This window comes from Osmerus mordax, chromosome 24 (genome assembly GCF_038355195.1).
Source record: "Osmerus mordax isolate fOsmMor3 chromosome 24, fOsmMor3.pri, whole genome shotgun sequence".
NCBI lineage: Eukaryota > Metazoa > Chordata > Actinopteri > Osmeriformes > Osmeridae > Osmerus > Osmerus mordax.
Genome location: NC_090073.1, coordinates 3,595,537 through 3,647,306, shown reverse-complemented (window position 1 = coordinate 3,647,306; position 51,770 = coordinate 3,595,537). Strand labels below are relative to the sequence as shown.

The 51,770-nt window shown below is 48.1% G+C and overlaps 6 protein-coding genes across 7 annotated transcripts in view; 1 reads left to right on the top strand and 5 right to left on the bottom strand.

The window, feature by feature from the left end:
* fbxw8 (F-box and WD repeat domain containing 8) overlaps positions 1–6,891 on the bottom strand; it is a 12,345-nt gene extending 5,454 nt beyond the window's left edge. The window contains exons 1-7 of the mRNA XM_067228288.1: positions 6,300–6,891; positions 5,649–5,753; positions 5,391–5,555; positions 5,148–5,236; positions 4,155–4,312; positions 3,760–3,956; positions 3,420–3,635 (exon numbers count right to left, since the gene is read on the bottom strand). Coding sequence (XP_067084389.1) covers positions 3,420–3,635; positions 3,760–3,956; positions 4,155–4,312; positions 5,148–5,236; positions 5,391–5,555; positions 5,649–5,753; positions 6,300–6,785 — 1,416 coding nt within the window. The 5' untranslated portion in view covers positions 6,786–6,891. The remainder of the gene's footprint in view (positions 1–3,419; positions 3,636–3,759; positions 3,957–4,154; positions 4,313–5,147; positions 5,237–5,390; positions 5,556–5,648; positions 5,754–6,299) is intronic.
* A 2,459-nt stretch (positions 6,892–9,350) lies between these two features.
* rnft2 (ring finger protein, transmembrane 2) lies at positions 9,351–15,467 on the bottom strand. The gene is made up of 10 exons (XM_067227906.1): positions 15,426–15,467; positions 15,147–15,219; positions 14,538–15,016; positions 14,369–14,445; positions 14,183–14,283; positions 13,542–13,695; positions 11,125–11,274; positions 10,449–10,514; positions 9,897–9,998; positions 9,351–9,793 (listed from the first exon to the last, which is right to left on the bottom strand). Exons 2-10 carry the CDS (start codon positions 15,191–15,193, stop codon positions 9,659–9,661), a joined length of 1,311 nt encoding a protein of 436 aa, XP_067084007.1. The 5' UTR covers positions 15,194–15,219; positions 15,426–15,467; the 3' UTR covers positions 9,351–9,658.
* A 114-nt stretch (positions 15,468–15,581) lies between these two features.
* Positions 15,582–18,545, top strand: spring1 (SREBF pathway regulator in golgi 1). The gene is made up of 5 exons (XM_067227908.1): positions 15,582–16,111; positions 16,203–16,359; positions 16,541–16,692; positions 17,387–17,500; positions 17,826–18,545. Exons 1-5 carry the CDS (start codon positions 16,019–16,021, stop codon positions 17,907–17,909), a joined length of 600 nt encoding a protein of 199 aa, XP_067084009.1. The 5' UTR covers positions 15,582–16,018; the 3' UTR covers positions 17,910–18,545.
* A 5,954-nt stretch (positions 18,546–24,499) lies between these two features.
* Positions 24,500–37,119, bottom strand: castor1 (cytosolic arginine sensor for mTORC1 subunit 1). The gene is made up of 9 exons (XM_067228289.1): positions 36,845–37,119; positions 32,310–32,380; positions 31,289–31,482; positions 30,436–30,571; positions 30,051–30,174; positions 29,498–29,608; positions 29,051–29,133; positions 28,686–28,780; positions 24,500–25,423 (listed from the first exon to the last, which is right to left on the bottom strand). Exons 1-9 carry the CDS (start codon positions 36,955–36,957, stop codon positions 25,355–25,357), a joined length of 996 nt encoding a protein of 331 aa, XP_067084390.1. The 5' UTR covers positions 36,958–37,119; the 3' UTR covers positions 24,500–25,354.
* A 238-nt stretch (positions 37,120–37,357) lies between these two features.
* Positions 37,358–42,156, bottom strand: nipsnap1 (nipsnap homolog 1 (C. elegans)). Of its 2 annotated transcripts, none has more exons than XM_067227869.1 (10): positions 42,076–42,156; positions 41,209–41,336; positions 40,731–40,776; positions 40,273–40,367; positions 39,957–40,033; positions 39,590–39,730; positions 39,092–39,123; positions 38,895–38,989; positions 38,409–38,492; positions 37,358–37,977 (listed from the first exon to the last, which is right to left on the bottom strand). In XM_067227869.1, the coding sequence occupies exons 1-10, from the start codon at positions 42,153–42,155 to the stop codon at positions 37,913–37,915; spliced, it is 843 nt and encodes a 280-aa protein (XP_067083970.1). In that variant the 5' UTR covers position 42,156; the 3' UTR covers positions 37,358–37,912. The 2 variants fall into 2 exon arrangements, with proteins under 2 accessions (XP_067083970.1, XP_067083971.1); XM_067227870.1 differs by having other exon boundaries at positions 39,963–40,033.
* An 875-nt stretch (positions 42,157–43,031) lies between these two features.
* Positions 43,032–51,505, bottom strand: lrrc74b (leucine rich repeat containing 74B). Its single transcript, XM_067228451.1, has 10 exons — positions 51,347–51,505; positions 50,345–50,519; positions 49,326–49,468; positions 48,699–48,831; positions 47,624–47,830; positions 46,004–46,113; positions 44,647–44,762; positions 44,073–44,151; positions 43,288–43,383; positions 43,032–43,170 (listed from the first exon to the last, which is right to left on the bottom strand). The coding sequence occupies exons 1-10, from the start codon at positions 51,503–51,505 to the stop codon at positions 43,054–43,056; spliced, it is 1,335 nt and encodes a 444-aa protein (XP_067084552.1). The 3' UTR covers positions 43,032–43,053.
* Between the last annotated feature and the right edge of the window lie 265 nt (positions 51,506–51,770).

Here is a 51,770-nt window from a genome sequence, read left to right as displayed (position 1 = left end):
CACACACACACACACACACACACACACATGCACACACACATGCACTCACAAGCCCACACGCACTCACACAAACGCACAAATAAACCTAGATCCACAGACAGAATGACAGCACGTACAATTAAACACAGAGAGCAACAAAGGCTAGCCTCAAGACTGAAGCTGTAAACAAAACAGCAGTACTGAATGCAGGCACACAGGTACAGCTTTGTAGGTAAGCTTTGCTTTCCAGCAAAAAAAAAGAAAAAAAGAAAAAGAAAAAACCTGCCATACATTTCAGGTGTTTTTGTTATGCGTTTAATCAGATTTCAACATAAATCCACACTACATTGTGGCAATTGACTCTGGCATGAAGAGGAGAGATTTTCCTGGTTGCCACCTCAGTCTTCTTTGACAGGTTTTAATTAGACATATGTCCCCTCTCTTGTTCAACACTACAACACCACTCCGACTCACTAGATTTTGCTGGCAACTTTTACTTCCTCTTCACAGTATGAAATTGATGTCAAATACGAGACGTAGACTTGTTAGGCGGATTGAACCCTGTGGGGGCTTTTACATTTAATGAGATCCAATTTGGATTTCATCAAACGTGAGAATCATAAATTGGCATCATTTGGAGATTCGGAGCCGGGCAAAGCAGGCCATTCAACTTCAACTGAGGTCATATTTGTGGTTTCTACTGCAACAACCTTGTTCTCTGCGACTGACTACCAGCAGAGCTAAGTGCTGCTTCAGCGCTACCTCTGTCACCGTAATGGAATGATGTCACAGGGCTGGCACTGCCAAGGGCCTGTCCAAAACGCAGACAGAGAGAGAGACACAGAGAGAGGGAAGAGGGAGAGAGAGAGAGAGAGAGAGAGAGAGAGAGAGAGAGGAGAAGAGAGAGAGAGAGAGAGAGAGAGAGAGAGAGAGAGAGAGAGAGAGAGAGAGAGAGAGAGAGAGAGAGAGAAGAGAGAGAGGAGAGAGAGAGAGAGAGAGAGAGAGAGAGAGAGAGAGAGAGAGAGAGAGAGAGAGAGAGAGCATGAGAACAAGATGAGTGAAAAAGAGAGGGAAACAGAGCACGCGAGAGAGAGAGAGAGAGAGAGAGAGAGAGAGAGAGAGAGAGAGAGAGAGAGAGAGGGACAGAGGATGACAGAGGATGACAGAGGATGACAGAGGATGACAGAGGATGACAGAGAGAGAGAGAGAAAGAGGAGAGAGGGAGAACGGCCACTCCTTAGTCACTTGTCGAACTTCCCTTTCCCAGATCCGTGCGGGAGACAAAACATCCCAACCCAGCGAAGCAGTGCGGAGGCGGGACGAGTCTTGGCTTAAAGTACCCTGACAATCAGGAGGACTGACGACTGACTGAGAACTTCATCCATCCAAATTCACCTACCTCCCCGCAGTCCCTCGTCTCCAGACTGTGATGTTAAGTAGGCTAAATAAAGCCACAATCCCCCACAGGAGTTAGGGTCCTTAGAAACATCCCGTAATTAGAAACAAACATGGGCTTCTTTGGGAGTCAGAGACGATGGGATTTAACTAAGGGCTAATTATCTCCATGCCCAAGAAGAGCTGGGACACTGTCCTAGTCCCCTAGTCCTCTCCCCAGTCCCCCTAGTCCTCTCCCTAGTCCTCTCCCCAGTCCCCCTAGTCCTCTCCCCAGTCCTCTCCCCAGTCCCCCTAGTCCTCTCCCCAGTCCTCTCCCCAGTCCCCCTAGTCCTCTCCCCAGTCCCCCTAGTCCTCTCCCCAGTCCCCCTAGTCCTCTCCCCAGTCCCCCTAGTCCTCTCCCCAGTCCTCTCCCCAGTCCCCCTAGTCCTCTCCCCAGTCCCCCTAGTCCTCTCCCCAGTCCCCCTAGTCCTCTCCCCAGCCCCCTAGTCCACTAGTCCTATCAAGATCATGATACCTCCTCATGCCCCTTGAGCCCATAACACCCCTGACAACTTCTCCACACAAAACACTCACACCTGTACCTGTACCAGGGAATACACTCACACCTGTACCTGTAGCAGGGAATACACTCACACCTGTACCTGTAGCAGGGAATACACTCACACCTGTACCAGGGAATACACTCACACCTGTATCTGTACCAGGGAATACACTCACACCTGTACCTGGGAATACACTCACACCTGTATCTGTACCAGGGAATACACTCACACCTGTACCAGGGAATACATTCACACCTGTACCTGTACCTGTAGCAGGGAATACACTCACACCTGTATCTGTACCAGGGAATACACTCACACCTGTACCAGGGAATACATTCACACCTGTACCTGTACCTGGGAATACACTCACACCTGTATCTGTACCAGGGAATACACTCACACCTGTATCTGTACCAGGGAATACACTCACACCTGTACCAGGGAATACATTCACACCTGTACCCGTACCTGTACCTGGGAATACACTCACACCTGTACCAGGGAATACACTCACACCTGTATCTGTACCAGGGAATACACTCACACCTGTACCTGGGAATACACTCACACCTGTACCAGGGAATACATTCACACCTGTACCTGTACCAGGGAATACACTCACACCTGTACCTGTACCAGGAAATACACTCACACCTGTACCAGGGAATACACTCACACCTGTACCAGGGAATACACTCACACCTGTAACAGGGAATACACTCACACCTGTACCTGTACCAGGGAATACACTCACACCTGTATCTGTACCAGGGAATACACTCACACCTGTACCTGTACCAGGGAATACACTCACACCTGTACCAGGGAATACACTCACACCTGTACCAGGGAATACACTCACACCTGTACCTGTACCAGGGAATACACTCACACCTGTACCTGTACCAGGGAATACACTCACACCTGTACCAGGGAATACACTGATTGTGCTAAGACTTACACAGGGGTTATTTATGGGAAGTTTATTGGAGGGATATTGCACTTTGTATTGCACTTTTTATGTCAAACTATGCAGTGTTTTGAATGCTCTAAACAGAATGTTGTTGTTTTCTATGACAATGACAAATAAATAAATATATTGAACATTGAACACTCACACCTGTACCTGTACCAGGGAATACACTCACACCTGTACCTGTACCAGGGAATACACTCACACCTGTACCAGGAAATACACTCACACCTGTACCATGGAATACACTCACACCTGTACCTGTACCAGGGAATACACTCACACCTGTACCAGGAAATACACTCACACCTGTACCAGGGAATACACTCACACCTGTACCTGTACCAGGGAATACACTCACACCTGTACCAGGAAATACACTCACACCTGTACCAGGGAATACACTCACACCTGTACCAGGAAATACACTCACACCTGTACCAGGGAATACACTCACACCTGTACCAGGGAATACACTCCTACCTGAATTGTCGTTGAGTGAATCCAAAAAAACTACATCAACCAACCTTGTTGCCTCCATCGTGCATGGCCCAGCCACTGCTCTTGAGCCCCAGTGCAGCCTGGGAGTTGGAGGCGTCCAGGCAGGTGACGGGGTGTCCATAGACACAGTGGAGGAGGCGCGGGTCGGCGTGCCGGGAGGACAGCGTGAACGCGCTGTCGTCGGCTGACAGGACAGCCAGGGGCTGCTCTCTCTGCCCTGGCACCAGCACCACACGCTCCACCTAACACACACACACACTTGGAATAAGTCTTCAATGTAGAAGTAGCTGCTGTAGTAGTAGCAGCTGAATGCTAACTGTGGCTAAATGCTAAATCCCCCAAGCTTGTGCTAGTAGTGGAACTCACAGGCTTGGGAAGCCGAGCCTGGACCAGGGTCCTCCAGTAGCCACGCTGGTCAGGCTGGTCCAGACGGACATCTACCCCACTGGCGGAGGCCAGGGTGGGGCTGTCTGGGCTCAGGGCCAGGGCGTGCACCCTCCCCACGCTCTGGTAGTGAAAGACAGGCTCCCCTCCAGTCTCAGCGCTCCACACCTCCACGCAGTCTACACAGGGGAAGGAGTATGGATAAGCACTGCGAACCAGGGAACCATAACTCTGTGTTAAATCAATAATGACAACATTTGAATATGTTTCAATGCCAGATGTAAAACAGGAACAACTTCTCTCAGAGAGTATCAATCCAGTCATATGGAAGAACACTATATTTATGTGTTCTAACAGTTTGAACCGGTCAGACTGACCGTCCAGGTAGGCGGCGGCGGCCAGGGTCCGGTTGACCTGGACGAGGGTGACCTGAGGCCTGGGAGCGGTGCTGCAGGCCAGGGAGCGAGGCCTCAGGTAGGAGGCTCCGCAGTCCCAGTGCAGCGTGTCCCACAGCCGGACGTCCCCCGAGGTGTACCTGAGGGACGCACACACACACACACACACACACGCATGAGTGTATTTACCTAACCCACCAACCTCTCTCTCTCTCCCCGGTGAGCGGGCTTGGGTTATAGCTCTGTGTGATGCCAATGGGACTTCCACAGACAGAATCACAACTCACACCCCCCCCCCCCCCCCCACCACCACCACCTCCAGCCCCTTTTCCCCCCTACACACTCTGAGCAGGCATCTGCTCCCCAGTCTGAGGTAGAGGGTGAGAGAAGGGGGGAGAGAGTGAGAGAGAGAGACACCAGCAGCCAGGGCGACGTCGGAGGCGGCGACACCCCAGCTGACATCAAGGCTGTCGTGATAACAGGAAGTCAACGAGAGGAAGCTCTTGCCTAACGCACCGTGTCCGTGCCAACAAACGACAGGCTACGTGTCAGCTGACATCACGACTTCAGACTTCATTCAAATGTGGGAGTCAGGTGGCTGAGCGGTGAAGGTATCGGGCTACTAATTCAAAGGTTGCCAGTTCAATTCCCGGTCATGCCAACTGACGTTGTGTCCTTGGGCAAGGCACTTCACCCTGCTTGCCTTGGGGGAATGTCCCTGTATTTACTGTAAGTCGCTCTGGATAAGAGCGTCTGCTAAATGACTAAATGTAAATGTAAATGTATCTCAGTGACGAGATAAACAAGGCTGAACAAGCCGAGGGGCTTTGCTGTGACCAGACAAAGGTCAAGCAGAGGCCGGAACACTGACAGAGGTCATTTAGGAGTGGAGCGAGTCAACGAGCATGGCCCGAGCAACATCGCCATGTCACTTCAGTCACCCTGCAGCTCAACTCCAGTTCAGGCAAATCTTACCCAGCCACCACAAAGTTGTCACAGGAACTGACATCACACAGTATTTTCCCCAGCTCAAACTGCAGCTGGCTGATGGATCCCACCCGGTTCTGCGGACAGGAATAAGAAACGTAGTTTTGTCACTGAAACCACAGATATCCCCATTTTTTTTAATTAACATACAACAACAAACATTTTCCCCTGACTGACACTAAAAAGCCCGTTGTTATCCTAGCATGCCTTAGCTAGCTTCCTTGGACTCACCTTCCAGTTAGAGCAGACCGTGTGGTCAGAGAGTTTGCAGTCTCGGAGGGTGCTCTTCCAGGAGGGGGAGTCGGACACGCTGGCCTCTCTGTGATAGCCCTCCTTCTGGCACAGCTTGTACCACAGCACACTGTCCTCTGCTAGACACCCCCACGCCTTGCTCACCTGCCCCGGGCATTGAAGTAAACGAAACGTTGGTGAGAACGTTCAGGTGAGAGAACAGAAACCGCTCTGGAACGGAGCGTTTTCAGTCTTTACCTGGGCGCATCGTCCAAGCTCAGTCCGGTTCAGGTAGCGGAATATCTTCAGCGCTAACTCGTACGGTAGCTCCACGTCAAAGAATGGAATGTCATTTACTTCATTCTGTAGAAAACAAAGTGTGTGTGTATTATGTATAATACCCAGATTAAATCCAAGGCACTATTTTATGAAACACTGTTACCTGATAATAGTTAGATGTGTGCGCAGTGATATGTGACTTGTGTGTAGAACTTAACGGTGAAGAGTAAAGCCACGTTAACTGGGGCGTCAGGTGGCTGAGCGGTGAGGGAAGCGGGCTAGTAATCTGAAGGTTGCCAGTTCGATTCCCGGCCGTGCCAAATGACGTTTTGTCCTTGGGCAAGGCACTTCACCCTACTTGCCTCGGGGAGAATGTCCCTGTACTTACTGTAAGTCACTCTGGATAAGAGCGTCTGCTAAATGACTAAATGTAAATGTTCCTGTATGGTTAACCATGAATTAATGCATCTTATTGCTTTTGTTATGGTAAATATACAACAGTATGTGTGGGGTGGGGGGTAGGTGGGTGGTGGTAAGAGGCGCTATACAGATAAAACAAGACTGCTCCTATAAGCGCAGTTCATAGTTAGACAACAACCTCGTTAATGTCATCCATCATAATCATCCTACCAGGTCTTGAATGAACTGGTCCACTAGTTTCTCGCTCTTCTTGACTTTGCTCTGTGGTTGTGTTGGCATAGAGTTTTTCTCACGCTGGGATTGCCTCTTCCTTCGCATCCTCTCCTCATGAATCCTGTCCATCAAAGGACTCGTCCGTCCATGCAGCAAGCCCTCAGCTATCGACACATACTGGGGCTGGTCCTTGGAAGTTTTGCCAGCGGAGGATGACAGCCCACCGTCGTTCCCCGGTAATGATGGCGACCTCGGGCTACTTTCCTTGATGCTGCTCCGTTGTGGAGATTCAGTGTAAGCATCATGCCTACCTGTTTCTGGTTGACTTCTGCTTTGAGAGAAATCTTCAAAATAACTATTTTTACAGTCCTTCCGACTTGGCTGAAGCTTATCTCTAGGCGCAGGGGAGTCCGAATGGTTGCTTTTACTCGTCAGTTCTTGCTTCCAACTCTCTCTAAAAGCTAACAATTCATCTTCCGCCATGATTTAGATGCAAACATAACAATACCAGCATTGATTTGAACGCAGCTTCTTGTAAACAGTAAATCCTTAGGTTGGGGATATTGCAAACATTGGAGAGTTTCTAAGTTACGCTGCTTGAAAACAACACTTAAAGAGACACATTAACCGAAGCAGTCCTAAAGCAAAAATAGTCCGACTTGGCTCCGTTTATAAATAACTTCGTTCCGCCTATTTAAATTCCGCAGTCTTTATTATAAGGGCAGCGTTTCCACATTTTGATTCATAGGCCTATGAATATTGTGCTTAAACAAATATAATAAGCGAGACACAAAAAACTTGAAAAGTCTTCAAATGTAAGGGCTGCTATGGTGGTGTTGCTGGTTGCACATTTCCGAAAAACTTTTCCCTCGAAAGCTATCCCATGTCTGATATTTCAATGATAGTGCTACAATGATTTAGGAAGTAGGGACATGAATTAAAATAATTTATTATATCTCAAAAAATGTCAAATTCAGTTGCATCACATTAATTCGGCATAACTACCTTTAAACATGGGTTAAACATTTAGAAATCTCCATGTTTGACCCAAATAGAAAGAATATCTATTGTTGTAAAGTTATTATGTCTTAAAAAGACATTATAACTATAATACATAGCGGCCCGAAAACATCACCATACCTCAAACGTGTTGACTTTCAGAACTACTGTGGTCTAAATTGTGAAACTCCCTTCGGAGGCCAGCAACGAGAGGAGCGTTTCAAGAGTTAATGATTATTTCTCTCTTTTGGGAAAAGATGATGTAAACCACCACACCATGTGACACTTTAATGAATAATACAGTACATAGCGAGAGAGGGAGAGAGAGAGAGAAAGAGAGAGAGAGAGAGAGAGAGAGAGAGAGAGAGAGAGAGAGAGAGAGAGAGAGAGAGAGAGAGAGAGAGAGAGAGAGAGAGAGAGAGAGAGAAAGAAAGAAGAGGGAAAAAGAGAGAGAGAGCCACAACAAGAGTTCAGATTTGATCCGGACAGCAAGGAGATCATATTCCAGGAGACTGAAGAGAGAGTGGACAGGGACATTAAACAACTCCCGTGGTTTGGTAAACATGTGCTGGCTGCCGATAGATCAGTCGTTATCTTTGACCGGCGACTCAGTCTGTGCCCAAGTACCATCACCGTGCTCCGTGACACAGGCAGCCGCTTTCCGACTGAGGCGGATCGGAGACCAGTTGGAGAAAAGCTGGACCATTGGGAACCGTAGATCGAAAGAGACCATGGAGTTACATGGACCGTTACACTTGAACAGCTTCGTGCACACAGCAATACACATCACTGTCCTCATCCTCTGCATGACAAAGCGACACCTGTAGGCGCAAGTTCTCACGACGGTGAAACCAGCAACAGGTACGCATTACAGGTGTTCAGGATATAGGCTAAAGACTGTCTGCACACTGGAGTAATACAGTATATTGCATTGCAATGGTCTGGTCTGGAAGAGATTTGGTGTTGGCTTGTTGGTAGATTATGTTTTATAGTGAAAGCAAAATGCTTCAATAAAAACGGATTTATTCATGTACATTGAAACTCTTAAAAACATTGATCCAACACAGATGGCGCCTTCAGCATTCCATCCCGGAGACGTGGGGGTGTCCGAATATTTGGATCAGGACAAAGAGCTGCTGTCCAGCGGGCTATGGTGCACTCACCTGGAGACAGAACTGCTTCAGGCATCGGGAGAAATCCGTTTGGGAGCAAGAAATAATCTTTGAACTATTCCTTTGTCAAGCAAACGACGATAGTGCTTTGACAGAGGTGAGACTGGCCCAATATTTAATTCACTTACTGTCATTGGATGATGACGGCATGGTTTGGGTGTGAAACAATGTTGACAAATTGTACTCAAATCAGTCGAGCCACTCACGCATTAAGGCTAGCTCCTTCTCTAGGTGATGTCATTGTCCCCAGACGTCCGCGAGGGGAAAATCTTACGAGTAAAGCCTTGGCACGCAACTCTAAAGGCCACTTGACTGAAAAATTCTATATTGATTTAATATAAATAACTGTATTTTGCGCATTTCTTGCAGATGCCTTTCTGTACTTCTGTGCTCATAGAAGAAATCTACGCGTTGCATAAGATACTCTGATCAGTCTGAGAATGTGAATGCGTGTAAAACTCGTCTGATTATTAGGCTGCATTATCCTTTTCCTCAGATAGGGCCTACATGGTGATTGTCAAACAAATATTGGCAATGGGGGCAGAAATCATTAACTTTGTAACATTTGGGACATTTTGTAAGAAGCTTGAGATTGTAATTTGATGGCAGTGTTATGGCAGATATTAATGAGAAGTGAGAGTTGTACATAAAATGGCATGCTGTCCATGTTTTCTGTATAAGCTGGTATCATACTGTTGCACAACTTGCAGTTGTGTATGTATTTTATATACCCATTTGTTATTTATAACTTTTGAAAAAAACATTGTGCATATATAGTGCACTCTAGATAATAAAATGTTCCCAAAATGTTTCTGCAATTGTGCTTGTTACACAAATGAAAACATACATGACAACATGGCAAAATGCAATGGTTTAATTAAAGTAAAAGTAACAATTCTTTAGACACTCCAATCACGTCAGCTAACTCCTAATAAGTTGTGCTCTTAACAGCCAGTCACGTCCGTATTCCCAGCAATTACCCATTATTTGGATATGCTTCCATCCTAAAGGTGAACAAGAATGATATATCTACACTGAGGTGACCCTACTTAGTATGAAACATGATTATTACACATTTAGGATAAAATGTTGCTGAAATGTAACACCTAGAATAGGCTGTACAGACTTGCGAGGTGCTTGCGTTTGTATGTGTGCGTATGCGGGAGTGTGTGTGTGTGTGTGTCGCTAGTAGATCTGAAAGTGTGCGGAGGTGGTGCCGTCCTTCCAGCAGCGCAGGGTCTCCGTCACCGAGGAACGACAGAGGGGACAAGCTCTCTCCCTATCGAACCACAGGCACAAACACTCCTCGCAGAACACGTGCTGAGGAAACACACACACACACACAAACAGGTTAACCAATTCTTGTGCCAACTCACTTTCGAATACAGCAGATCATTCGTCAAACATTCCTCAGCCAGCTCACCTGACAGTGGAGAACCAGTGGCTCCCGGAAGTCAGCCTGACAGATGGCACACACGTCTCCAGCCTCACTGCACTGCTGACTGCTAGCCCTCAGACCATAGCTCTGACCGGGAGAAAGAGACGCCGCAGAGAGACACAGGGAGACAGAGAGACCGAGAGAGAGGCAGAGAGACAGAGAGGGAGACAGAGAGGGAGGCAGAGAGACACAGGGAGACAGAGAGGGAGGCAGAGAGACACAGGGAGACACAGGGAGAGACAGAGAGACACAAGGAGACAGAGAGGGAGACAGAGAGAGACACAGGGAGACAGAGAGAGAGACAGAGAGGGAGACAAAGAGACAGGCAGAGAGACACAGGGAGACCGAGAGAGACAGGAAGAGACACCGAGAAAGCGAGAGAGGAAAGAGACAAAGTGACAGAGACTCAAAGAGGACGAGAGAAGCAGAGCGAACGAGAGGGAGACAACAGGGTAACGATTACACGCTGCGAGTGAGCGGCGTACTTCCCCCCCAGAGTGCCGTGGGGGCGACGGAGCCAGAGTAGAGACACCCTACCTGGGAGCTGCACAGCACGGCCAGGGCCTTGCAGAGGGACGACACACGCCCGCAGAGATCAAAGGACTACGAGACAACAGCAGAACACACGTACACACTTTTCATTACCGCAGTGACTTACGTCAGCAGTACCGACTTTTTAAACATTTTGTCATGTGGTTTTGGCTGTTGGCGTCATAACCCCATCCACCACATCCTTTTGACTGGGTGACTCTGAGGAAGGCTCTACTCTGACACACTGACCAACCGCCACCCTCCTCTCAAAATGAGTAGTGAGTCTGATCAGGATGTCTTGCTCACCCACCTGTTTTACGGTTCTTTTCCACAAATTAGTGAACTCTTCCACATACGCACGCACACGCAAGCAAACACACACACACACACACTTACACAAACTGTAAACATGCGCTTGGAACCCCAATGTCAACAGAAACGGTTTCAAAGATGGTAGAAAACTAACCAGGGTTGAGACATCAGCAAAACTCCACATCACAGAGCCTGTAGGTGCACATCTGTTTGTAACAGACCGTACCAGCGTCATCCAATTAGAACTGTGCAATTCTGATCCTTGATTATCGGCACTATTTCCACATGCACTAGCCATACCGCACTTTGTCTAAAAGGGTGATGGATACACGTTTATGTAATTCCCGGGATTCTAAGCGGGGCTCCTTACTTTACACAGGCTGTATATGATGATGAGCATGGCCTCCAGGAAGTAGCTGTTGGTTGGCTCCTCCCCCAGGAAGTAGCGACACCACAGCTGGATGGGAACCAGGGCCCGGAACAGCTGACTGAGCTCCTCCATCAGCAGGTACACCTTACCCTGGGCATACACACACACACACACACAAACAAACACACGTACACACACAGACCCACCCCAGCACATACATAAGCACACATATACACGCACACACGCACACGGACACAGAAACACACTCACAGTTAGTCAGACTTCATTAACAAACATCAATACAGTAACGACCGTCGAGAAATAACAAAACAAAGAGTGAACAGAATGTTGATTCTCTACTCTATCTCTTCATCTCCAGGCCGTCCTAACAAACGACTCTTGCTATGCACCAGCCCAGTCTGGACACAGTCTCTGGAAGGTTCTCTAGCTTCACCAGCAGTGAGACAAGAGACAGCTCAACTGGACTTCCAGCCTTCCACCCGGCGTGCCTCCCGACCCAACATGGCCGCCGTCCAGGCCTCAGCCTCCGCCCAGGCACGCTGTCGGGGAAACGCTTTGCCCACCTGCTCCCCACACAACTCAGCCCTGGCATGGCGCGGGCACACACAGAGCAGTCTCCACAAGCCAGGCTTCCTCCCCCGTCCCCTGAGGCAGGGAGGCAGGAAGGAAGGGAGGCAGGCTCCACTGAGAACCTGGAGCTCCCTGCGCCGCTAACGACGATCCAAGAGCCAGAGGTTAGCGAAACAAGACGGCCCAGAGCGAGAGTTGGGATTCCCTGTGGCCCCCGCCAGCCCCCAGCATCCACGCTGTCTTCCTGGGTACAAGCTGACAGTGATGGATGAGCTTCAGCGCAGACCAGAGGAGGGGGAGGGTAGGGGGTCTCCACTAACAGGCTATTCATCTTCCCCCACCCAACCGCCCCCGCATCGCGCAAAACACCCCACTCCATACACGCGTGTGGAACCAACAAGCTGGATACAAGCCAACCGCTTCCTGTGCACCACTTCCTGCTTGGCGGGCTTTCATTAGCGCCGTCGACCTCGTGGCTCCTGACTTGCTGCCAGCCGGCGGTGAGGCCAGGCTGTCACCAGGCCCGGCACGGATCGCTCTGTGGCAGGAGCGCGTTCTCATTTTTGCTCCACTTCCAGGTGGAGCTGTAGGCTATTAAAACGACATTTCCCTGGAGCCATAGACTATTAAGACTACATTTCCCTGGAGTGGAACATCACTAGTGGGGGCCAAAATGAGCAAAGGAAGGATTCGTGATGTTAAAAGAAAAAGCTAAGTTGAGCTAACGCGGCGCAGGCTAATGTACCTGGTGGCCAGCCTGAGAACTGCAGCATGCCGTGCCATGCTACACTATTACTTGCGCCTGACCAGACTTGCAGTTTATGGCTCATGTGAGATCATTAGACAGTCCTCCGCTGGATGCAGTAATGAGACGGAATGGCTGACTGTGCAGCCATGACATCATCGGGGGTGAAAGAGGGGCCACCAGGGTTCAATTCAGGTTGGGGGGGGGGGGTGGGTGGGGGGGTGGAGGGGGGACTAGCAGGGTTAAGTCCAGGTTGGGGGTAGAGGGGGGACTAGCAGGGTTCAGTCCAGGGAGGGGGGGGTGGACTACCAGGGTCTACTACCAGCACACCTAAAGTGTGGGCACTGGACATGCCACAGAGGTCAAGTACAAGGTGGAGGTGAAGGGATGGTTAGTGGAGTCAGGGATGGCCAGAGCATCAGCAGCAACCGGATTGTGTGATGTGCATGCGTATGTGTGGGGTGGTGAGCAGTAATGGGCTAGCCCCAGGGAGGGATGACCTCACCCCCTGCACCCCCCAGGGAGAAATGAGCTCAGAGGCAGGCTCTTCTCTGATTGGTCTGTTTATCAGCGGAAAATCTAATCCAAATCGCACTCTGTGACCCCCCCCAGGACGAGAGCTAAACCTTTACGCAGATTCAACACCTAAACATTGGGTCACACACACACACACACAAACACCTTAGGCCACACAAAACCTGTCTACAAACAACAACACACATACACAAACTGTGACCCTCAAGCAGATAAAACCCTATGAATATAAAACAGCCAACCCGGTTTGCTACTACCCTAGGATCCCCCCCCTCCAGAATTTCAGAAAAACTCTGAACATGGAACACTGTGAGATTCTTCCATCAGGCTGCACACGTGCACAGATGAATGATCCTCCTCATCATCATCATCATCATCATCATAACCTTTTCTGCATGCAAATCTGCGGAAGAGGTAGGAGAGAGAGTGAAGAGATATAAGAGAGAAAGAGATTGGAAAGGTAGAGACAGAAAGAAAGCGAGAGAGACAGAAAGGAAATAGGAAGTGAGAATGAGAGTGAGAGTGAGAGAGAGAGATATGCTCTAACCCTTGATTTGAAAGCCAGGAAGATTTTGGGCAGAAACAGGATGAAGCATTTCAGGCCAATGGTGAAGAACTTCAGGATAAAATCAGTGATGCCCACGGCCCAGATTAGACTGAAGAAGTCAAAGTTGTTGATGTTGGGCTTTGCAAACATGAGGCTAGGGGCAAAGAAAGAAAGAACACCATCTTAGTTATGGGATAACCAGCAAAACCACAGTTTTGAAAAGGCAGCAAGTAATTGAGGAATGGTATGTTCAGTCAGTTCACATACTTAGACAAACAAGCATACTGTGTAAGTCACTACAGATGAAAACATCTTCTAAATGACCAAAATGTAAATGTAAACAGATGAACAGAAAAACAAAGAATAACAATAAGGCTAAACTTCAACATAACAGGAAAGGTCAAATGATAAATGGATACTGCATACTCACAGAATAAGAGGGCACATTGCAACAGACACCTAAGGAATGTGGAAATAATAAAGGCTACATGAACTCAAAGACAAAACTGAAAAGAAAATATGCGACATAAAATGTGGAAGGATAGACAGATGCAAAACAAACCAGAGGGGCACAGACCACATTGCTGCCCTGAGGACCTGACAATGGGTCCAAATCAAACTACAAATCCATGATTCTCTACCTGTTGTACAGCTCCTCGGTGCTGAAGGTGTAGTACACATAAACAATGTTCCCAGCCAGGAAGATCTGGATCCAGACCGTCATCAACACTGACCTCTCCTCCTGAACACAAAACACCCCCCCGTTTTACACAGCGTGACAGCTTGGAATCTCCACACAGAAACACTGGAAGCTTGGTTTCATTTACCCGGAGAGACACCTGGTGTTTGAAGCTTGAGTTAGCGAAGGCGAACGTGCTGGCCATGCCAACACACACAGCGATCCCTGCCGAAGATAAGAGAGTTTTCACACACCGGGCCGCAGTTATCAAACATTGCGCCGGCTAACAAAGGAATCGTATAGACGTGCCCTGTTACCCAGCTTGTGTTGGAAGCAGACTTTAGCAAGGAGGATGAGGAGGAAAGGGAAGCCCCTCTGGAGCCAGGTGACCACCGCCTTCAGCTCCGACAGCGCCGGAGCTGGGGTGGAGGGGTCGTCGGAGGCCTCCTCCCTGCCCCCATGCCTCTCCCCGGGCCCCGCCGAGGTGGAGTGGAGCAGGGAGGAGCGATGCTGGAAGGGGTGGTGGTGGTGGTTGTGGTGGGGCGGGGGCCGCGGCAGGTAGGGAGCCACCTCGGAGCGGCCGCCCTCCTCCCTGGACGAGGCAGTCATCTGGATGAAGACCTCCGGGGAGGAGGCCAGGACCAGGCCGGCCGCCTGGAGGGAAGCGGAGGGGACGGAGGGGACCCCCACCAGGGTGAACAGCTGCTGAGAGGAGGGGGAAGGGTCGGGCTTCAGGCAGTCAAACACACCACCCTCGTCCAGGCTGCTCTCAGATCCCAGGGTCTGGCTACGACTTCTGCAGGGTCAGGTTTTGGGAGGAGCGGACATTTACAGTAGGCCTATGCAGTCTCCACGGAGTGTTTGGCTTCATTACACATGATTAAGTACGTGGTGCACCAGCACACAGGCAGCATGCGTGTTCCCACCTTTCAGGGGGCATTCCCTCCGTGTTGCTGCTGTGTCTCCTCTGCATGGCATCCAGCTCATTCCGGAATCATCCTGTCATATCGGTAAAGGGAAAACACGGTAGACGTTTTGAATTAACACGCACCTTTGCTAGGCACTTCGCATAATAACGGACAGGCCAGGGGAGGGGTAGTGCAGAATCAGCCATTACAGCATAATAAGAAAACATAAATAAAGATCACATTATATGTTTTTGATACAAACGTATTTAAATGTATAATTTTAATTATTTGATTCACCTGAATCATATATTTATCGTCGTTTCCTTCTTCTGTTTATGGAGGCATTTATAGCAGTATACGGGCTGACTCGATGAGGATGCTTTTCCGGTATGACGACACCGAGACGTGCTTATTGACCAATCAGCGTCTACATTTCTACTGCACCATATCCGTGTTTGGACATCTGTTTCGACTGTGGACGGAACGATAAATATCAGAAAATTTCATTGGGGTTCATTTAACAAGAAATTCAGCTTGCTGCAATGCCTGTGGGACATATAATTGTGTGGTAACGTGCTCTTAGACCTATAGTAGCTCTAATTTGTTAGCCAGTGAGTGACCATTAGCTAGTGTTAGCTAGCAATCACAGGCTAGTAGTGTAACAAAGCAGTCCTTGTTATCAGAAAAATGGGTTAGCCTCTCTAGCTAAGGATTTGCGGTGCGATGCATTAAGCCTATTTTTCCAAATAAATACATCTGCATAGCTGTCCCTAACAACATACGTTGTCACAAAAATCTTAGCCAACTAGTGATCATTAGCCTCATTACTAGTACAGTGGTTGTGGTTGTGGAAGTGGGTGGTCTCAAGACTAACCCTACACCGCCATGCCATGGTGCTACGTCGGCTGCTAAGAAAACGCTGGGTTTTAGGGGTCGTTTTTGGACTTTCCCTCATCTACTTCCTAACTAGCACCTTGAAGCAGGTGATTATCAACACTGTTGACCCTTTGTGTTTGACCATGCCACGGTGTGAGGATGCAGTGAGTAGAGATGCTGTCTCGTATCACCGTGCAGGAGGAGAGGACCATACGGGACCGCACTCTCCTGGAGGCGAGGGACCCGGACCACCGCATCCCATGGAAGGTCCGCTTTAACCTGGGTAACAGCAGCCGGCAGATCACCCAGTGCAGGAACTCCATCCAGGGCAAAAATCTGCTCACAGATGAATTAGGTGAGTGAATACGTTATATTAGTTTACCTGGCCATTATATACAGTAGCCCTAGGTCCTGACCTACATATATGCAAGGTCATATATGTAGGTCAATATATGCATTTCAACATATGATTTTTTTTTTTTTTTAAAGCAACCTGTTAGCCTAAATAAAGATCCAACCCCATGAACATCTTCCAGGTTATGTGTGCGAGAGGAAGGACCTGCTGGTGAACGGTTGCTGCAACGTGTTTGCTCCCAACTCCAGACAGTACCTGTGTAAAAGCTGCCTGGCAAACGGCTGCTGCAACATCTACGAGTTCTGTGTGTCGTGCTGCCTGCAGCCAGACAAGGTAGTTATGACAACCCTGGCAAAACCTCGCATGAACCTACACACCCGTAGGCCAACAAGTCAGCAACGGTTTAACATCCACATGTGTTGAACGTAGCATGGCAAGACTTTTCCATAAACGGCCGACGGTGTGACGGGTATCCACCTTAGTTTTTGCTCATTTGTAGGTGTCAGTGCTAGGGAACAGATCGTGTTACTTGATATATTGGAGGTTTTGCATACCCCGTTTCAAAAGAGTTGCACGTTGAGTCATTCGTGAATTTTGACCTTTTACATTACATTTAGTCATTTAGCAGACGCTCTTATCCAGAGCGACTTACAGTAAGTACAGGGACATTCCCCCCGAAGCAAGTAGGGTGAAGTGCCTTGCCCAAGGACACAACGTCATTTGGCACGGCTGGGAATCGAACTGGTAACCTTCAGATTACTAGCCCGACTCCCTCACCGCTCAGCCATCTGACTCCCTACCTTTTCTTGTGAATTGTACCCAATTCTCAGTGAAGTCATCGAGGAACGACAGATAGCATCTCTTCTCTCTCTTCTAATCTCCCGCCTCTCTTTCCCTTCCACTCTAATCTCATCCCCTCGCCACCGTCTCTGCTCTCCACCCTTACCGGCGCTCTCATCCGCTCTCTCTTCTACGCCGTCCTCGTGTCTTCTAACCTCCCTCCTTATCTCCCATCTCCGCTCTTCAGCAACCTCTGTTGGAGCGCTTCCTGAACAGGGCTTCCGACGGCTTCCAGAACCTCTTCACCGCGGTGGAGGACCACTTCGAGCTCTGCCTGGCCAAGTGCCGCACGTCCTCTCAGGTACAGCGCACCGCGGCCCCCCGGACCCACACGGGCCCGTTCACATCTCAGGGGTGTTCGAGCAGGCGCTAATGATTTCGCCTCGAACCCCTCACGAGGCCTTGTTGTTGCAAAGTGTCAAATCCATTTTTTTTTCCACACAGCTTTGACGGTTACTTTGCAAACAAATCACTCCCGAAAACAGTCTCAAATAAAATCTCGGACAAACCCTTTTTTCCCGCTGGCAGTATGATCCCATATGTCACTTGCTCATACACAACATTTTTGAAGTCCTCTTTATAAAACCATCTTATGTTTGTGCCTGATCTCCTTCTTGACCCACCAGAGTGTTCAACATGAAAACACCTACCGCAATCCACAAGCAAAGTACTGCTATGGAGAAAGCCCACCTGAACTCCTTCCTGTGTGAGACGAAGCACTCCTGGACTGAGGAGAGGAAGTGATCGGAGGGGTCACCTGACCGACTGACACTAAAAAGAGGAAGCAGCTGGAACCCTTTCCAAGAAAAGACAAATATGTGTTTGGAATGTTTACACTTCATAAGCGCATGAACGCTCTCAAAACCTCATCGTCGGTGGTCGTCACGTGTCATGTTCCGTAGCTCGTCGTCAAGGATCAACCTCAGACACGCTCCATGTCGTAGTAACGGTGCTACTGGCGCAGACGTCAACCCTGGCCCACAGACAGATGGTGTCAGATATCGTCCTGGTGGTGACGATGTCCACGCAGCAAAGAAGCAGTCATGGTTTTATGTTTGTAGGCGTGCGGGTTGACGACTGTTTAATAAAGTTCCAGACTGTGAATTGAATGAGCTTGTAACAGTTTCTCTCGGATGGCCTGAGGACAATGACAGTTATTTTATTAAAGTTGTTGTAGTCTTGTTTTTCTAATCTTTTTTCTAGACTTGTTTTCTGTTGAATGTTATTATTTTATTGTACCTGACTCCTAATGGATAGTTTACAGTAATATGAGTTTGGTAAAAAAAAATAAAGTAAAAAAGCTCAGATGCTTTTTATGAGATATGCATCTTCCTCACATTAAACAAAAAGACTTCTATCAGAGCTCCCAAGTTTGTGTGTTTTAATATAATATTAATTGGACCTAGCTTGGGTTGAAGTGTCTGCTGGGAATAACATGGAGGCAACATTTATCTTCTGGGCTGTGACGTCGACTCTCCTAGCGCTGACGTGAGTGACAGTTTCATCTGCTTTCCCCTTCTCTGTCCACCTGACAATCTATTACACTGAGGAGAGAAGGGCCCGGAACCCCACCAGAGAGGCCCCCCCGAAGAGCGCTGACGAGGCCCGGCCACATGCCCATCCCTCGCCTGGGAAGCACGGCCGCAGCACAACAATTAATCATTCTGATGGCTGAGAAAACAAAGTGTGTCTTGTAATTATAGAATATATTAAGGCTCGTCCTAATTTTCCTTTTTGACAATTTGATTAATGACTGTCAACTGGGACCCGAGCACTTACAGTGTGAACAGCTTAACTGGGTAGAATCCAAACCTGTCATGTAGTCAACAGAGGTCTCTAGAATGCAGTTTAATCTATGTTTGGAAGTGTTGAAATGTGAAGATTGATAAACCACTTGGTAATGTATGGCGAATTAGATATAACAGATGCAGATAATTTTGTTGGCAAAAGCCTTTATTTGCATGAAAAACTATAATGTACATACAGTATAAATATAGAAATTGTTATATACTTATAAATTAGATTAAATATGCAAATGTTTTAAAAATACATTTAGAATAATTTCATACATTTTGGTTTTCTCCTTTACCCGAATACAGTTTATCTGTACCTTTAGACTACAAATAAACATCTGGGTTGATTTATATTTCTATGTACTGTATGACAGAAAATTACAAACACTTAGGCACTAAGTAGGAGGTTGTTGTCAAGTTGATAAATTCCTACCTCCATATATTGTGTAACTTTTAAGTACCTGTGGCTTTGTGTTGCAAAAACAATTTTCTCTCCTCCAAAAGCACTTGATTTGGCAGCTTCCCCCGTATGATGGGTGGAACTTTTTTTCCCAACCATCCTAGGAAGTCTCTGGAAGCTTCCAACAGAGTGTGTCCCCACAGCTTCCTCTGGAAGTAGTCAGGGGGCATCTTGAGGGGGGGTAGATTCTGGGAGCACTGCCCCCCCAGGACTGTCTTCATGCACATCTGGAGATTGGCCACTGTGTGAATACAGTCAGAGAAAAGCTGGTGAAGAGCAGTGTTGTCAGGGTTCAGATCGCTGGCCTGGTCCTTCAGGATGTCCTTCAAGGCCTCCACCATGAAGAGGAGACCACACTGAACTCTGTCCCCCAGATAGGAGGAGTTCTTTGGGACGCCGAGGACCGGGAAGCCTGGGGGCCAAGCAGGGAGGTTGTACCCATTGGCTTTCTCCTGGGGGGGACAGTACACACATACTGACGCGTGAGGTGAGATACGGTTAGCAAAGGGTTCCTTGTATGACTATAGGATGAGGTAGGTGTTCCCTGGTGATGCTCTAGTCTATGGAGTCTTGTTGGTCATCTCAGATAGAAGACAGTAAAGTTAAACCTTCTTCAACCCGTTTAGACTAGAGTGCCCAAACTCACTGAATAATAATCAGTCTAAAATGTCTACACCAGAATGGAGAGCGGAACCGGCATTTTCCTTCCGTTTCCTGGACTGAAACAGCAAGGTTGTGTTATGTTGTGTAGAGCACTCGTCATTGTTGACAGTAGCAAACTCACAAAGGTGGTCAAGGAGTCCATGACCATCTTCTTGGCCAGACTGGTCAGCTCTTGGGCTGAGCAGACTCTGACCGTGGCATCCAAACTGACCGTTTTCATCACCCAGAAACTGAGAAAGAACAGACATCCTGCAAACACCAGTTTCATACACATACGTATATTTAGTAAAACAGGCACTCTGTCACTGCCCCAGGAACACCCCAAACATTACAATCATGGTGAGTCTGAGAATATTGACAAGCAGGAATGTAAGATGCAAAATATCAGGAATATAGGAATGTAAAATATGTAGGACTTGTATGTCCTCAGAGCAATTTGTCCTCAGAGCAATTGTGGCAGCATATGGTTTTGTAAAACATAAAAACTGTTAAAACGATTCCAACATTCAGTTAAAGTTTTACTGTTAAAATGTGAAAATCTGTCCAAATGAAACAAATTGCATGAAATTACCTGCAGGTTTCATTATCGGATATGATGTACAAGCCTTCAATTTCCTATAAACACCATGAACACAACCAACAACCAAGACAATCCTTCTCATCTTAACAGAACAGGAAACTTATATACTCACACACTGGCCAGTCGGAGAGTATGAAGACAATATCAGCTTCCTTCATCTATTTTCTTATTTTGACACACGTCAAAGGAAAAATCATCAAGATTAGTTTCTTCAAAATTGACTTGTTGATTGCCAGTGATTAACTGGCATTGATGTATTACAGTTTTTCTCGATTGGTTACACACATTTTCTGAATGCATACCTCATACTCTCCGAACTCTACACACAAATCAAAAAAACACACACACAATGGGCAAAACCCCTCACTTCTCCTGCAAAATTAAACTTAACATTCAAAACAATGTTATTTAATCTCAACATGGTATTTTGTTTTCAAATGACAAACACAAACCATCATATGAATAGACATTTATAAGAACCATTCGAACACTTATGTGCTCAATGTAAAACACTATGATGAATGGAAAACACTTCTTCTTCATTCCTCATAGTGAGTTAGGCCTTTTTTTTTCAGTGTTACACTTACTACAGACAGTACATACATAAGTGTGTTGTAAAATATTTGAAAATATTGTTTTTATACTCAGAACACAGAAATACACGGTAACAAATATATTTTACGTATTTTTCCCAGAAAAACAATGTACACACTGTACATCCCAACCAACACAAAGTTGCACATACAGTGGTCTACATACAAAACAACAGAATAATTTACTGAAATTTGAGTGTAAAGCAGGAGTTGTGCTTGTAGTTTAGCAGAATTGGTTCATGGGGTTGGTGCATGAGTTACATGTTGTGGTCATTGTGTCTCAAGTACCATTATTTGTGTGTAAACAATTGAGAAAAACTGTAATAAGCAAAAGAACAACTTATCTGCATTGGATGCATTGATGTGTGAGATAAGGGTAATGACATCATCTAAGCTTCCTCTCTGACTTCTCAGTGATGTAAAGTGGAGAACCACAGATGTACACGGGGAGGGGGGGGGGGACACAGAGAAATACGGATTTATGCTAGTCTTGAACCTCAATTTAGACCTTTTAGTTTGATCAGAAATTGTTCACAAGATAATGATGCAGCCTATTATTTAGGCACACACTATATGTTGGTTTGACCTGTGCACATTCAACACCTAGAAGAATGAGTCAGTTGGCTGAGCGGTGAGGGAGTCGGGCTAGTAATCCGAAGGTTGCCAGTTCGATTCCCGGTCATGCCAACTGATGTTGTGTCCTTGGGCAAGGCACTTCACCCTACTTGCCTCGGGGGAATGTCCCTGTACTTACTGTAAGTCGCTCTGGATAAGAGCGTCTGCTAAATCTGAAATCTGAACACCTGACAAAGACAATAGCTTGTTACGTTTCCGAATTTTTTTTATTAAATAGAAAAATTGGTACAAATAAATATTGTCTTATACATCTGAAGAAAAAGGAATTCAAGATCTGTCTTGTAATGAATCTTATTTACAACAGATTATGATACTGCTGAATCCAATTTATGGTCCACTAACTTGTTCTGTTAAATATATTAAATATATAAATATAACATGAGCTAAAAAATAAATGGCGTACAATGTCTTATCTCCATTGATTAGCTGTTTTCTCTGAAAACAGTAACCAGTGCCAACAACTACAAAATAAATCTAAATGACGTTTCACCTAAGATGAACCAACATGCTCAGTCAGTTAGCATGTTTCGGCACTAACAACAAGTGGACCGTTGTGTCGGCACTCTTCGGCGATTTCGTTTTTTACAGACATCCGTCATTTTCAGACTTTGAACAATGGGATTTCCCTCCTTCAGGAGGTTTTTTATCCGGTACAAAACACCCCCCCCATATATCTTTTTCGCATGGTCGCTGTCGTTGATCACCTTTGAGAGGTTGAGAGGTTGTTCAAATGTGATGGATGGCGCTGCTCTGATCATGTTTCCAGAGGTACGAAACATAGTTCCGTTTAAATCCTTCAGCTTTTCCCGGAGATCGTTCGGGTATGACAAGTCCTTGTGGTTGTGCCGGACCTCGACAAGGTGGTAGTTGTAAAAGGTGTTCCACCAGTAGAGGCTCTTCAGTGTCTCCTTGATGTCAGAGACATCGATGACATGCTTGGGGATGTCCTGGCAATTCTCTTCAGTTGACGGCGAGAGGTTGAAAACGGTCTCCTGAGGTCAACGAGAGGAAGAAAGGAGAGGAACGGGTGAGGCCGTTATCATGGACAGTGTGGAACAGGTGGATGGATCGAATCATCGTCTTCAGATTCAATGTGTTAATTAAGTAAAAGGGAAGCTTTCTGTTGGAAGCAGTTGTTTCACATGTGAAGGATTCTCACCAAGTTTGTATGGATAATGGAGTCATATACTGCACGTTTGTTTGGATAATAGAGTCATATACTGCACTGTCAGCATTCCTTCCTTTGAGTCTTTGAAACAGTATGGGCCAGCGCTTTGCGTGCAAGGAAGGCACATTACAAATTGTATTATTATTATTATTATGTGGGGACCAATTTGACTTGGAATACTTCTGAATAAGTCACCAGCCAAAGCCACAGCCATCTAACCATCTCAGTTACACAAGGATAAACATTGCTAAGCAGAGATTAGGGTAGACTTTATGCCCCCATGCAGAGAGATCACGAAGGTTACACACACATTTCCCGGATACTCACATATGCTTCGAGGCTTGAACTTGCTTGATGCTCTGCTAATTTATACAGGTTTTTCAGACTGCCCAGACAGCTGTTATTTGTCTCTCCCAAGAGGCTGAGAGCTAGCAGAATGGAGAGCACCACTGCAGAGAGATATCAGAGATACTTCAGGGAGACAGAAGCAATTTGACAAACATGCTAGAAAATCAGAATGTACACACAGCCCTGAGTGAACTTAACAGCTTTTTAGATTCGATATCAAACGACATGCAGGGCAAAGTACTTGATCATTTTGTTTCATGCAAATGTACCACATTTCTATTCTTGAATTTAAAAGTCATCTTCTGAACAGTCACGTGAGAATCATAGTGCATACAACATTATAAAAAAGCATAAAGGAACATTTTCACATGGAGAAACGTCTCAATATATTAAAGAATCACAGTATTGAGGCTAATTTATGAGGGCAAGTCATTCCTGTTTTGTTTCTAGTCCCAGTATTTCTGACCCATGAGATTAGTCTGTGTTCTTACCGAGGTGTCTGGTAGATACTCCTTGCTGGTAGATCATGGTGAGGCAGGTGTTGATCGTCTCAACAAAAACTCAGCATTTATTATATTCTTATCTACCATCAAAAATTGATCAGCTGATAAGTTTAGTCGGAAATGGGTAATTTCCTCATCTAAATTTCCACCCACCAGAGAACACAGTCAAGTGTTCACTTGTGAACACCAACTAAAACAGAATTATGGAAGAGTTGTCACATTGAGATTGCATCCGTCACAGCATGACACTATACATTCTCAACTCTCCACTAGCCTAATATAATCTAACCGCCCATGTCAAGTGATCTGGAAGGAAAGTGGATGCTTGATCATGACCATCTCATGATGTAAGAGAATTTTCCTAAAAGGATATTTTAAACCTCTTACTCCTTCTGTTGCAGTGTCAGATGATGGACGGACGCATACCAAAAACATCCCTGGACTCTTAGTTAGTTAGTCAGCCATCATGAATCCTTTAGTACAATGACAAGTTTATTAGAAGTGCTTTCCCAAACATTCTGCAATTGCAATGGTGTTTATGATGACCAAATACAGAAACTTTTAAATCCATAATCTTTATTGAATAAAGCAGCACATTCGAAATTATTAGACAAAATACTTTTTGTAATTGTACAAAAAAAGTAATTGTACCAAACAAAATAGCACTGCTAATGATATTAGTGAGTAGTTAAACCGAACAAAACTTCTTGTAGAGCTACAATGTGCAAATCAAAAACAGTTGAAATAAGACATATAGTGTTGTTGACCTCAAAATGACAATAAAATGTTCAGAAATGTTGACTCTTAAAAAAATGGAGAAGTGCCTCTCACTAGCTGGCCTCATATTTAGTAATACTTTTGCGTTTTATTGTTGTACATCAAATCATTTGTATTCTCAGTGTAAAAAAGAATAATCTACTTCTAAATACTTCAAAAGCCTCAATAAATTCAACAGGAATACTTTTGGCTGAACCAAAATAACAATTCGTTTGAGTAGCTTGAGAGTTCAATATTTAGTGAACATTTGGAAGACAAGGCCTCCTCTCCAGAGTTTTAATAGGAAATCACCTCGGACCTTTGACACAAAGGGGGTGTGCTCTCACACACACAGCATTAGAATACCCCCTCCAGGGGAACACTGGATACCGTGTGTTTAACACGAAGAAGAAAAAAAAAAACGGATTTCCAGCTTCTAAATTTTAAGTCCTTGTTGAACTATGCGTTTAATAGAAGGACCCTCCTTCTAGGAATACACTCCTTTGGAGAAGTGATGGTGGTCATGGCAACACGTTCATGGTTAATACTGCTGGCGGAGCAGCGCTAGTAGTCTAGGCACAGATGCAGACCCACTCTCTGGCCCCGAGCATGAGGGGTCTGGGGTAACCTGGTGAAGACACGCCCCCCTCCGCCATCAGCAGGCTGGCTCCTCCCTCTGCTGCCGAAGCATCGCCGTCACACTCACTATGTCCTCCTCGGGAACCTGGAGGGGAGAGGACAGGGGAGAAGGGGAGAGGACAGGGGAGAAGGGGAGAGGACGGGGGAGAAGACGGGAGAGGACGGGGGAGAGGACAGGGGAGAGGACAGGGGAGAGGACGGGGGAGAGGACAGGGGAGAGGACAGGGGAGAGGACGGGGGAGAGGACGGGGGAGAGGACGGGGGAGAGGACGGGGGAGAGGACAGGGGAGAGGACAGGGGAGAGGACGGGGGAGAGGACAGGGGAGAGGACAGGGGAGAGGACAGGGGAGAGGAGTTGAGAGAAGGTGAGAGGAGGGGAGTTGATGAGGAGAGGAAAGGGTTAGTTCACGTGACAAATTAATGAAATGACAAACCGGTTGAGTGCTGAACTCATAATTTCCGTTTCCTATACCAGCATCTATCATTTATCTTTGGCTGCATCATCATAATTTACTGACAGGAAATATGAAAACATTTGTGAAAGTGGACATCAGAGAACTGGCCGTTAAATATTGACCGCAGCAACTGGTGATATTGCTTATTTTTGCTACACGAGAAGTCAGTAAAATGGTGAGCAGGTGGTTACACACTCGTAATGCAGAAAAGATTATCAGGTCTCTGAGCTTTCCTTGGGGCAAAAGCGCAACCCAACCTTGCGTAGCACATTTTTAAACCAAGGGTTCCTCAGCTATAGGCAGAATGGAGAATATGTCAACTTAATGCGGGATGGGTATAGATCCGGGGTAGAGCATTGTACTGCAAGAAGTGGCGGGTTCAAATCCCCCTCATCCGCTTTGGATAAAAATAATACATCATTACCATTATTGAACGCAGCACGTATATTTTTAACACCATTAATAAAGCTTCCTGATTGTGAAACACTCTTTGGAAAAAGGTGGGTGGATTTTCAACAGTATTACACATCTCCTCAAAGGTTATAAATAGCTGCATAGTAACATTGCTGTTTGACGATTTCACTGTGAAACTAAGATAGTGGAACCACAGGTTTACCCTTCCAAAGAATGTCAGATTCACCAAGGTGGTTAGAAAAGGCGGACCAAATTTTCACTTACTTTCTCCGCTACCCCTGGTATGCATGTGTGTAATATTGCTGTGTAATACCCATCCACCCACCCCCCCAGCCCACTATTCCATCTGATTGCCCCACTGAGGAGAACCACCTCTTATTAAATCAACTTCATCAAATCAATGGATAAACCTGTCCAGACCCAGTACCCCTTAGAACCCACCCCGGTACAAGCCCCAGACTCAGTATCCCGGTTCTAGAACCCTCCCCGGTACAATCCCCAGATCTAGTATCCCGGTTCTAGAACCCACCCCGGTACAAGCCCCAGACTCAGTATCCCGGTTCTAGAACCCACCCCGGTACAAGCCCCAGACTCAGTATCCCGGTTCTAGAACCCACCCCGGTACAAGCCCCAGTACCAGCATACCGGTTCTAGAACCCTCCCTGGTGCAAGCCCCAGATCTAGTATCCCGGTTCTAGAACCCACCCCGGTACAAGCCCAAGTACCAGCATACCGGTTCTAGAACCCTCCCTGGTGCAAGCCCTAGACACAGCTGGTCCACCAACGGGCCTGTCGCAGATGCACCTGCGGTGGTTCCTGTCAGACAGAACATTCGCTGCTGCCGTCAGCCGTGACTCAAACCACTCCCTGACCATGAGACTAACCTTCGGCGGGGGAGTTGGAAGGAAACTTCAACCTCTCAGTCAGACCCAGATATGTGGGCTATGTGATGAGCACACCCCAGGACAGGATGATTGAGCATGGAAAGACGTGGTGCAGGGTTCTAACAGGAACTCACTCACGCTGGTGTTGCAGGTGTCATAGCCAGGCTAGTTTAGGTTCCTCCTTTTCTCTTGCTCTTTCCAGGAATTGTCCCTTGGACCTCTAATGCAATTGCTAGTAGTATTATGGCCCAGCTGGGTGACATTACTACAGAGGAGTGTGTAACCACTGACGTGTGTTCAAATTAAAACAGTGAAAAATCGTAATTTCACCCAAAGATCTGGCAATGTGAGATAATTTTGTTGTTGTTGTTTTCATTAAATCAAACCAGGTGAAATTATTACAACAGGCATTTTTTGCTTGTTTAGCCATGTGCTTGGTTGAAAATATGATATATCCATCCTAGCCCTCCAAAATGTAACTTAGAATAAGGTACTGTCGATGTCCGAATAGTGCTACGTTCAATATATGGGTACACATAATGTTAATATGATTAATATGAAACTAACATCAAGAGCTTAAGTGTGGCGATTGTTCAAAGTCTTTAATTATAGTGAAAGCCTATAATCCCACCTATAATCCCAAAGAAACAACATTTATAGTGTATGGACTGTGATAATGACAAACAACACTATAATCCTCCTCCTCACAGGAAACACCCTGAGAGATGCAACTGCACTTCCCAACAGTGATACTACAATCTAATCGGATAACGACTACAGGAAACTGTTTATAAATATACATTGGTCGAACCTACCAAATTACGAAATCATTAGTGACTGTGGAGGATACATTTAGTCATTTAGCAGACACTCTTATCCAGAGCGACTTACAGTAAGTACAGGGACATTCCCCCGAGGCAAGTAGGGTGAAGTGCCTTGCCCAAGGACACAACGTCAGTTGGCATGACCGGGAATCGAACTGGCAACCTTCGGATTACTAGCCCGACTCCCTCACCGCTCAACCACCTGACTCCCCAGGATAGCGATGTGAAACTTTGTTGAAAGGCAAGCAAGCTGCTCAGGCATGACAGATCATATCACACAGCTTCAATCCAATAAGAGGTTTCACCAACTACATTTAGTCATTTAGCAGACGCTCTTATCCAGAGCGACTTACAGTAAGTACAGGGACATTCCCCCACGAAGCAAGTAGGGTGAAGTGCCTTGCCCAAGGACACAATGTCAGTTTGCATGACCGGGAATCGAACTGGCAACCTTCGGATTACTAGCCCGCTTCCCTCACCGCTCAGCCACCTGACTCCCTGACCAACTTGCTACAGGTGCAACTTAAACTCTAGGGTCAGAGCTGCCCCACCACTGAATGTGTGTATGAATGTTAGAATGAATGTGTGTATGAATGTCACAAAATCGTTTTTTTCCCAGTCCAACTTAAATGTGACCGCAATGATCGCCACACAAAGCCAAGTTCTCTGTGTAAAGAGCGCCCTCGACTGGCGACAGGTGGAACTGACTGAACGGAGGAGAAGAGGCAGGCGACGGGAGGGGGGCGTGTGTCGGAGGGCGGAGGACTCACCAGAGCGTGGTCGAAGCTGAAGGTGCTTATGTAATAGGCGGAGATGTCACTGTCGGCCAGGGGCTGGGAGATCTGCGCTACGATGCCACACTCGTCTGTGGAACGGAGAGAGGGGAGGACGAGAGACAGAGCGGAAGAATAGAGAGTGTGAGAGAGAGAGAGAGAGTGAGAGAGAGAGAGAGAGAGAGAGAGGGGAGGGAGAGAGGCAGAGGAAGAGAGAGAGATAGAGAGGTAGTTAAAGTGAGAGACGGAGAGACAGAAAGAGTTAGTGACAGAGAGAGAGAGGCAGGGAAGATAGTCCGAACCCAGGAGAGAGTGTAACAGGGTTGACAGACCTTGACAGGCCCACAAATCCGGCAGCTTACCAAACCCTAGCGGCTGGCCTCCGATACGCACCATCCTCCACAGCTCCCCTGACGAGCTGGTGAACAGTAGGTCTGCTGGGAACCTTCACACACACACACACACACACACGTGCACACACGCACACGCACACGCACACACACACACGTGCACACGCACACGCACACGCACACGCACACACACACACACACACACACTCATTCAATTACTGCCACTCAAAGTGCTAGTGACTCCAGGACACAATCTGCTACTTTGAACAAAAGCTAAGATAAGGGGAAAAAACATCAAAATAGAGTTGAAGCGTGTGTGTGTGAGTGTGTGAGGGAGGGGGGGGGAGGGATGAGAGAGCAATCTAGGTGGGAGAGAACGGGGAAGAGAGCGATTTAGGAGAGCGGATGGGAAAGAAAGGGGGAGAGAGGGATCCGGAAGAGAGGACGGCAGAGTCATACCGTCTCTGTGCCTCCGTGTCCATGACCAGAGAGACGTAGCCGTCGATCAGGGAGAAGGAGAAGAACTTGATGCAGTCCAGCTCGGGGCAGGGCGGAGCACCGTCTTTAGGACTGGAGGGGGGGGGGAATCATAGACACCACTGACTGAAAACACGAGCGTGTGGCGTTGAGTGAAGTTCCCCGGTCGTCATTCACATTGAGTCATTTAGCAGACGCTCTTACCCAGAGCGACTTACAGTAAGTGCAGGGACATTCCCCCCGAGGCAAGTAGGGTGAAGTGCCTTGCCCAAGGACACAACGGCATTTTTTTGGGGAACGGACGGGAATCGGACCGGCAACCTTCTGATTAATAGCCCGGTTCCCTAACCGCTCAGCCATCTGACTCTGTCTCAGACATCACTGAGACACACGGCTGCTCCGTCGGCGCCAGGGGCCCGTCCCTGATCCCCTGGTGCATACGCTCTGGATAAGAGCGTCTGCTAAATGACTAAATGTACGGGACAGCCCCCGGCCACACCCCCCTGACTCGGGGCGCTGTTTGACTCCCTCTCACCTGCTGGAGTAGAAGAGCACGTCGATGAGAGTGGTGGCGATGGCAGGCAGGGTGTCGGGGTCCAGACTCATCACACAGAACTGGTTCTGGGGGATCACTACCGGGTGTACGGTGGGCTGGGTCACTGGAGGCAGGAAATACTCTGTTAGTGTGTCCGGAAACAGGAAAACACTTTTTTAGTGTGTCTGAAGACAATCCAAATACTTTGTCAGCGTGTCTGGAAACAAGAAATCATCCAATCATCCAACAGACCATCAGCAGAGACCCCCAGAACGATGTCCCCTCTCTAAGGCACGCCTAAACGAAACGAGTCCTCATCTCCCGAAACCCCTTTTCCCCCCCCGAATCACGCGACCCCGGGGCAGCGTGCGGCCGGGACGTCTACCTTCCCGGTCGTTCCTGCGGAGGCCGTTGTGCGTGTCCTGGCTCAGGACCGGTACTGACTCCCCGTCCACCTCCCTGTAGATGCTGAACTCCTCCTCCAGGGTGCGGATCACCACGGCCAGGTCTTTCTCTCGCACCTGCAGGGGCCGGAGGGCCGGGAGGCGACAAGATGGCGGTCAGGACACGACACTCCACAGGTCCCCCCCCCCCCCCCCCCGCCAAATTGTTATGTAGAGGGTAAAATAACTCGTTGTTACTTTCACTGTGTTCACTGCAAGCTAAGTTCATGTTTCCGTCATCCTGAGGCGGGATGGGAAGTGAGCTGTGCTTAAAGTGGGTCGAGCTGACCCGTTCACGCAGAACCACATGAAGCATTAACATATCTGCTGACAGTCAGTCTGGCCTTGCTGTCCGCTAAACTTGTATTTATTTATTTACTACTGACCCCTCCGGTCTACCCTTCCCCTTCCCCTCTCTACCCCCGCTGGTTTGTAAGACATTCCTGGTTAAAAACGTACTTGGTCGACACACTCTGCGGCCCATATCGCTTAGCAACAGCCAGTGCTAGTGGACACATGCATGTTCAGGAGTCAGTCTGAATGTTCAGTAGCAGGGTCGGATGCCACATGGACCAATAAGATGTGGGGATAGGGCTGTACTATCTGTGCATATTACAACGCTGCACACGATTGGACCAGCATCGGGGGACGGTTAACGGTCATTTGGTGCACAGATGAAATTGGGCCGGACTTGTTAATTCTGTGTTTGTGTTTTGTCGATAAAGACTAAGCCGTCGGCCCCACAGGTGGTCTGGGCGTATGTGTGTGTATGGGAGGGGCCTGGGCGGGTCTTACCAGGATGAAGTCTGTCTGATAGGTGGAGAGCATGAAGACGGACACGTGCTGCTGGGCCAGGGGGGCGATGACGGACTTGGCGATCTTCGTCACGCCCACGGCCTGCGAGCTGCTGGACGCGTTGCCGTTGGAGACCACGTTGAGGGGCAGCCAGACGGAGCTCTCCACCAGCAAGTGGTCCGAGGACGGAAGTTCTGGTCAGAGAGGGTAGGGGAGGGGGGGGGGGGGAGTCAGATTGGACACACACGCACGCACACGGACGGTCAGTTCCAGGCCCTTCTTCGGTTCCTCACAGCTGCCTTCCTGTGTTCCCTCTCAGGCACCTCTCACCCTCCTCCCTCGATACCAACACAAGGGACTAAAGGTCCCCAGATATATTTAGCCACACATCAGCCTAAATATATGACAGGAAGTGTCTCGTATGTACCTCGGTCCCACACACACACACACACGATTGATACTGGCTGTGTGTGGGGTCAGAGGTCATCCAGGGTTACTGTATTCGATCACAGCGTGCAGGAAAACCGAAATCTGTAACTATGGAGCTGTCAAGAAGTAGGGCATCCATGTTTAGCTGCCATGCAGGCCTCGTGTTACCTCTGTCTTAACACAACAGTGTTACACTGTTTCCAACGAGATTGTCTGTTTTGCATTACAAATACCGGCTGGAATGACTTGGCTCAGTTTCGTCCGAGCAAGCCATGCTATTTATCTGTTAATATAACAGCAGATCCAACTTCCTCTAATGAGTTCTAACGTTTCCTCCTCCCTTTACTCTCCCCACAGGGACATTTGCCCTGGAGGGAGGGAGGGAGGGAGAGGGAGGGAGGGAGGGAGGGAGGGAGAGAGGGAGGGAGGGAGGGAGGGAGGGAGGGAGGGAGGGAGGGAGGGAGGGAAAGAGAACGAGAAAGAAAGAGAGGGTGGGAGAGAAAAGGAAAGCGAACGAGAAAGACAGAGAGAGAAAGAGAGAGAGAGAGAGAGAGAGAGAGAGAGAGGGTGGGTGGGTGGGTCGGTCATGCACCTTTGAAGCCCTCCTGGTCCAGCACCACTGTGTAGTTCTCTGGTGTCTCTGTCAGGCTGAAGAACTTACACCTGAAAGATAGAGAGAGGGAGCAGAGAGGAAAGGGGGGAGAGAGGACAAGATGGAGAAAAGAGGTAGGAGAGAGAAGTGAGGGAGAGGGAGCGGAAAGAGAGATAGAAAGGGGGGGGGGGGGTAAAAGAAGAGATAAATATAATTTAATAGCAAATACAAACAACTGGTGATCACCGTGTGTGTGTGCGTGTGTGTGTGTGTGTGTGTGTGTAGGGGGCTGGTAGAGGTAGATCCTGGCCCAGTGCCCAGCGCCAGGCTCAGTCAGCAGAACTGAGCCAACCCTTCCTGTCCACAGTGGAGGTTCTGAACTGGTCTGCTTCTAAGAAACAGTGACGGGGGTCTTTTAGTACAGCTGAACACAAAGCACAGGCTGGGAGTGTGTATGTGTACGTGTTGTTTTTGCAGAACAGTTTGAGGCCCAAACCCAAATAGTTTGCGTCTCAGAGACAGTAGCTAGCTGGGCCTGGACACTCTGTCCTGATCTGGTGAATGAGGCCTTTGTCAGATGCTTTGTCCTGGTAAGATAGGAAGCTGGGGGTGGGGGGCAGGGGAACCAGCATGATGGCTGGGGGGGAGGGGGGGGGGGGGGGGGGGGGGGCGGGGAACCAGCAGGAAATAGTCTGTCTCTCTCTCTCTCCCCATCCAGCTGATGACTCTGCAAAATGTAATCCTTTCTATGAACTGGGCCGGGGGGGAAATCGAGAGACAGACAGACAGAGAGAAAGAGATAGAGAGGGAGAGACAGAGGGGGGAAGCATATATTACATGCCCTTCTTCCTGTGACTTCCTGTTGACATGTCACCATGAGCGTGCTACTTCCTGTTGACCTGTCACCATGAGCATGATCCCGTACTGTTGTGGTACTAGAGCTGGGGCAGTACTGGGGCTAGAAGAGTCCTGGGGCTAGGACAGCACTGGGGCTGGGACAGCACTGGGGCTAGGACAGCACTGGGGCTGGGACAGCACTGGGGCTGGGACAGCACTGGGGCTGGGACAGCACTGGAGCTAGGACAGCACTGGGGCTGGGACAGCACTGGGGCTGGGACAGCACTGGAGCTAGGACAGCACTGGGGCTGGGACAGCACTGGGGCTGGGACAGCACTGGGGCTGGGACAGCACTGGAGCTAGGACAGCACTGGGGCTGGGACAGCACTGGGGCTGGGACAGCACTGGGGCTGGGACAGCACTGGAGCTAGGACAGCACTGGGGTTGGGACAGCACTGGGGCTAGGACAGCACTGGGGCTGGGACAGCACTGGAGCTAGGACAGCACTGGGGCTAGCCCAGGACGACCACCCTTCAGCTGAAGCAGGCTCGATTGTTGTTCTTCCCTTTGGAGCTGCAGCTGCATGAGAGGCTGGTCTTGCTGCTAGTCTGGCTTCCTGTTTTGTGGTTCTCACTGTCTCAACATCCCACCACACAGCAACGCAACACCACACCACATTGCCCTACACAGCTGCACTACATTACCCTACACAGCTGCACTACATTACCCTACACAGCTGCACTACATTACACCACAGCTACGCCACACTACCCTTTATTACAGCATTACACAGCTACACTACACAGCTACGCCACACTACCCTTTATTACAGCATTACACAGCTACACTACACTATACTATTACACTGCAGGAATAATATGAAAAAAGAAACATAGGAGAGGGTGGAGGGAGGGATGGGGGATGGGAAAAGGGTGGAGAGGGAAAGAGGGAGGAATGGAGTGACAGAGAGACGAGAAGTTAGAGAGACTAAACGTACAGGTTAAAGAGAATGCAGGTGACAGGTTCAATGAAGAGCAAACAAAATGATGGACTTTGACCCTGAATAAACAGAGGAAATAAAAAGTATGCTTTGGTGAAAGAGAGACAGAGAGAGATAAAGAGAGTTCATGTCCCAGATGGCTAAGCTATGTTACCTAGGCCTCAGCTACCTTCCAGCCTTTTGTTACCAGAAACAAACCTAACTTGGCTGCTACTGCTAAGTCCGACTTAAGCAGCACCAGACCTTTACAGGACCAGAGCCCCTCTAGGACCAGGACCACTCCAGAACCAAGACCCTCTAGAACCAGGCCCTCCAGAAACAAGACCCTCTAGAACCAGGACCCCTGTAGGACTAGACCCCCTCTAGAACCAGGACCCTTCTATGACCAGGACCTCCAGGACCACAGCCCTCCAGAACCAGAGCCCCTGCAGGCCCCTCCAGAGCAAACAGAGGCTCCCTTCCCGGCCAGCCCTGCCTGCTGGGGCAGACAAGTGGAAGAACATCTATTGTTTTGGTCTTAGAGGCAGCATTGTAGCCACAGCCCTGTGCTGTTGTTAATGGGCTACAAGGGACTGGGGTATCAGCCTGAGGCCTTAGATAGCCTACACACACACACACACACACACACACACACACTTCATATATTAACACAGTAGCATACACACACACACACACACACACACACACACTGTGCAGCTAGACCAGATGGATCAGACCCTTATCACCCTGTATGGGTGGGGTTTAAACTGTAGCCTATGCTCTCCGCTAACCTCAGCCTAGCTCCTCTCCTGGAAATCTGCAGCAGGTTCAGTTCAGACAGGAGGAGAGCTTTCAGCGGCGACAGAAAGCCACAAAGCATGGGTGCTCTCACCACCTTCTAGACTGTTCTGGAGGATGGGCCTGCTGAATGACGCTGAAAAACATTCCAACGAGGCCACTGCAGTTGGAACTGGGACTAAAACCCGTGGTTGAAACCAGTACTTGGGAGTTGGGGACTATGCCTTGTTGCTAGGCACTGTGCTGGGTAGCGGCCTGCTTAAGATTCCAGTCATGGATGCCTGCCTTGCTTGTGGGTCGCTCACTGGGCCCAGACCACCGGGATGTAGGATAGGAGAGAGGGAAAACACTAAAAACCAGTTCACCATTAAAAGAGGCCTGAACGCTAACCACAGTGTTAACATTGGCCTAGTTGTTAGAGAACCCCCCCCCCCCACCCCCAACCCAGCCTTTGTGGACTTCTTGAAACAATGCTGTCCCGACTTCCACACTACCCCCCGACACACACACCCCTCTCCCACCCTGCCGAAAAACAGGAAAAACACCCAAGGCCAGAGCAGAACAGTGCATTATGCCATAACTCCACAGTGTGTCAACAACACACACACACACACACACCCCAGCAGAGGAGAAGAGCAAACTGGGGCTTCTGGCGCTTTCTGGTTGTTCTCTAGACGCCCTGCACAGGCCTCTATAGCTGGCTGCCGACACACCCATGTAAACAGGCTCACAAGCACTGACTCACCGGACGTCGGAAAGGTTGTGTATTAACACAGTAGTTGTCTTTAAAAAGGTACGATTACGCAATGATGCCCCTAAGAACGAGGAAGTGCTGTCCATGGTGCAGAACATTCTGGATTGATATAACACCGCTTCATGATAACAGGGGGATGTCTGACGCGTTGACTGACCAGTCCACACACTTTGCCTCATCGAGGATACAGATGGTATATCTATCCTAATAGGCAAACTCATAGGTGCCAAAAGTACTCCTACAAGCCATCCCTAAATAGTGCCAAGTACACGGCTAGTTTGTGACTGCATGGAGAACTGAGACTGGCTTCATGTTTCAGGCAGTAACTTCCATGTCAAAGAGGGTCTTGGATGACATAAGGTATGGGGGTCCCAAAATGTGTTAGAAAACTTCTAGGATCCCTTCTCTCATTCTCTCCTTCTCTGAGTTTGATACATTCTTAAAACTGAATTAGGCCGATAGATTTCAACTTTTAGTCAAGCCAGTTATCCTTTACTGAAAGTGAGATTTATAGAAGCACTAACTGGTCTACAAATGTTGCCCTATTGCCCTATAGACCGTGCTAAATCCACTATACATATCCGAGGCCATCTGGGAAATAAACAATGACATAACAAAGCAGATACTTCCAGGGATTAACCAGACACTACACACAGCTGCTGTGGCCTCCATCGATTCCAGCCTGATCCTCACTACCTCACAAGTCCGGGCATGAACCTGAATCTACGGACAATGCCAAAGTACGTCTGAAGTGTCTTACTTTATAACGCGTGACACTCATACATTCGAGTTTAATTTGTTAAAATAAAAACGTAATTTCTTCCTCGGTGTTTTTTTTCCAACCAGAGGTAGCATATTTGCTCGGGGCAATAAAACTGATATAAAGTCCTATCATTTTCGGTTGGTGTGGGATTTCTGTTCTCTGTTATAGTTAAGGTTGTGGTTGTTGCTTGCAGGATTGTTGCTCGGCACGTGCGACAGGGGCTTTTAATATTAGTATTTGTACCTATTGAATGAAGCCTGGCGTCCACATACAGGGGGTGGATGTAGCTGGCTGGCTGGCTGGCTGGCTGACTGGCTGGCTGGCTGGCTAGCTGACGCTACCTCGCAAGCTTCCATTCATAGCTTGCAACAAAGATCTCCCCACTAAATATAAATGAGTCTTACCTTGTTCTGTTCCGCAGGAATATCAGTTTGATCAGAGGGTGTGTGAAATTTTCCAATCCATTTTTGCAAATGCTGGTGACCCGAAGTCTGTGGTCTAGAATGTGTAAGTCCATGGTAGCTCCTGCAAGCCAATTGCTTGTTTTTACTGTAGCAGCTACAATTGTGCCCTAAACTAACGCTGTATGTACGCTATGTTATTTAACATTCCTTTTGACGGCGAATGTCTGATCTACAGCGAGTCTTGCATCAGAGGCGTATAAAGAGAAAAACATCCGCCGATATCCGACTCCACTCACTTACTGTATTCAAATAAAAGACGGCCCCGTACAACAACACGCCCCCCTCGTCTTAAAGCTACAGGTGACTACTGAATCGTTCCCTCCTGGCCGTTGGGAGATCAGTGATGACGATTTCACAACAAAATAATAGATTTACATACAATGACAGCTTGTGTCAGCAAGTAAGCTTGGGCAAACACAAGCATGGCCAGACCATCCGTTAAAACGAGTTTATTTAATGAAGTTATACAACTGAATTGCATATCACATTATTACATTGACATGACATCAACATGATCTTATGTATAATTGTGCTCTAATTTGTAGATACAAAAGCATGGTCATAATCAAAAGAAAGCCCGTGAATAACATGCTGTAGACACATCGTCTGATCTGGTGTGTTTTGTCAGAGGTAGACAGAGCTATGGGCATTTTTGACCTGTAGGATCTTTGAAAATTACATTCAAGGCTAATCATGTTTTTACTTATCAAGTTATAAAAGTAGACTTTTCCCTGAACTGTTTCATTTCATAACTGAGGTCTCCATTTGAAAATCTGGGGCGATGTTTTCTACGAAACATCAACCATGTTAACATTATCATTAAGCTTCATCCAGACTCAACCCAAACACAGGCCCACCACAATACTTCACTGGCTCCTAGAAAAAAGGATTCTTCTTCATGGAATTGATCCGACAGCTTCGCAGTAACTCTGTTCCACCCACGTCTTCTTCTGTGGTCCTCTACGGGAAGTCTCCACCCCAGCCCTGCTGTGGTGGGCTGCTGTCTGCTCACTGCAGCGGAGAGCTCTGGGTGGGGATCATGATCCTGGACTGCATGCTTTGGATCAGGGGTACTGTAGACACAGACGTCACAGTTCAGACATCACACTGTGTAGACACAGACGTCACAGTTCAGACATCACACTGTGTAGACACAGACGTCACAGTTCAGACATCACACTGTGTAGACACAGACATCACAGTTCAGACATCACACTGTGTAGACACAGACATCACAGTTCAGACATCACACTGTGTAGACACAGACATCACAGTTCAGACATCACACTGTGTAGACACAGACGTCACAGTTCAGACATCACACTGTGTAGACACAGACATCACAGTTCAGACATCACACTGTGTAGACACAGACATCACAGTTCAGACATCACATTGGAGACCCCGGGCAGAAGAGACAATTTGATGTTTATATTCAGTGTAAAGAGAGTGACATTCCAGTTGAAATAAAGAATATTTGGAATGTGTGTGTGTGTTCCCTTACCTGTGTAATACACACTGGAGTCCCAACCCTCCTTTTGCCAGGCTGCGTTCCTGGTTTCCTCTCTGGACTGGAGGTCTTTATAAGCTGAAACACCACATCAATATCATCAGTCTACACAGTCTTCACACAATACAGAGCATGGGTTTACCTCACGCATACTGTCTTTATAACCACTGTGCCTTTGACTGAGACACACCATAAAAAAACAATGAATTACATTACATAACGCACAGTGTAGTGTCTGTGTGTGTTAGTGTACTCTGTAAGAGCATGTTAGTGTGTGTTTTTGTATGAGAGAGAGAGAGAGAGAGAGAGAGAGAGAGAGAGAGAAAGCAAGTTAGTGTGTGTGTGTTAGTGTGCTGTAAGAGCATTTTAGCGTTTGTTTGTTTGTTTGTGTGTGTGTGAGAGAGAGCCTGTTCGAGTGTGTGTGTGTGTGTGTAAGTGTGTGAGTGTGAGCGCATGTGTCTTCTTGGTGTTGTCACTCACCCCACAGGTGATGGACCACGTACAGATCTCCTATCTGGGAGAAGAACCCTCCCACCGCCTCATCATTCTCCTGACGGTGCCTGATGGCTCGCGCCCTGGAAAGCACACAGACACACGCACACACACACAGTAATAATCGGTGTCATCATTAACGATCCCAGCTCCAACTGTGCCGTCTGGAGTGTGCTGAAACCTACCAGTGGTTTCCCCATTCGATCATCGTCCCAGGCTGAAAGCACAGCAGACAGACAAGACATAGCACCATCATTAGACCACTGATACCCAGAACCACCTGCACCCCCAGACTGGGCTGGAGAACAGTCTATTCATCATCACATTCAGTCTGCCACCTTGGAACACCATTTCCCAGTATGCTATGCTACAGTATAACAAACACTGTACAAGGGGGGATTTGAACCTGAGACCTCTTATTCTGCAGTCAAAAGCTCTACCACTGAGCTACACACTTCCCTCTAGTATGCTGTGTAGTATATTATACTGTACTATGCTCAGCAATTGTCCTGAACGAGTATGGTAAATCTAGGTGAAATCAAGTTCAGGAGTTAAGTTGCTCCGCGTTTAGGATGCCCTCTAAAAAAAGCTCAGAGAGCATGTTTCTGGTTACAGCTTCACTAAAGCAGCCTCCGGACTTCGTCCCCTCGAGGTCACCGGCTAGAGGCGAGCCCTTGGCCTACCTTGAGTTTGTAGGTTCGCATCTCGTAGATGTTGGGTCCAGCTCTGGGTGTGGGCTCGTTCCAGAAACTGAACTCCAGAAGCAGCTGGTTGCTTCTGGAGAGCAACATCTTACTCCTCTCCCTACGAAACTCCTGGTACACCTTCACAGTAACAAGTGAAGGAAAAATAAAAGTAGCATCTCAATATTCTACACCCAAACAAAGCTTTTGATAAGATATGCTTTTATATATATTTATATATACACACACACACTAACGTGCTTTCTATGAATATATATACACACATATATATATATATATATATATATTCAAATACAACCAAATTCGACTACAAATATATAACAATGGAATATATATTATAATGTACCGTCACCTTGTTGTTGTTTAGTTTGTTCAAGCATTCAGTCAGGGCAGGATATCCTCCCCTATACCGCCACAGGTGCACTACAACACCAGAGACAGCAGAGGGCGTTATCACACCACTGAAACACCCTTACACAGCTTTCTGTGTCTCTTCTCCCAACACCAGACCACTGTCCAAGCTTAGTGATAACAAACAGCCTCAGTATGCGCTAAAGCTCACATGGAAGGATTCAAATGTCACTGTCGTGGATCTGATGATATTTCAGCTGATATCTCCATGGTATTTGTTTAGGTATCCGAAGTGTTAGGGAAGCGCACACCTGTCTGGTCCTGATCTCCATACCAGGTGTTCCAGCTGCCCACCACCTCACAGGGGAAGTCCTGGTCAACATGGAGCTTACTCTGTACCTCAGCCCTGGGGAGAGAGGAGGCCATAATTAGACGACAATAAGATATTCATAATAATGACAACAGCACTTCCATTTACATAATTGACAATGAGTCATAATAATGAGTAGAACTATTAGTATTAGGAGTTATAATAACTTCTCGTAGCCCTTTTCCTACACATCAGTGCAACTCCAGAATACCATAGGACTGATTCGAGACGCTGATATTGGGGTGTCAGGAAGCAGGTATGACTACATCAGCCCATGAGCACTCAACACCCAGGAAGAGGAGTCCTGTTTACTGGTGACACCATAGAAGAAGAAGGAGTAGGAGGATGAGGAGGAAGGAGAACAGCAACAGGAGGAGGAGGAGGAGGAAACATACTCACTCCAGGTCGTTGTACGCCTCCAGACACTCTGGCTTCACGTTGTGAACTGAAAGACAGAGGGATGTTCACCGCCTGACGTGCTCACGGGACGGTAAGAGGAGAGCTATTCTGACCCAGTTGCAGGTGTGGTCAGACCAGACACGATTTGCCCTGGGGAAGTTCTGCGTCATACAGCACCACGCTATTGATTGGTATTTGTGTACGCTCATCCCTCTCGCTATGACAACATTGCTGCTGCATGTCATTAGCATTCCCTGGAGGGCAGAACGCATTCAATCACGTAACTACTTTTCTATGTTTTCCTTCGAGGCAATCGGAATGTCACACAATGGCATTCAGCAGACATTACTTAAACTGAATCCAATTCATTGTAAGAGTTTAGTGATATTTGGCATTAAATATGCTTTCGAATAGAGGTAATAAATGTGTTTGTGCCTAGCGTGCGTTGTGTTTTTGCCATTGTGTAGTCTCAACCCACACTGCATTTTGTACAGGTTACTGGTCTCCTTCTTGGACAGCAGGTTGGAATGGGTATCCTTCCTCGCGTCTACTTTGTGCACGAACAGAGAACGGAACCAGCCATTGTCACCGCCGTTGGAAAACCTCCTACATACAAAAGAAACAAAAGACAAAGAAAATATAACCCTTTTAACCGGCTGGTGGAGGGCAGTGGAAAGCCACAGGGTTGGAAAGGCAACAAGTAGCTTCTACTGTCGAAGAATAGATACCAATTTCAGTCACCCGAAGAGAAGAGCAGAAGAGATTGTACTTGAAGCCATCATTAGAGCACAGCAGAAGATGATCTGGGTTTGTTGCTTCCAACCATGAGTTGAAGACTAAGAGTAGCATGGTTTTGTCACAGAGTTGTTGACTGGTTGGACGCATGCATGGTATACAAGCCCAGGCTATGTTAACTGTAAGCACAAAATCTTTAGACCAGCTGCTGGGTCTATGTAGCTCTGGTCCTTACATCTGTTGGGTATTATCTCAAACTCTAAGCACATATGTCTGGTATTATCCGAAACACTTTTTTGGGGGAACGAATCTGATAGTGATAATTCCCTCCAGTCAAACAGGGCAAAGTTCAGTAGCTCAGCAAATGATTAATACGGCTTCGGAAAAACAATGCTATCCATTCTAATTGTTGTTACAACATAAGTGCTTGACTACTGTCATTATTAACACTTTGGAGAACAATATCACAGAGGGAGACCGAAGCCAGCCTGGTTAAAGAACAATGTGCTGAACGAACATTGTTTGGCTGCAAACGCACTTCGTCACCGAGAATGTAATTAAAGGGACATTGTCGTTTACGCATTTCAATAAAAAGATAATTCGATTTTACCTGCACACCCGCAACGTGACAGCATTTCTGTACAGTTTCGTTAGCTGGACCTTTGGTAACACTAAACTTGTTGCCGCCATCTTGCCCTGAAACAGTGTGAAACTGCTCTTGTCAGAGATATGATGAGTATGTAAAGTAAAGAGGGTCCAGGTTAATGTTTAGCTAGCAAATATCTGGCACATACTTCCCTAATTTCGCGCATAGTTTAAATAACAATACATGCGCCACGGGTGACGCGTTTGTGCAGTGGAGACAATAATTCGAAGAATAATATTGACTGTATGTATTTACATTATGTTGCATAACTTTATAACCAGTTGGTATTCCGTATTTGTCGACTATTCAGTTAATGAAGCTGTTCTGCCCGATTGACGTAGTTGCCAGGTCAAATTATAATCTGGACTTCTTTCAAACATTTACAGTTTAAAGCAGTTCCACTCAAACTCAGTACAAACACAACTGTGTAATATTTTTCAGTATACTATACAGTAGACATAATTAGACAGAAATGTGAAATACCAGATTAATCTAGTTGCTCCTTTCCACTATGTTAAAGGTTAAAACTGAAGGGTAAAGGTCTATTAACCTAAAGGGTAAACCAACACCTCTGGATACCATATATATAAATAATAAACCGAATGGTCACACCCAAACTTAGTTAGTAGGCCTCTACTAAATCAAGCACAATGCACAGTTTTGCAGGAACTTGGCGACACATGTTAACACAATTTATCATGACAAATCATGGCAGTTTTCTAACCAAATATAACTTGAAAGAAATACATATTTATGCTAACAAGTTGTTGAATGAAGATTTAGTTGAGTTATCAGGCGTCCTCTGTCACGCTCGACGTAGTGCCACATGGTGCTGTGGAGAATCAGCTCATTTGCCATCTTGAGAACGAGAGACATCTTCATCTCCTCCTCGTCATCACGAGGAGAGAGCGGAGCACACAGGCCACGCGACGAGACACTCTTTCAGCGCTTGGCTTTCCTGAACGTGTCGATTCTCCCTCCGTGTTTGACCGTCAGGTTTGGGAAGGCGTCTTTCATGGAGCTCAGCAAGTCCTCAAAGTCCTGGTTCACAGGGATGTCCTGAGGGTCGCCCGGAGAAAGAGAGAAACGTTGACGGAAAAAAAAAGTCACCTCGACATCACACCAACATTTACATCATCGACGAGTTACTTGAGGACACAAACATGGCTGACTCACAGAGAAGTCCAAAGACTCAACAGCAGACTGTGAGTTTTCCTGAATGGACTTCAGGACTCCGTAGCAGCCTGCTGTCTGTATGGGGTTTCTGCCCATCTGAAAACAGAGATGAAGAAACACCACATATCAAACGCCTCTGGTAATCACACACACACACACACACACACACACACACACACACACACACACTGCTCCAGTCACACACACACACCACACACACACACACCGCTCCAGTCACACACACCGCTCCAGTCACACACACCGCTCCAGTCACACACACACACCGCTCCAGTCACACACACACACCACACACACACCCTCCAGTCACACACACACACACCACACACACCCTCCAGTCACACACACAACACCCTGCACTCTAACACACGCACACATGCAAACAAACACACACGCACACACTAAGGTCTTGGAAACACAGGTACCCGATGTAAAAGCACCTGTCCCTGTAAGGGGCGCTCTGAAGGTTCTGAGGTTCCACAAAGCTCAGACGAGGTTCCATGTAGAACCCCCATATGTTCTTTTTGCGCCTAAAAAGAGCCAGACGCAGAACCGTTCCACAGTTCCACACGGCTCCCATCCAAAGACACGTTTGCTTGAACTGTCTCGGTTGCATGATGTAAACGAGCCGGCCGACACGAGCACATTGATCTGGGACGGTGTAAATGCGATACACGAAGAAAGTGAAAAACTCCATTTTATCTCCCAACCTCCAAGGCCCTCCTGCTGCTTTCAGAACTACATCCAATCTCATGTCTGTGTCTTACCCGAAGCGCTCTGATTGTCTTGTTTACTCTGAGGCCCATTGTGAAGCGAATGGCACCCTCGGGGGGTATACGATTGTTACTGAGGAAGAGAACACACACACACACACACATACAAACAACCAATAAGTGTGAAGCAGGCAATGTAACAGTTCTGCCTTTCGAAGGAAAATCACTTAAAAGTTTGAGAACAATTCAAATTCAACATGCTATTTTGTGTTGGATTGTAGTTATGAAGCCACACATAAAGTATGACTTGCAGCTACTTTATTCCCATTTGTTTAAACACCAAGACACCAAACACAACATGGAGCTGAATGTAGATTCAATTCAGACAGTCTGAAAGTTACAGTCACATCGTACTGTTGATGTTGATTGACTGACTGTTTGATTGACTGACTGATTGATTGAAAATACGTTCTTGTCAAACAAGCCTGGAATTCTTTCTTGCGTCACATTTGCAGACTTACAGAGACGACAAACCATAAGACAGACACAAATATACAAACATTGACCATAACATCAGAATCACAGGAGACATCAGACAACCTAATATTAATGACCATCCCATAGATACCTTATATCCAACTCCTCCAGAGTGTTGTTATCTTTGAGAGCTTCTCCTAACGACACCGCACCTTCTCGTCCAAAGCCGTTATAGGACAAGTCCAGGCTACGGAGGAATATGTTAGCCTGGTGGACAGACAGAGAGAAATATCTGTGCAGCTCAATGTCATAGCATAGACAGACAGAGAGAATCATCTGTGCAGCTCAGTGTCGTAGCACTCATATAGCACATTCTCGGTTTGCCCTGTGTGTATCGACGCAAAACAAACCTTCATACTTCCCCCCCCCAAAAAAAGGGTCAGCGAAATAAATACATTACATGACTTTGTCTTGACCGGAACAAACAGTAAACAAGTTAAGAAGTCAACTTTTCCCAGAGTCTTTCTGATTCATCCGTTGTGTGTTGGGGATGTGTAATAATATAGACAACTGTGTGTCGCAGCGTGCTGTGGGTAGGCTGTGTCGCAGCGTGCTGTGGGTAGGCTGTGTGGCAGCGTGCTGTGGGTAGGCTGTGTCGCAGCGTGCTGTGGGTAGGCTGTGTCGCAGCGTGCTGTGGGTAGGCTGTGTCGCAGCGTGCTGTGGGTAGGCTGTGTCGCAGCGTGCTGTGGGTAGGCTGTGTCGCAGCGTGCTGTGGGTAGGCTGTGTCGCAGCGTGCTGTGGGTAGGCTGTGTGGCAGCGTGCTGTGGGTAGGCTGTGTGGCAGCGTGCTGTGGGTAGGCTGTGTCGCAGCGTGCTGTGGGTAGGCTGTGTGGCAGCGTGCTGTGGGTAGGCTGTGTGGCAGCGTGCTGTGGGTGGGCTGTGTGGCAGCGTGCTGTGGGTAGGCTGTGTGGCAGCGTGCTGTGGGTAGGCTGTGTCGCAGCGTGCTGTGGGTAGGCTGTGTGGCAGCGTGCTGTGGGTAGGCTGTGTCGCAGCGTGCTGTGGGTAGGCTGTGTGGCAGCGTGCTGTGGGTAGGCTGTGTGGCAGCGTGCTGTGGGTAGGCTGTGTGGCAGCGTGCTGTGGGTAGGCTGTGTCGCAGCGTGCTGTGGGTAGGCTGTGTGGCAGCGTGCTGTGGGTAGGCTGTGTGGCAGCGTGCTGTGGGTAGGCTGTGTCGCAGCGTGCTGTGGGTAGGCTGTGTGGCAGCGTGCTGTGGGTAGGCTGTGTGGCAGCGTGCTGTGGGTAGGCTGTGTCGCAGCGTGCTGTGGGTAGGCTGTGTGGCAGCGTGCTGTGGGTAGGCTGTGTGGCAGCGTGCTGTGGGTAGGCTGTGTCGCAGCGTGCTGTGGGTAGGCTGTGTGGCAGCGTGCTGTGGGTAGGCTGTGTGGCAGCGTGCTGTGGGTAGGCTGTGTGGCAGCGTGCTGTGGGTAGGCTGTGTGGCAGTGTCAGGTGTGTTACCCCCAGGCCCGCAGCCAGGGCCACGGCTCCTCTCCCTCGCAGGCAGTTCCAGGCCAAGCTCAGATGTCTCAGACCCGTGTTCTCAGCCAGCGCTGGTCCTAGAACCTTCCCTGGGGCGGACACACACACACACACTCAGGTTCTGCTAGGCTGTAGGTGAACACACAAGAGCTTGTATGGAATGTCAGATGTGTTATTTAGGTTTCCAAACACACACACACACACACACACACACAAAGGTTCTGCTGGGTTCCAGACACAGACATATCTTTTTCACTCTCATCCTAATTTTGAAAGAGGGAGTGTGATTGTGTATAGAGAGAGAGAGAAGCAGAAGAGAGAGGCAAAGATAGAGCGAGAGACAGAGAAAGGGAGACTGTGATTTCACGCATTTGCACAACGTATTTATTTGAACAAGGCTGTGCTCTACGGCATGGAAAGGCTGCCTGCGACCGCAACACCAACAACAACGACATCAGCAGGCAACCGCAGAGCAGGCAAATGTCACCTCCGCTTGACTGACAGGCCTAATATTGAGGTTTCTCTGGATAAACAGAGCCATGTGAGCACTTCCAGTGGCACATAAAGAATTAATATCCTTTGAGGTACTGTAAAGTATTGAGGAGGGAGATGGAACGCCAGGGCGAGGATCCATATCGATCACAATTAGAGACGGCAGGAGGCGTGGACGGGTCAATATGACGGTATAGATCACAGTTAGAGATGCTAAGACTCTTGTGTAGTCTCAGTAAACGAGGAGCAGAAGATGGGCCTCTCTTCAGTGAAGCAATTATCTTGCTTTCAATTACCCAGACCTGTCTCATTCCTTATAACTGTCCATCCATCTATCCGTCCGTAAATTCTCCAAGGGGCTCCTGTAGAAATCTCATCCTATTGACAATCCACCCAATTTTAATGAAGGAGAATATACTTGACCTTTGAATGCCACAAGCTGCGACAGTACATGGTATTTAACTCAGCCATACAACTGTTTATGTGTGTGTCTGTGTGCGTGAGTGTGTGTGTCTGTGTGTGTGCGCATCTGTGTGTTTGTGTGTGTACCCAGCAGTCTACCCAATTGTAGGTGTATTATTAAAGCAAGTAAGCATGTGTTCAGCGCCCTGCAGGGTATACCCTCACGAGCTCTCTGCTCGGAGAGCAGATTAGGAAGCTATGAGCTTGAAATTGGAGCGGAGCAGTTTGGTTGGACTATCTGGATAAGTCATGGTGCATCTCTTAAACTTGTTTATCCTCCAGTTAGGGGCTGTCGCCTGGAACAAGCACACTGTGAAAGCCTTCGTCCTCGTTAGGACTGAAATCTTTAGTTTTGAAACATCGCCCTCACGAGGAAGCGACCAAGTGTGAGATTAGAGGACACGCACTTCACAGACGAATGTTTACGGAATGTCGGAAAAGGGGAACGTTGTCTGTATTCGGAGTTGGAGCCAATCTTTCCATGATGTTAGCTTTTCATAAATCCGGAGAAAAAAAAATATACTTGCGTGCACTGTGACAGAGCACGACCCATCCTCCACCTCTGCACCGCCCTCCAGGCGTCAACACACCTCTTCTCCCGAAAAGAATCCCCAACTGCCCCCCCCCTCCACCCCCCATCCATACCTGCCTCCTCTCCCAGGGAGTTATGGCTCAGGTCCAGGCTCTCCAGGCGGGTGTTGGAGGTCAGGGCGCGTGCCAGCGGCCGGCCAGCCCCGTCCCCCAGCTGGTTCCCTGCCAGGCCCAGTCTGACCAGCGTGCTGTTCTCCTGAAGCGTGCTGGCTAGCGCCCACGCGCCACGCTCCCCCAGCTGGTTCTCTGACAGGTCCACGTCTGATACACACCCACACACAGACACACACACACAGACACACACACAGACAGACACGCACAGGGACGGACACACACATACACAGACACACAGGGAACACATGGGGATGTCATTTACATCTAGGGTTAGATCATTCAACTATGGTGTGTATGTGTGTGTGTGTGTGTGTGTGTGTGGGGGGGGGGGGTTAGGTTCTTGACTGATATCCATTGGAGGAAGTTAAAATAAAGACATGCTGCGAGCCTGTTTTATAGGGCATGTTCTTATCTACTGGAGAAGGCCCATTATCCCGTGCTCGTCAGCGGTAAGTCATGCAGGTTCATCATGCTGGGCTTTTAGAATGACAGTAATTAAGGTTAGAATTAGCAGCCTTGTCATTCTGGTGCCATGTAATAACATGCTTGGCAGAGAACAATCTAATATGTCATCTGTGGAGAGGGAGAGAGAGAGAGAAGCGGTAGGGGGGAGAGAACAAGAGTGACAGAGAGAAAAATAGAGAGAGAGCGAGTGCGTGTGCGTGTGTGAGAGAGAGAGAGAGAGAGAGAGAGAGAGAGAGAGAGAGAGAGAGAGAGAGAGAGAGAGAGAGAGAGTGATGCCCAGTAGCAGACAGGTGGGGAGAGTGGTGCACAGGTGGGAGATGGCGAGAAAGGGAGAGAGAGGGAAAGTGAGAGAGAGTGAGGGATGGAGAGCGAGGGATGGAGAGAGGGGGACGGAAAGAGAAAGCAAGAGAAAGTAAGAGAGAGAGAAAAGGACAGAGAGAAAGAGAGAGAGAGAGAGAGAGAGAGAGAGAGAGAGAGAGAGAAAGAAAGAGAGAGAGAGAGGGAGAGAGAAAGAGAGAGAGAGAGAGAGAGAAAGAGAGAGAGAGATCACCTGTGATGTAACAGTTCTCCTTTAACATATCTGCCACTGCCACTCCTCCCATCCCTTCCATCCAATTATCCCTCAAGTTCAGCTTCAGGATGGAGGTGTTGGTTACCAAGGGAACGGCCAGCGCTTTGGTACCCTGCACACAGCATAGGGAAGACTCTTGAGTTAGCACCAAACTTGCTTTTGCTACCGCACTCGTTTTCTTTTCTTGCTATTCCGAAAAAAGGAGAAAGATTTTGCTCGGTAGAGTGTTGGTGCAGGGAATGCAGGCAGGTTTGTGACTGAGTGGTTTCAAGGCAGCTATTATGAGTGACCTGCACACGTCTAATGGCTTTTAAAATGATCCCCTCTTTATGGCCGGGCTTCTGTTTTTCAGCTCAACTAAAAGAAGCTGCAGGAGGTTGTTGAGAGACTCAAATAAAAAAGAACCGCTTTGTAGCGAGCCCACTGGAAACGTGCGACCCTAAATGAACTCGAGCGATGCTGTCTCATCAGACAGAGAGGATTCCGGATTCACAATTGAATAGATGAATACATGAGCGTCCGTCCTGGATGGATGGATGACGGCACAAGCTATCCGGGTCTGTGAGGTGACGAGGGTCCCTGATTGGTCGGTGTGACAGCTCCTACCTGTGGGCCCAAGCCGTGGTGCATCATGATCAGCTCACTGCTCTGAAGGTGTCTGAGAGCATAGGATGCTGGGACCACCCCAATCGTGCGACACGCCTCCCTGTAGCTGGCTTGGCCTGTGGGGTCGTACGCCCCTGCTTCACCTGCAGCGCACACACACGTACACACACACAAGTCGATCACACGTAAAACACACATATACACATTGCGATCCCACGTAAAACAAACACAAACGCACATGGCACACACACACTTGTTGATCACACATAAAACATGCATGCACACAGCAATCACACAAACACGCAACAATCACACGTCAAACACACATGCACGCAGCAATCACACACGCACGTTGACCACACATAACACACACATACACACACACAGCAATCACACATAAAACACACACTCAGCAATCACAGAGAATACACACACCACCTCACATGACCCCAGCGCTGACATATAAAACTCACGCGTCAAAACAGCGTGTCACGTCAAATGTAGAACACACAAGGCGACACACAACACAAGCCTGACCCGTACACGCACACACAGACACACACGTCTCTGCATCAAGAGGCGCTAACTATCAGACTGCATGTAGCATCATGGAGACATTAGCTGCGGCGACGTGGTCAGGGGGCCAACGCTAGCAAAACACAGAGCAAGTGAAGTATCTGCCTATAAGGACACCTGTCACTGTGACTTTGGGGGATTCCTTCACGGATGGTCGGTTGTACCGAGTTTGGGTCGCTCACTCCCAGAACAGATGGCCCGTCGCTTGATAGAGAGGGAGAGAGACAGAGAGAGAGCGGGGGGGTGGGAGGAGTAAGAGGGAGGGAGATGGAGAGAGACAGAAGTAGCAAAGAGCCCCACAGCTCTCTGACACCTTTTATCCTAATGCAGGATGATTCACCCGCCTTCTTCCTCTCCCTCCGTGTCTCTCTTTCGCCCCCCCCCCCCCCTCCCCCTCCCTCCCTCCCTCGCCCTCTCTCCGTTTTTCGACGGGCTCCTTTTACCTTCCATCTCCAAGTCGGTGTCGTACTCGCCGTCCTCGCTGATGACGCACTCTGTCCCCCTGCCCTGGCCCTCTGCGCCCTCCTCCTCTCCCTCCCTTTGCTGACCCTCGCCTGGCACCTCCCCCTCGGGGCGGGACCGCCGCCCGCTGGAGACCGTCCCTGGCTGGGTCACTGTCTGACAGGAGGAGAAGTGTGATTGTTGGTTGAGGCCTGAGGGACATGTTGACAGTCCAATCAGCTGTTAGAGCCAGATGGTTTGAGGCAGGCCCTATGGGTTTGGACAGCTTGACAAGAATACGAGTTACTATGCAGCGTGTGTGTGTGTGAGTATGTTTCTTTATTCATGCGTGCATATGCATGCGTGTTTCTTTATGCATGTGTGCATGTGTGTGTGTGTGATGTGTGCATATGCATGTGTGTGGGTGTATATCTGTGTGCGTGCGTTTATGTTTGGATCTATCTAGACAGGCGTCTTCGTCACACAGCGAAAGCCTGAAAGTGTGGCACCAGGTGTCTGGATTGTTTGGCCAATCAGCTGTAATTACTGACTAATGTGCTGCTGATCAGAGCCGGATAGACTGGAGATGTCGCCTGCCGTCCAGCACTGACTCGGGTTGTGGTTGCAGGGAGGGTGTGCTGGGTGATGCAGACTGTAGGAGACCAATCGTCGACATCCTCATCTGGATTCCGTCACTGTCACCTTGTCGTCATCCGTATCCTCATCCCTATCGTCATCATTGTACTCATCATCATCATCACTACTCCAGTGTGTCAGAGCAGTTGCCATCTACCTACCTGGTGGTCATCATCATCATCACCAGTGTGTCTGACCAGCTACCTACCTGGTTTGTTCTCATCGTCATCCTTATTATGATCATCACTGGTATTATTATCATCATCATCATCATCATCATCATCACTATTCAGTGTGTCTGACCAGCGACCATCTACCTACCTGGTGGACATCATCATCATCACCAGTGTGTCTGACCAGCTACCTACCTGGCCGTCCTCCAGGCTGAGGGCTCCATGGGTTCCACCAACCCGACAGTCTTCCTCCTCCCCCTCCTCCAGGCCCCGCCCATCGGTGTCCCTCTCCCCTCCCTGGTCCTCAAGCACGGAGGCCAGGCGGGCCTCCATCACCAACTTCTTCCCCACCATGCTGTCTCTGCCTGGGTGCTGATGTCTCAGTCTTGTTGGACCGGAGAATGTAGTCAGGCTGGCGAGTGTGTGATCAGTGCAGCGCAGTGGGGCTAACCAGTAACCTCCCGCTAGCTCCTCTAACCGGGATCCGTGGGAGGGTCAATCCTAAACTGCCACCCCGCTCAGCTAATTAGAGAGCTGCTGGAGAGTGTCCTGGTTGCTGCCAGCCAATCCACAGGAGGGGGGGGAGTTGGTTTAGTGTTTGTCTGGTTTGCTTTGTTGG

Excerpts from the sequence above, each read along its gene's own strand:
- nipsnap1 (XM_067227869.1), bottom strand. The coding sequence starts at position 42,155 with ATGGCGGCAACAAGTTTAGTGTTACCAAAGGTCCAGCTAACGAAACTG. Across the intron at positions 40,777-41,208 it reads TAACCTGTACAAAATGCAGT|TTCACAACGTGAAGCCAGAG; the intron begins GTGGGTTGAGAC and ends TCTGTCTTTCAG. Across the intron at positions 38,493-38,894 it reads CGTGGTCCATCACCTGTGGG|CTTATAAAGACCTCCAGTCC; the intron begins GTGAGTGACAAC and ends GTGGTGTTTCAG.
- castor1 (XM_067228289.1), bottom strand. The coding sequence starts at position 36,957 with ATGGACTTACACATTCTAGACCACAGACTTCGGGTCACCAGCATTTGC. Across the intron at positions 32,381-36,844 it reads TTCCTGCGGAACAGAACAAG|GTGTAAGTTCTTCAGCCTGA; the intron begins GTAAGACTCATT and ends TCTATCTTTCAG. Across the intron at positions 30,175-30,435 it reads CCGCAGGAACGACCGGGAAG|TGACCCAGCCCACCGTACAC; the intron begins GTAGACGTCCCG and ends TCCTGCCTCCAG.
- spring1 (XM_067227908.1), top strand. The coding sequence starts at position 16,019 with ATGGTGCTACGTCGGCTGCTAAGAAAACGCTGGGTTTTAGGGGTCGTT. Across the intron at positions 16,112-16,202 it reads TAACTAGCACCTTGAAGCAG|GAGGAGAGGACCATACGGGA; the intron begins GTGATTATCAAC and ends ATCACCGTGCAG. Across the intron at positions 16,360-16,540 it reads TCTGCTCACAGATGAATTAG|GTTATGTGTGCGAGAGGAAG; the intron begins GTGAGTGAATAC and ends AACATCTTCCAG.
- lrrc74b (XM_067228451.1), bottom strand. The coding sequence starts at position 51,505 with ATGGTGGGGAAGAAGTTGGTGATGGAGGCCCGCCTGGCCTCCGTGCTT. Across the intron at positions 47,831-48,698 it reads GGAGAACTGTTACATCACAG|ACGTGGACCTGTCAGAGAAC; the intron begins GTGATCTCTCTC and ends GGTGTGTATCAG. Across the intron at positions 44,152-44,646 it reads CTGGAGGAGTTGGATATAAG|TAACAATCGTATACCCCCCG; the intron begins GTATCTATGGGA and ends TCTCTTCCTCAG.
- rnft2 (XM_067227906.1), bottom strand. The coding sequence starts at position 15,193 with ATGCAGAGGAGACACAGCAGCAACACGGAGGGAATGCCCCCTGAAAG. Across the intron at positions 14,446-14,537 it reads CTGCTTCCAACACAAGCTGG|GGATCGCTGTGTGTGTTGGC; the intron begins GTAACAGGGCAC and ends TATCTTCGGCAG. Across the intron at positions 10,515-11,124 it reads TCATATACAGCCTGTGTAAA|TCCTTTGATCTCTGCGGGCG; the intron begins GTAAGGAGCCCC and ends GTTGTCTCGTAG.